General features: G+C 39.5%; 2 protein-coding genes across 2 annotated transcripts in view; both read left to right on the forward strand.

The window, feature by feature from the left end:
- The window catches only part of LOC131238893 (probable terpene synthase 2), a 13,536-nt gene extending 11,287 nt beyond the window's left edge, over positions 1 to 2,249 (forward strand). The window contains exons 6-7 of the mRNA XM_058236484.1: positions 1,441 to 1,689; positions 1,820 to 2,249. Coding sequence (XP_058092467.1) covers positions 1,441 to 1,689; positions 1,820 to 2,113 — 543 coding nt within the window. The 3' untranslated portion in view covers positions 2,114 to 2,249. The remainder of the gene's footprint in view (positions 1 to 1,440; positions 1,690 to 1,819) is intronic.
- Positions 2,250 to 12,274: 10,025 nt separating this feature from the next.
- Positions 12,275 to 41,424, forward strand: LOC131238904 (glycerol-3-phosphate acyltransferase 9). The gene is made up of 12 exons (XM_058236492.1): positions 12,275 to 12,429; positions 12,658 to 12,715; positions 16,337 to 16,455; positions 20,075 to 20,174; positions 27,555 to 27,650; positions 27,758 to 27,854; positions 28,227 to 28,314; positions 28,406 to 28,502; positions 32,403 to 32,488; positions 39,514 to 39,633; positions 40,175 to 40,273; positions 41,196 to 41,424. Exons 1-12 carry the CDS (start codon positions 12,323 to 12,325, stop codon positions 41,242 to 41,244), a joined length of 1,116 nt encoding a protein of 371 aa, XP_058092475.1. The 5' UTR covers positions 12,275 to 12,322; the 3' UTR covers positions 41,245 to 41,424.
- The last annotated feature ends 30,665 nt before the right edge of the window (positions 41,425 to 72,089 follow it).

Raw genomic sequence — 72,089 nt, forward strand, 5'->3', positions numbered from 1 at the left:
TTGTAGGAGTCATGCCCAACATGAAAAAGGATCTGAAAAATTAGGAGAACAACAGCGTTAGGCCAAATTGAACACTTACTATTTTTGGCTAAAAACTATGAAGTCTAGTAGGAATTTTCTTTTTTTTTTCAAAAGGAGGGGCCCTACCCCAATAACATTGATAATATGAACAGAGGATGTACAACCAAACTTTCAGGTGGGCTTGACAAAAAGAACAGGCCTCACCTATCATATCGCCTAAACAGCATCTATTAGAAAGGAAAAGAAAGAAGACTCCAAACCAGCCACTCCAAGCTGCAAGAAGACACCCTACAGGGCCCTAGGGTGCTTTTTAATGGCCTCTAGTCCTGCTTTATCCAGCAGGATTAATCCCCTAATCTCAATCGGGAGGTCAGAGAGAACCTGGTAGAAGGAATATTGCTGCGAGCAACTCCCAATTCGCGCCAAAGCATCGGCTGGGCTGTTTTCCTCCCTCGGGATGTGGCGAAAGGAGAGGGTCACCTGAGTTTTGAGAAACTCAATTCTCTGAAGTCTATAGGAATCTTGATCACCTATAAATACTAATAAGTCATAGGGAGTTTGAGTCTAAAACTCCATCCTAGGTTTTAGCTCATTATTTAAAGATTTATAATTTCAATTTTATTATCAATCAATTTATTTTCAAATTTATTAGAAGTCATTTCTATTCTCTCTGTCATGAATTCAAGGAAACTCTGTAAGAAATCTAGAGAGCTTCATGGATTCGGAGTAGTTATCCATGAGGAAGAAGGTGATGGACCTCATCACGACATTCCCTGCATCACCGGTAGCTCAAAAGTCAAGGTGATTGATGACAAATTAACTGCCCGATCAGTGCGAGTTTTAGCTCTTGCGGTTGGTGCACCCGTGTTCATATCTTGTTGCTCAACTTTCTATTAACTGATCATTTATAACCCACATATTGAACGGCTAACAGGTTTTGATAGGGTACGATGCTCCCATACCATAGTTACCATACGGGCCTGGTTTCCAATCCCTGATTGCATCTTAGATGATGATCTAAACCATTCACATTTTGAATTTTATGCTACAAAGGCCATTGGAAGAAATATTTGTGGTGGGTGATTGTATACACAGATGAACATGGAACATTGAAGAGTAACTTCTTAATATATGGTTCATGTTCACATCCAAAATGCCAAGGTTAGGATCATCTATGAAGCATGATTGTAAGACCATAGAATCTATATGGTAGTAATGAGAAACGATTCATATCCATCTAAGAATGCAATCCGGGGTTAGAAACCGGCCACTGTATTGTACCGTGGTGGAGCACCCTACTCTATCCCCAAGATCAACGTTCCTGATGAGCGCCCACAAGCTAGATATAATTCCTCAAGTTATAATGGTTACACCTATCTGAAGTGGTCTTCAATGGTTCGATTTGTTTGATTTTCCCAGGTAAAAGAATTGGCAGGAGCCTACCTTGTTGAGGTCCAATGGTTCAATGGTGGATGCATGCCCACATTAAAGGAGTATTTGCGCATTGCACTGCTTTCCAGCGGCTATCCTGCACTCACGTTAATTTCTTTCATAGGTATGGGAGAAATAGCCACAAAGGAGGCCTTTGAGTGGGCCAGGAATGAACCAAAACTCATCAGGGCCATCTCTTTCATTGGCCGAATTATTAATGACATACGCTCAGGCAAGGTAGACACACTCTCTCTCCCTCAGACACATGCACTCACGGCACACCAAGGTCTTCCGTTGTTTATGATATTATTAGAGCTGTGAATTTCAGTAAGCAGCTATGACATTTCTCTTCCTTGGATATTTGAAGTTCGAGCAAGAGAGAGGGCATGTCGCTTCAGCTGTGCAATGCTACATGAATGAGAATGGTGCATCAGAGCAGGAAGCTTGTGACAAGTTCGGTGAAATGCTCGCAATGGCTTGGAAAGACATCAACCAAGAATGCCTTAGGCCAACCCCGATCCCGATGCCTCTCGTTGCACGAGTCATCAATCTGACACAGGTGATAGAATCCTTATATGTGCATGAAGATGGATACACTGATTCTAGAGGGGAAACAAAAGTCAAAATCACTGCAGTACTCGTAAATTCCATCCCTGTCTAAGAAATGGATTATGTTGTTATCTTATATTTTCAGAGACGGTATCTTATCATGTATGAGTGAGAGAATGTGATGTGCATGGTATTGTGTGCTTAACTAATTAAAATAATCTCTCTCTATAGATATCTACATTTATGTATCATTCTCTAAAGTGTGTGTTGGGTTAATGGTGTGTTATTATGTACTCGGATATAGCATGTGTGACACACGTGGAGCGGGGAGGGGATAGAAAAAAGGTAGAGAGATTTGAAGGGAGAGAGAAATGGGAGGCCGGATCTACCACTCACTAGTGTAAGTTAAGCTTACCCTACAAACAATTTCATGTTATAGTTTGTATGTTGTTCATGGCATCCAATCCAAATGTAAGTACTCTATAAGGCGGGCCGTGTTGATCGAGGGTCTAAATTATCCTAAGGGTTGGATAATGTGATTGGGTGCACCAGTGGGCCTCACTAAGTGCGATACATCCAGAAATTCGTATAGGAGTGGCATGCTAGAACTATATATAACATATAGTTTTAAAGTGCAACTGGGATTGCTATTCATGTGGAGTGTTTAGGGAGAGGAGTTTTGATAGGTTTCAATCTCCCCTGCCCTCACATGTATAAAACAGTGCTGGGTCCCTAATCCAATACCATCGAAGAGAGCTACAGCCCCATCTCGTCTTCCCTAAAGGGTGTAAAGGAAATGAAGACTTCTGCATCCTAATATACAGCAATGGGTCTTCAGCAAGGTAAGCCATCTCTTTCAGATCTCTGATACCAATTGGGAAAAATGATCTAAAAGATCTAAGGTGGGCCACGACAGAGGCGGAGTCATCCCAACCCCTCATCAATTCTGACAAGGATATTTTTGTCAATATAGAAATAAGGGAAGCTCATCCATGGAAGTCAACAAAACCTCTACATACTATTGCCCCTTTACAGTTAAGAAATTACCGGTCTGCCACCATATTTGGTTTGCCTTTTGAAGATTGAAACGGGGCCCACTTTTATTAATATTAGAGATCGACACCGTCTATCTATTTTCTCGCATACTTTTTGTTCATTGGCCCAAAATAAGGCTATTCTAATGATTATTGGACCATTGGAAATATGAACATTTGATTATATCTAAACCATTAGAAGAAAAAATATAGCTAGAACGGTCCACCTTATCATTATATCTGCATCATATTTTTTAATTTTTCAAAATGGTATGTGAGTGCGGATAGTTCATGCCACTATAGTCGGGATATAATGAGTTTGGTTAGACACTAACTCCACAAAATATGATGTGGCCCTAATTGCAGGGCCCACCTTTATGTGTGTATTCTATATCCTTGTTGTCCTTCTATTTCCACGGGTCATTATAGGACATGAAACAAAAAAATTAAGAAAAACCAAATCTTAAATGGACCATACTATATGAAAATAGTGAAGATTGGGCGCTTTACCATTAAAATTTTTAAAAGGGACAAATTAATATTTGTGGAGGTGTTACTTGTAATTCAATCCATGGATAAGGTCACATAATGCCAAAAGAAGGGAAAATTAATTATTAGATTATTCTTAAACCTTTGTGTGACAATAATGGTTAATCATCTTTGATTCTCATGATATGGTCCACCTCATTATTGGATCTTCCTAACTTTCTGGGAAGTGGTATAAAATGAGATAGAAAAATGGATCAACAACATAAATACAGAATATATACATGAAGTTGGTCGCCATGGTAAGGGCCACACTGGTTTTGAAATGCACATGCCTCATCTAATATAGAATATATACATCAAGTTGGTCGCCATAGTAAGGGCCACACTGGTTTTGAAATGTACATGCCTCATCTAATCTGTTGGACATTAGGTGTAAGGATTGTGCATGGTAACTCAATACTATATGCATACAATCATAAACTTTGACCGGCATACCATGATCTATGTATTTTATCCACTTCATCCATATATTTTAGTAGAAAATATTATGTATTGAGTAAAAAAAAAAAAGAAACAAATCGTAACATCAAGTGGACCACACTCATTAAAAAAGTGTGCAAGGAATGTCTACCACACCCGAGTTAAATAGTATGTGCAACAGGTGGGGTCAAAAGCATGAAGTGGTCTGATGTGACCTTATTTTCATCCAATTCAACTAGAAATTGGTGTCCATCTTTGTTAGACCACGACATGCTTGATAGAGAAATATCGAGGTGGATGGGGTCGATTTGAGGAATTGAACCCAAGTTCAGATTAATCTAGGCTTGTTGGAGTACTGAAGTGAGATTAAGTGGTTTGATATGACTTAACCATCATATGATCCGGCTTGAATTTGGTATCTATCTACATTGGACCATGACATGCTTTTTGAAGAAGTATGGGTGAGGATCGGGTTTGTTTGAGGGACCAAAACTAAGTTCACATTGATCGAGCTCAGGTAATGTGATCTAATATTCATCTGACTCAACTGGAAATTGGTGTCGAGCTTCATTAGACAAGTACAAGGTTTTTGATAAAATTCCGGCCTAGATGGATCCCTTTTGTGACGCCGGAACCGAGTTCACATTATTTTGGCTAGGTTCGGGTGAGGTATGTGACATCGTCTTACATTACCTAATCTCCGTCCCATTTGGCTAGAAATTGTTACCAAGCTTAATCGGACTATTATAGGCTTGCCAGTAAAATTATAGACCAGATGGATCACTTTTACACCACCAAAACCAAGTTCACATTATTCAGGCTACTTTTGGGGGAAGTAGTGTGAAGTGGTCTGGCATGGCCTAATTTTCATCCGATTCGACTGAAAATTGGTGTCAAAATTCATCGGACCAGGACAGGATTGCCAGCAAAAATTCAGCCCAAATGGGTCCCTTTTGCAACACTAGAATTGAGTTCACATTATTTGGGTTATATTTGGGTGAAGTGGACTGATGTGACCTAATCTCTATTTGATTCAGCTGAAAATTGGTGTCGATTTGAAGTGGAACCATTACAGGCTTGTTGGTAAAATTTCTGCCCAGATAAGACCATTTTGCGAGGCCAGATCGGAGTTTACATTATTTGGGCTAAGGCCGTGTTTGTTAACGCTGAATTTTTGCACTTAACGCCGAATGAGGAAATTTTTTCGTGTTTAGTCGTGTTTGTTAATGCGTTGTTAACACGGAACACGGAAAGCGCTAAGTGGTTTTTCACTGAATTCTTTCCATGATGGGAGTCTGGCTTAATGGTGAACGCAGAATGCGCTCCGTGATTTTTCATTAAACAAAATTTTTTTTTCCTTAAAGTACCCCTTTCAAGTTACTACGGCAATTTTTTCTTTTAAATTGTTTGCGCAATACAAAATCAACCTTTAACCTATGAAACTTTTTTATGCCCCACCATGATTTATGTGTTTGATCGACACCGTCCATCAATTTTTTTAGATAATTTAAGGTGTGATCCAATAAAAGAAGCAAGTCTAATGATTAATTGGACCATAAGGTGGGGATCGAACGTCCACCGTTAAAAACTTCTTGAGAGCTGGAGAAGTTTGAAATCAAGCTAACATTTGTGTTTTCATTTCATCCACATCTACATGACCTAATGAATAGGTTGGATGGTAAAAAAAACATCACAGTGGCCCTTAGAAAGGTTTCAACGATGGATGTCATTATCACTGTAGCATCCTTTGGTGTGGCTCACTCAAGCTGTGGACCTGCTTCATCTTTCATATCATATATTAAAATAATATACGAAAAATAATAAATGGCTTAGATAAAACACTTACATCATGGTGGGCCCTACAAATCTCTACAGATTAGGGAAGCAGATTGGCTAGTGTATTGACGTCAGTGGGTCTCAACAGGCTGAGTTTTTGGCCGCACGCTCTGTCACGGTGGGACTCAATAGACCGTAAAAAATTCTTCTTTTTCGCAATGGTTTGGACGTGAGGGTATCAATCCAAATGTCATGGGTTGTTCATCTGGTGGCCCACACCTTTATATGACTTGGGCTAAAAAATCCAGCTCTTTTGGGTCCGGCATCTGGCCAAACAAGTTGGAAAAAATGGACGGTTTAAAATGATTGAGCAGCATTCCACGTTCAATGTAAAAGTGCACCTGATGAATGTCCCGGATATTGCTCACACGTGCTACTTTTGCAAGTGCAAGGAGAGTTACGGATGCTACTCATCAGGTGGGCCCCACTTGTACTTTTACCTGTATCATGGTCAAATCTTCCTGACATTCCATTTATTATACATGGAGAGTACACTTTACTGGACGGCCCTAATTTTGTTGAAGGACCCATACATAGTATGGCCTACCTAATGAACGGCCTTGATCTCGATCACCTAAGGATAATCTAGCGGTAGGCTAGTAACCGATCCACAGTATAAGTGTGACATACACGTAAGCCACTATGGGCCATTCAAACCATAGGTCAGATTGTGGACATTGCATGGAATGGCCAGATGATCATAACCATCTGATTTCACCGTTGAATTTTAACGGTGTTCGATTTACTTTTAATGGTTCATTTTTGGCCTCATATCCTAAAATGAACTAAAAAAACGGATGGACGGAGAGGATTTCACTTCATCTCAGTCAAAATGACCTTATAAACAATTTGGATGGAATTTAAATATCAAGGTGGAGTGTAGGAATGTTTTCAACGGTATGCATTCTGAGGATTGAACATGGACTAAAACTGACCTTATAAACAGTTATTTTAGAACATAGGATTAAAACTGAGGTGGATCTAATAATCAAGTGGGACCAAAACATAAGGATTGAACATCCTGATTTGAAATATTCCTGGGGCAACATAAAGAATTTATCTATTTTTTTTTTTTTTTTATGAATGATGATATTTTATTTGTTTTTTTTAGGAATAATGATATTTTAATTTTCTCTAAGTACTTCGGTTTATTTGAATTAAATAGAATAATTTTATTCTCATTTAATAAAAAATAAATTCTTTATAATGTAAAACATTTCCAAATAGGAGATAGGGGCAAATGAGTCAAATTAATGTATTTCAGACATTTCAAATGTTTGTTAACAAATAGGTTATTTCAAATTCAGTACCTAATTTTCAGACTTCATCCATAATTACCAAACAAGTTTTTTGACTTCAGCTTTCAGATTTCAGATTCAGGCTTCAGATTTCAGATTCAACCTTTAGACTTCAGATTTAACAAACGGGGCCTAAGTTTGGTGAAATGGTGTGAAGTGGTCTAACATGACCTAATCTTTGTTTGATTTGACTGAAAATTGGTGTTGACCTTTTATCAAATCATTACAGGCTTACTGGTAAAATTTCAAACCAGATGGGTCCCTTTTGGGACACCGGAATTGAGTTTACATTATTCAAGCTAGTTTTGGGTGAAGTGGATTGAATGGGTCTGACATGATCTAATCTTCGTCCAATTCGGCTGGAAATTGGTGTCGAGCTTCATTGGACCATTACAAGCTTACTAGTAAAATTTTGAACTAAATGGGTCCCTTTTGTGACACTAGAATCGAGTTCACATTATTCAGACTAGGTTTGGGTGAAGTTGTGACGCCTCGGTCCTGCTCCAATGTGGGCGGGGCTGGGTGCAGTGCCTGGGCGAGCTATTGCGCTAGGCGAGCTACTGTTGTAGGTGACTGTGGACGAAACTTTGTCCCACATCGCTTGGACAGTCATTCGAAGTCTTGACTATATGTCGAGGCTCTCTCTTAACTGTTGTGACGCACTTTAAAGCTGTGTGGGGAGACCCCAAATCGAACAATATTACAATGGTAGGGTGGCTCGTCTCATTTGGTATCAGAGGATGACTCCAATGTCGAGACCGAGAGGATACATGAGCGTACGAGGGCTGTATACCAGTAGACTGTATTTTCCACTATGTCGTGTTTGGTTGGAATGGGGTGTAGCCTTATCCGCTTGAGGGTAGAGAGCAATGCTAGGTTGAGTTTAACCAACTCATAAATGGATCCGCTATCGACGCGCCGGGCCGATATTGGTAGGCGGATGAGATATGGTATGCTTGAGTTGCACTTCATATATGACATTGGCCCTATAGGCATTGTATCGTATGACCTTGGTATGGCCGATAGCATTCATGCCTTGCATCGCATAGTCTTGGTACGGTTGATGGCATTCATGAACTTACCAGTATTTCCGCATTACTTTGATATTACATACTTACATTCCTACCATGTGCACACACTTTCACCACCCTTTAAGCTTTCTATAAGCTTATGCACAACTGTTGCATGCATGTGACGTTAGGCCGTAGCTGCTCTTTTGAAGTTTTGTCATTATTATCATTGTATTTCCATTTATGTGCATTGTACTCAAGTTTTGATCATAGTGAATTTTTATGATGGTATTCTCATTATTGTTCGTGGGTTATGCTTATTGTGACACCCCGGTCCTTTCTCCAATGTGGGCAGGTGTGATGTGGGCGGGGCTAGGTGCCTGGGCGAGCTATTGTTGTAGGTAACTGTGGATAGAACTCTGTCCCACATCGCTTGGACAGTCGTTCGAAGTCCTGACTATATGTGGAGGTTCTCATTTAACTGTTGTGACACTTTTTAAAGCCGTGTGAGGGAGACCCCAAAGCGGACAATATCATAACGGTGAGGCAAGTCGTCTCAGAAGTGGTGTGAAGTGATCTGACATGAAATCTTTGTCCGATTTGGTTGAAAATTGGTGTCAAGCTTTATCAAACTATTATAGGCTTGTCGGTAAAATTTTATATCGAATGGGCCCCTTTTGCAATGTTGGAATTGAGTTTACATTATTTCGAGCTAAGTTTGAGTGAAGTGGTATAAAGTGGTCTGATGTGATCATATAATCTTTGTCCAATTTGAATGGAAATTAATGTCAAGCTTCATTATAAAAAGGCATTCGGTTATAGGGCATTAATATGAGTTTTTTAGTGCAATAGAAGCATGTATGATTATATGACCATATTCCTCATCCTAAGCACCTAAACCAAGAAGTTTTAAATCATCTTCCTTAAAATTAACAGTCTAATGGGGATTCTAACATTCACCTTAAAGATGTGTTTGAACTTCACCATTTTCTAGATATTAGACTCAACCTTTATTGGTATACTCTCGTCTAAATTCTCTAGAAGACCCATATAGGTAAATTTCTTAGTATTACAACTATTATACTACTTGTAGAAGAATTTCTCAACCTCCCGTCACTTTAGTTACCAAAAGGAGCATCACATGCAAGGTGGTTGATTTTAAAGCTGAAGTATTGACAACGCATTGACATCACAATTGGGGGAGCAATGTGAGCTGATTGAAGCACGAGAGAGCATCTATCAAACAATCGAGAATGTGCTATAAAAGGAGATTAATTTGACAAGTAAGTTGTCATTTGTAAAAATCCATTTACACTCATTCCTTATGTAGGATTGAGTGTAGAATTTGAATTACCAAACTTAATTAAGTTCTTGTGTAGGACATAAATCCAAGTTCTTGTTTAGGCCACCGGATGCGGGTATGTACATGTTAGTTTCTGAGGGAGCATCCGGCGAGAGTAAACATATGTCATTGAATTAGGACCAAGGTTCGTTGTGAATTAATAGAAAACTACGTAAGTCTTCAAGAGAGCCAGTTTTTATGTAGGATTGTATAGGTCAGAAGTGAACTTAATTTAAAATTTTCTATAGTGAAATTCGATACACTCATGGGTTGAGTGTGTCTGCTAGGAGTAGAGTAGGAAAATCGAAACACTATATATGCTTATGTTTGAGATTATCTTTGAGCACTAGTTTAATTGTGCTTATGTGATTGAATGTTTAATTATATGTATGCATGATTAGATGAATGCTAAGAGTTGATGGATAATATATCCTTACTCTTGCTCAGGTGGTAGACTCCCAGGAGTTTCAATGCCCGGTCAAGGGTTTAAGTATCCATAGGTGGTGAAATCCCAGTAGGCGTGAGTGTGGGTGTCTGTGCGTCTGTTTAAAAAAAAAAGAAAAAAGGAAAAAGAAAAAAGATAGTACATCCTACACATATGTATACTATCATGTTTATAGGCTAATTACTTCTAGGAATATGATTTGTAGTTTATGTAATTGGATCCTCTATTGGTTTAAAAGTCTTAGAGTTAATAACCTTAATTTAATTACATAATAATTTAAATAAGTAATTATGTGTTTAATAGAAAAAAAATTATTTAATCCTAATCTACCTGTAAGATATAACTTTCAGTCAATAGCCTTGCAAAGCTTTCTCACGCATGACCAGTGGTACCACTTCATGTAATTTCAGGTGTGGACCATGATATAAATGTTATAACGTACATACTTTTGCCTAAATCATTTTAGAGCATGACCTAAAAACCGATGTAATACAAAGCTCAAGTGATTCATACCATGTGAACAGGGGGACTGGCCACTTAAGCTTTGGATCTACCTCAATTTTGAAATCATGCCCTGAAATTATGCCCAAAATTAGCAGGCAGGATATAAAAAATATCTAGGTGGGCCTTGCATAGCTTAGTGCTGCAAGAATCCCATAGCTCTGCCACGGAGTATGCGTCCATCTAAATGAAGATCCTAAACAGTGGGCCCTGAGATGGTGAATTTCTTTTTAGTGTTCATCTGATGATTGGTCACAAATTTGGACGGTTATGGTAGGCATGATTATTGTGCTCTGTTCTGTACACAGTCGAGCCCACCGTTTGAGTTTGGGTGGCATATCATAGGAAGAGATAAGCTTTGATACGTGGGCACATAGAAAATACTTAAAAATTTCACACGTGGCATATTAGTGGTCAAATCAAACCGTCCAAATTATGGTATCTAATGTAGATGTATCATGAACAAAAGATCAAGGTGATTTGATTATTTTTATTTGATCATCTTATTATTTAATTATTGGACATTTATTGGACGGTTAAAACTGAAAAATATCCCACCGCCCTATTTCTACAAACAGGACGCTTGCATCGTTAAACCAATCTGATATTGGGATTGCGATTTGGAGACTGAGATGAACAATTTAGCCCGTTTTATTTGAGTTATATATGTCACGTGTACAAGTTCTTAGTGCCCGCGTATCAAGCGTCATACAAACCCGAGTATCATATATCTCGGCGAATTGCTTGTGCCTGGGCTACAGGAAGTTCCTGAGGTCGGAAGTTGCTTGGGGTCCATGGGAAATTTCGGTAATAAATCTACGCCGTACATCAATTTACAAACTTCAGAATATGGAAGTAATGAAAATTTCATCCAGATAGAAAACTCAGGTGGGTCACGCTACACAAAAAAAGTGGGGATTGAACACTTGCCATCCCAAAATGTTTTGGGGCCATAGAAGTATTTTATCAGAATGATAGTTGTGACTATAGCCTATCTGAGTGATAATAACCTCGTGAACAGTTTGGATGGAATATAAACATCATGGTTCGAAAGGTTTCAACGGTGGATATTTCTGTTGTCCCTGTTGTTTCTGCTGTGTCCAACATGAGTTTTGGATCTGAATTATTTTTGTAATAATGTCTTATTGTTGTGATGTTTAGAAACTGATGAACAGATTGGATTTAACAAGTAAATCTCTGTGTGCCCCCACATAGTTTCAGACCACAGGAACTTTATGTGGCCGGGGGCACATGCAACTCGCGGATTAGCTATTACCAGGGTGACAGCTTAGTAGGTGTTTCCTTTACCGCGTGGGGCTCACCTTGATGAATTTTTTCATATCCACACCGTCCATCTGTTTTTACCGCTCAGACGTTATACCAAAATTTAAGTAGATCTAAATTTATGGTGGACCACACCATAGGAAAAAGTAGTGAATAACTATTAAAAGGTTTTTTAGGCCACAAAAGTTTTGGATCAATTTAATCTTTGCATTTCCTTCATCCAGTTCCTTTTGACCATATCAACGGATTGGATGGAAAATAAACATTACGGATCTGCTTACAGTGGGTCTTGGGAAGTTTTAATGGTGAGCTTTCAGTCATCACCTTTTGTTGTGGTGTGGTCCACCTGAGATTTGGATATGCTTGATTACTGATGTCAATTACTAAAAGGGTCTGGAAAAACGGATGGACGGAGTGGATATACAAAATTTCATCAAGGTGGGCCCAAGGGTAAGGGCTGTACCCGGGGAATACCTAATCCGTGCCCCGTTTCATCCAACACTACAAATAATACCACGACACGTGTATGGTGGCTTTGAGTTGCGTGAAATCGTAGAGATATAAACTTCGAATGAGGAAGCGATCTTTCTCTCAAATGCAAGATGAGTAAGCTCCATCCATCGGGCTCTGAGATGGACTTAGGACGTCCGAACATCGAAGAATATCTCACCGAAGCCATCCATGAGCCGATTCGCGACAAGCTTCTCTTGTATCCCCTTCTTCCATTCCTTTCGTTTCAGAATCGGTAATTGATATTTACACCCACCCCTTTTGTTTTCTTACACCCGTTTTCTGTTTCGGGAGTCGTTGTATTACACTTCCGTACCGTCTCAGTTCCCAATTTTGAAAATGGGTGTGTGAAAATCGATCACGGCGGGTGTAAATAGTGACTTTTTCTTTAGCCGTTGATTGATTTAATCGTTGATGGTGGAATTAGGCGTGATTTGCTTGATATTTCACCAGCTTTAACGGAGGCTGCTGGAGCGATCATTGATGTAAGTCCCTCATTTTCTCTCCATTTTACAGAAATTCTTCATTTCTCTTTTGATTTCTTTGATTTTGCAGTGTAATTGTATGTATATTAGTTTTATATGGTTGGCGGTCTGGAGTGTTTGAAGTATCCTATTTGTGTTCGAATAAATGCCAATGTCGATCAATTCAACTTGAATTTTGTTTATCTGTTCTGTATTGGGTGCCAACTTGATCTCACTACATGCGGCATGCATGCTTATTATTTTGGAGGTTGGGATTCGTGGGTCCTGCTGCAGATGGAATATGTAGCTTGAAAATCACGCTGTTTGAATGATCTTAAGTGATCTGATTTTTCCTGTAAATTTTGGACCATTGTTAAATTTCTGCATCTTGGCCACACCCATCTTGATTGTTAATCTTTGAGTGACCTGCTGTTTCGGTTATCAGGATCATGCGATTATCTATGTATTTGGTCCAGTTGGGCAAGATTTCCACTTATTAGCTGGCCAACAGGGGCCAACCACATGGTTTACTTTAGTTGTTTGCTTATTTTTAGGGCTATTTTGGTATTTCATTAGTTTCGAATGGCTGAGATGAAAGTTATGAGAGATTATGAAGGGCTTAGATTGATTAGGGTGAGGTGTTTAGTATAAAAGTCTTCTTTGTATGTTATTTGTGGTTTTTTTCTTAGTTAATGAATTGCGTTTTTTTTTTTTCCCACATGAGTGCATCTCCATGTTACAGTCCATATGCTAAAGGAAAATCATAAGTCCTGCTGAGGTGCTCATGGATTTCACGTGTTTTTTCCCACATGAGTGCATCTCCATGTTACAGTCCATATGCTAAAGGAAAATCATAAGTCCTGCTGAGGTGCTCATGGATTTCACGTGTTTTGATGAGTGTTTTAAGTATCGATGATACCGGTTGATATATCCCACGATATATCTTGTATCCCACCTGCGCGATACGAAACACGCGAGTAGTGGGATATATCCCACATGTTCGATCTGGTGAACATTTTCAATTTTCGATCCTTTTTTTTTTCTTCTTCTGTAAATCATATTAAATCAGTGTCAAATTGTTACAAATTCATGATTTTTCATATTTTGCATGAAAATTCATGGATTGGGAGCTTCGATTTCTAGATTTGGAGGAGATGGGCCAAGTTACAGAAAATTAAAAAATTTCAAAATTTCTCACAAATCGGTTGTAATCTTTATGTGCAAACATAAAATCAAACATGTATGTAACCTAATCTAGTGATTCTTTTGCTTTTGAATGTATTGCTTGTTTTTCCACACGTCTTCTTAAATTTATAAATTATATGAATAGACTTCGAATATATTTGCATCAATTTAGTTAGACAACGCATGAATTAGGACCCCATACAAAGAAAACCTATTATTTGCACTTGTTTTTTGTAATGTTTTGATTTATAAGTGTGTATCGATGTCATTTTTAGCGGTTATTGAAGTTTTATTGAAAAATTTGACCAATTTCCCCTTGTTTTCCCATGCTTCCAACAACAATGATACATTACGCAAGATAACCGATATATCCCATGTGGTAACCAATACATATCTGTATCCCAATGGTGCAATACGTAACGCGATACCGATATTTCGAACACTGGTCAATGTTTTTAAGTATTGACGATATCGGCCGATATATCCCATGATATATCTTATATCCTACATATGCGATACGGAATGCACGAGTAGTGCGATATATCCCACATGTTTGATTTGGTGAACATTTTCGATTTTCGATTCTTTTTTTGTAAATCATGTTAAATCAGTGTCAAATTATTACAAATCCATGATTTTTCATGTTTTGCATGAAAAATGGTGGATTGGGAGCTTCCATTTCGAGATTTGGAGGAAATGGGCCGAGTTGTGAAAAATTGAAAAAATAAAAAATTTTCAATTTTTCGCAAATCTGTTGCAATCTTTATGTCCAAGCATAAAATCAAACATGTATATAACCTGATTTGGTGATTCTTCATTTGCTTTTGAATGTATTGCTTGCGTTTCCACATGACTTCTTACATTTATAAATTATATGAATAAACTTTGAATATACTTGCATCAATTCAGTTAGACAATGCATAGATTATGATCCCATACAAAGAAAACATATTATGTGCACTTGTTTTTTGTAATTTTTAGATTTATAAGTGTGTATTGATGTCTTTTTTAACGATCACTGAAGTTGCATTGAAAAATTTGACCAATTTCCCAGTGTTTGCCCATGTCTCCAACAACATCAATACATTATGCGATACAACCGATATATCCCATGTGATAACCGAGACATATCCATATCCCAAGGGTGCAATACATAACGCGATAGTGATATTTCGAACATTGACATGAATGTTACCATGTTAAGTAATCATATATCAAGTTTACTTTGTGTCAATTGATCCATTCATCTTGGATCATGGTTTAGATAAGAAAAAAGGAAAAAAGAAAGAAAGAAGATCGTTCAAATGTAGCAAAAGCAAGAAAAATTGAGTGTTTCTTATCTCAACCCTTCTTCATAGCAGAATTATTTTCTGATTCTCCAGGAAAATATGTTGGTCTCGCAGAAACCAGTAGGGAGTTTCAACTGGTCCTTTCTGGAGAATTAGATGGTCTTCCTAAGCAAGCCTTTTACTTGGTAGTTAACATCAATGAGGCTACCTGTGAAGGCTATAAGAATAGAACTAGAGAGAAAATTGAAGAGGTGACTTAAATTATTTGTGTACTGGCTTGTAGTCAAATTATTTGAGATTTAGAAGTGAAAGAAATTATTGTCTGCTAATAGTGGCCATACTATGTACTACAACTCTTTCAACCTTTTTATTGAATTGTACGATTTGGATCTAATCATACAATTTTTTATTTTTATTTTGGAAGATAGAAATTTTATTGCTGAAAGAAAAGAAAAAGCAAACTAATAATACAAAAGACCCATCTCCTATCCACAATGGAGATAGTCAATACAAGCCCCATTTTTAGCTAGCTAATCTGCTCTAGCATTTGCCTCCCTGTTCACACTACAGGAAACCACTCGATCGAATCATACAAATTGAATGACAAATCATTGTCTTGGTACAATTTTGATCAAATCTTACTATTTGAATTGATTTACGTGCAATTGTCACCCTGAATATGTACATATGATTTAAAAGGGGGGCAAATCCCTGAGGAAAAATAACCAGTTCGTTCAAGTATCAAAAATTTGTATCCAGGATCACATAAAATGGATTATTGATGTCTATAGGGCAGCTGGTGCTGTGAGGGTAATCAGCTTTCATAGCAATTGCTATTTGCCACAGTTTAAAATCTGTGCAGCTGGTTATACATCTTTTTGTTGTTTATGCAATTTATGACTGTAAAATAATGATTTAATATTGTCATCTTGTTTATAGCAGGTCCCTTTTAGATAGTGTCATTCTCACTTCACCTTCAATGTGATTCCCAATCAATTTTGATCTTGCTATGGTAGCATTCCGTTGTGTTACCGCCTTGAATGTCCATATTAATGCTGTTTTTGTTACCATTCAAACTGGATTGTTCTGCCATATTTATTTTCTTGAGGTTGTTGTTTTGCTTGTTCATGCTTATTATTTCTTAGAAATTATTGAACTTCATCAACAGGATTCATTCACTCGCTGCTTTAAGTCGAATCCTCCAGAGCCTTGGAACTGGAATGTCTACTTGTTTCCTCTATGGTGCTTGGGGGTGGTTATTAGATATGGGATTCTTTTCCCAGCAAGGTGAGAACTCTTAGGCTGCATTTGGATGCTCAATTTGAATTGAATTGTGAACAATGACACATGTTTGCTGTTCCATAGCATTCACAATCAACCCCCAAAATGTTGTCTAGTTTCTTTTAACTTAATCTTGAAAAGTAATGTAATTGCCATTTGGAGCCCAGTTGTTCAATATGATTTTATTTTTAAGATAGCAAAACATTTTATTGAAGAAGAAAGCAAGAAATGTCAAGAAAGTGAGAAGGAATTCCCAAAACAAAGAGCTAATCTGCTCACTCCTCTAGCCCGGCAATCGGCTAGGCTCACTCACTGGCTTCTTTGCCGGCGTGGACAAATAAAATTTTTACCCTATTAGATATATGTTTGATTTTGTTAAACACAGTGGATGATCGATCCTAGACATTCTATATGAATGCTAACAGATAAGAATATGATTTAGCTATTTTTCAAATTTACTAGCAGAATAATTGCAATTCAATTTTATACACATCCCAACTAATGGTGGTTGTCCAAAATCATCAAATTTAGTCGAGTTATGGTCTTGACTCGTAAGCTCTGCTTTGTAGGGACAAAAGATCAAAAACCTCACCTTCCTTTTTCATTACTACCCCCCCAAATTTTCCCTAGAAGTGATAACTGTATGGGACCTAACTGCGCCAAAGCCTGACTTGATATGATGAGATTTAGAGACTAACACATGCTGAAGTTTATGTTGTTTAGATGTTTGGAAGATTTTCTATTTTAATGGATGTTCTTTCTTAACAAGGTTTCTTGGTTTGAAGGGATGAAACAAATATCTGCATAATGGATGTCTCCATAATAGTGATTTCTAGAAATTTTAGTTGTTTAGTGTTTGTTTAAGTCTTATGCTTTAGAAACTAGTCACAACCAACAATGTTTTCTTCTTATCAAAGCCTCTCTTGTTGCTGGTTTTGTGTCCATGTTAGGTTTGAGTGATATGTTTTCTCATTGGAGAAATGCTAGCGGTAAGTAAGATATCAGCCTTCAAGCTTGAAGTCCCATCTTATGGTCTATGGACTGTTGGAGATCCCTTAGATGTAAGTAGTGTTTTAAATAGCTTATGCTAAGTTATGGGATTATGCTAAGTAATGTTATGGGATTAAAAGACTACAATCTCGTTTTTTTTCTTTTTTTTTTCTTAGTTTGTTTTTGCTCTGCTAGCTCAGCAGTCCTTTTTGTTTCCCTCTTTTCTTTAATATACTTATCCGTTACTTTCAAAAAAAAAAAAAAAAATAGTTTATGCTAAATAGTATAGCTTAGGCTTCATGCTATGTAGCTCATGAAATAGCTTAAGTCGTGTGTAGCCTATGGTACACACTGATTAACATAGGCTACACTCTACGCAGGCTTACATTACATGCTATGTAGCTTACAATATAAGTTATTTTTCACCAAACATTAAAATTAATTAATGTTTTCAATGACTTGTAACATTTTTCTATTTTCAATAAAAATTAGTAATGGTTTCAATGACTTTGTTAAAATAACATGTGTCACGGTATTAAATCCATACCATTGCTATTTCTTTATCTTTATACTTAATCTTTGCTCTATTTTTTTTTTTTTTTTCAATATATATATATATATATATATATATATATATATAAATTTGATGTGTTTGCTTGATGAAATTTCATGATATTTGGCGCAACCAAGTGCAACCTTAATTAAAAATAATAATCTAGAAGTAGCCTGTAGCTTACGCTTCATGCTGTGTAGCTTATGCCTCACTCTTTGGAGGGGTCAAAGCTAGCTACATGCTATTTGTTAAGTCAATCCTCAAGTTTCCCATCAAGTAAAGAACTAGAAGCTTGGAACCTGAATCCATTAGGGCAAAGTCTTTCTAATGTTTCTATCTAAATATTTCCAGTTATATTAATGGCTCTGAGTCAATCAAAACTATCGTACTCAATATATTCTTTATGGAGCATCATTACATGGCACGTATACTCAAAGTAACCCTTTCACTTCTTAGATGAGGGCACTGCCTTCTCCACTAAAATTGAAGGTAAGAGATATTTTGATGGGCTGAGGAAAAAAAGTATGGCAATTTATGATAGAAACAATGGCTCACAAGCTATGAACACTCATAATCGAGTTTATCCTTGGTGTGAGTTGTTAGCTCTTTCAAAATTTAATAATCATTACCGAAAGAAACTTGCTTGGTTAACTTTGTCTTTAACAAGTTCTGTTGTAGAGTGTTAAAACCGTGTGATCATGTTCATGACAACCAATTCTCTTTTGTTTGCTTCCCTTATGCATTAACTTTACATGTGTGTTGACATCAATGTTGTCAAAATCGTTATCGTATCGCAAATCGTAAAAGGGGTTGAATCATAATGAATCACAAATCGTAAAAGGGGTTGAACGTATTGAATCGCAAATCGTAAGATTTTTTCTGATTTTAAAAATATACAAATTAAAAAAATGAAAAAATATAAGTAAATAAAAAAAGATTAAAGATTCATTCATCATCCGTTTCCCATCAACTTGTACCAAAAAAGTAATACATTTCATAATATTATCAATTGAGAAAATGTATATGGTATACATATCATGATATTAAAGGATTCTTGTCTTTTTCTTTTCTTTTGTTGTCTTTTGAAAAATTTACCTTAAAGAACATCCAAGAGTCCTTTCATAATTTTGTTCTTTTGTACCTTTCCTAAGTGTAGAATCATGTTAGAAAAAATGACATACGATTCCATTGTGAATAGTTTCTTGATTTCTTTGTTTTGGATAGTTGAATATCAAAATCCCCAAATCTCCTCTCTCTCTCTCTCAAGAAAAAAATTGAGGATATATTTAATAGGGGAGGCATTTTTCATGTTTTATGAGCAGAAGTTTCATATCCTTATGAAACACTTGAATAAGATATATATATATATATATATATATATATATATATATATATATATATATATTTTTAAAGTAAATTTTGGGCCCATTTATGTAATCTACGATTATCGTACGATTATTTGGGATTTGTGATTTGGGTGTACGATTCAAATCATACACCCCATACGATACGATTCAATCGTACACCCCATACGATACGATATGAATCGTACGATTTTGATAACACTGGTTGACATGAGAGTTTTGTGAGTGTGGGCAAAACCTGCTTCTATTTCTTTACCTCTTACCTATCTTTCTATCCTCGTTGTCTCTCCCCTTTCCTCTTGATTTTATTTTCCCCCTCTGGGAGAGTTCCTTTCTCTATAGAATGGAATTTATCTTAGGAAGTAAACAACAAACTTTAACTTCCTTCCCAAGAGGCATATCACCAACCTTTGCTGCGGAGAACATCACCAAATCTGTCAAGGAGACCATCTAAAAAAAGAACAAAGCTAACTTCTAACAGAAATGTTCTAGAATTTCTGATGACCTTCATTTAAAAAAAAAAAAAGAAATAAGAAAAGAAAAAGAAAACCTCTCTACATGGAGAAGTGTCTTCAATGATTTTATGTATACATTTGATCATGTGTAATCATGAAAACAGAGTATCTTGCATGCCCCTTGAGTTAATCATACTCTACAGTTAATTTTCTTTATCATGCATATCGAACCAATTGATATGTTTTTCATTTATCTTTTGCAGGGTTGTGATCTTGGCAGCTGGATGGGTGGTATTCCTTTCGTCTTTCATTCCTGTTCATTTCCTATTGAAAGGACATGATAAGTTGAGGCGGAAATTGGAGGTTAACCTTGTAACCTTTTTTGTAATATATGCGTACACTTCTGGGCCACAGACCATGATGCTGAGATCCAGTCTTCTACATATCCACTTAGAAAATATTTGTCGTAGACGCTTGCAACATTTTTGATTTTCCATCTCTGTTGATGTTCAAATGATCTGACATGTTGAAGTGAGTTTAGGTGGGTTATGTGTTGTAGGGAGTAACTTCTACTCAAATCTCAGCTTATTTCACTACAAATCTGTAAATTTGTCAACTTGGTTTATTACTTTAGTTAGAATCAGATTTACCTTCATTAATTTTGGACTAGTTGCACTTAGAATAGTGCATGTCATACTTCTGTGCTGTTGCATTCTTCAACCTACTAATTTCATGTTGTTTCTCCCAAGTTGATAAAGTGATTAGAACTTTTTCTAATTTTGTAGGATTTGTATTCATTTGTCCTAGAACTAGTATAAATTTATTGTTATTGTAGCTGGCCAATAAGATTTTGCAAATTCATCTTGATTTATGTGTTAGTGCATGAAAATCATTGTCTTAACATGCAGACCAGACCGGATGGTTGGACCGGTTTATACCTTAACTGGCCACAGAAACAGGTTGGGTTGCCTAGAAACCTGTTTTGGGCAAGAAACCATTTGAACCATCTGGTCTGATTGCCCACACATCCAGGTTGCACATTTATCCTAATTGGAGCAGCGAGTTTGAGTATTTGCTAGTAAATGTTAAAATTAGTTGCATGGAGTTCAGTCAAGGTATTTTGTAACGGTAATGGTGGCTGTAATGGCCACCACCATAACCTTTACAATACGGGCTGTAATGGCCGTTAGTCTCTCTCTCTCTCTCTCTCTCTCTCTCTCTCACACACACACACACACACACACACACACATGTATTGGCCCCATCATGGACCATAACGGGGCCGTTACAGCCTTTATGGGGGGTGTAACGGGCCGTTACGAAGGATGTAATGGCCTTTACAAATCATTTTTCCCTAATGGCCGTTATGGCCTTTATGACCCCGTAATGTTTAACGGTTGCCACCATTTCCTTCATTTAACGACTGTTGTGGCACACCATGAGTTCAGTCTATGAGCCAAAGTTTGTACCAACCAAACACACTACCAGCTAGTTTTATCTTAAGGATATTGGCGCCTCATTTGTAGCATTAATTTCAAAGAGAGGTGTGGAAAACCTAACAATTTTAGGCCCACTAGTTTGATTGGTGCACTGCACAAAATGTTGTCAAATATATTGGCTTCTTGTCTTATAAAGGTGCTTAGGAATGTGATTTCAAAGTTGCAAGGATCACTCTTACATGGATGGCACTTGATGGGAATTCATGGTGCATGAGTGCATTAATTCAAGGTATGGGGAGGGGGGATGTGGTCTAATATGCATAAGAAAGCTTATGATCATGTTTGCTAGGAATTTGTAGACAATATGCTTGGAAGGGTGGGATTTGGGGTCAAGTGGAGGAAATGGATGCTGGAATGTGTAGGCTAGGGCAACTTTCTGCTTTTAGTTAAAGGCTTTCCCAAAGGTTTCTTTAGAGGTTAGAGGGGGTTGAGGCTAGGAGACTTAGTTGTTAATTGTAGTGGTGGTGGAAGCATCAAGTAGAATGTTAGGAGGCATCCTTAGAGTTTTCATGAGAGGATCCAGACTGGAGCAAGCAAAATTTCAGATTTCCAGCTGCATTATGCAGATGATATGCTTCTTTTCTATGATGCAACTTATGTGCAAGTTTGAAATTTAAGAAAGATTCTAAGATGCTTTGAAGAAATTTTGGGTCAGAGAGTATATCTTAAAAAAAGTGAGATGGAGTGTGTGGCTAGGAGTGGATGGAGTCCAAGACATGGTGGGATTTTTTGGTGCAATGCTAGGAGTCTTCCTTCAATGTACTTGGCCTTTTGCTGTGTGTGGAGAAACCTATGGAGAGGCTTTGGGACATGGTGGTGGAATGTGTGGAAAAAAATTGCTAGCTTGGAAAAATAGAATTATTGTTTGGAGGTTGCATTACACTAAATTGACACTTGCAAATATGCCAATTTTTTTAATGTCGGTATTGCAATGTTTGATTAGTAGCATCATAGAAAACTAGAAAGGCTTCAACGAGCCTTTTTTTTTTTCCTCCTTTCCTTTCCTTTTCTTGGGAGGTGCATAATTTCCAATAGAGGAGAGACATAATTTCCACTTTGTTGAATGGTGACATGTTTAAAAATTAGAGATCATAGAACTATGAATAAAGTCCATCTTGATAATTGGATATGGTGCTTTGGATGAGGAAGAGTCTCTTTCGAAATGTGTAATCACATGCAAATGTGGGGTGCAAGGAGGATGGTTTATCAGACATCTTCCTTGAATAGATCATTGAGAATTCGGAAAGTGTGTTTGCAGGGAAAAGTCATACTCTGAGAGGGGTGTTTTGTGAAGTTGGGGATGTGTGTTGTGTTATTTTGGGAGGACTGTTGGTATGGCAATAAAACCCTTTATTAAGACTTGCATACTGATACGGTATACAAAGGAGTAAGATTCTCTTCAGAAATATGTAATCACTTGCAAGTATGGGGTGTGAGTGGGGGAATGGTTTAGAAAACGTCTTCCTAGAATAGAGCATTGAGAATACAACAAGCAGTATTTAGAGAGGGAAATTCATTCTCTAAGAGGGTGGTTTTTCAAAGTTGGGGATGCCCCACATATTTTTTTGGAAAGATTGTTGGCTTAACAATAAAAACTTTATTAGGACTATGTTATATGGTTTATCCACAAATAGGGAAGCAAGGATAGTGCGGTGCTTCCTTGTGATTGGGGCAGAGGTAGTTTGGAACCCTTGGACTTTGAAGAAACCTTTTAGATGAAAAGTTGAGCACAAAGGCTCCAGGAGTGTCTTCATAGAGGGAGACCTTTGAATAACCAGGATTGTTTGCTATGGTGACTTGACTTATGTGGGTATTAATAGTGAAATCCTTGCACTGTCCTTAAGCATGGTGAAAGGGAAGGAAAGGTGGCTACCACAGTAGGATTTGGCCTTTTCAGGGTTCACCAAGGGTCATGGTGTTTGCATGGCTGGTTGGCATCAATAAGGTTCTCACTATGAATCAACCAAGTAGAAGATACTCATCAGAAACAATTGCATGATGTTTGGGAATTACAGAAGTGGTGGAGCACACATTTATTTATGGCTCTTTAGTGATAGAGATGTGGAGTTATTTTTTGATTTACTAATTAATTTATTTTGTAGCAGACTGGGTCATGCTGGGCTTACTTTTAGAGCTTTATGTGTGGAATGGGGAACCCAAGGAAAGTTGAGGCGAGCACTTTGGGGTTGGGGTGTACACAAACCGAGCTAGCTCGGTCAACTTGCTTGACTCGGCTTGAAAAAGCTCGATTCGGCTTGGTTCGAAGCTGAGTTCGATCCGAGTTGAGCTGGTTTTTAGAGCTCGAAACTAAGTTTGAGCAGAGTTCGAGTTGGCCCGAGCTCGACTCGACTCGACTCGGTTCGATATATAGCTCGAACCCGGCTCGACTCGGATCAACTCGGTTAGATGGTATAAAAAGTTAAATTCGAGTTGGCTCGCGCTCAACTCGACTCGGTTTGATATATAGCTCGAACCTGGCTCGACTCGGATCGACTCGGTCAGATGGTATAAAAAGTTAAAAAACCCCTAACATTTACCCTTTCCCCTTTGTTTGAAAAAAGAACCCGCAGCTTGCCCGACCCTAGCTCTCTGCGTCTCTCTCTCTGCTCGTCCCGCCCGACCAACAACGAGCGACTCTCCCTCTCTCTTTGCTCGTCTCGCCCAACCAACTGCGAGCGACTCTGCCTCTCTCTCTCTGCTCGTCCCGCTCGACCAACAATGAGTGACTCTGCTTGATCGATATTGAAGCATGCACGCAAACCGTGCAGGTTGTGGGAGAGAATGAGGCCCAGCCCAGCTGGACCTAGAGGTGGGCATGATCGGACTTGATCCAACCAACTCGACTCAGTTTGACTCAATGTACACCCCTACTTTGGGGAGTCTCTATTGTGGGGCTCATGGCATTTTGCAAAGTGAATAATAGTATAAGTTTTGAGAACAAATTGGAGTTGTTAGAAGCGGCAGTGTTTGAAATATTGGTATCGCGTTACGTATCACATCCTTGGGATATAGATACGTATCGGTTATCGCACGAGATATATCGTTTGTATTGGGTAATTTATCGCACTTTTTGGGAAACATGTGAAAACATTAGGGAAATGGTTGAATTTTTCAATGAAACTTCAGGGATTGTTAAAAAAGACCTTAATACACACTTTTACATCATAACATCTTAAAAAAGTAGTGCACATAATGGGTTTTATTTTTATAGGGTAGTAAGCTATGCGTTGTCTGACTGAACTAATGCAACTATATTCAAATTGAATGCAGAAAATTTAGAATTTATGTGATGATCATTTTATCAAACACTCTTAAATACTTCGAAATTAGTTATAATTGACAACTAGTTGGAGGAAAATTTTGAAATTTTTTTATTTATTAATTTTTAATTAAAAAATGATTTTTTTTTTTTTGCAAGCAATTTGGGAGAAATTGGGGAAATTTTGAATTTTTTCCAAATCAGACTGCCTACATTCAAATTTCCAAATTAGAGTGTACGTGATAATCATTTCAACAAATACTAAGTACTGCGGAATTAGTCTCAATTGATAGCTAGCTAGCTAAAGGAAAATTTCGAAAAAAAAACATGGAGAACTTGAATAACTAATGTGGATATAAAAAACAAAGCTCCAACTCCATGATTTTTCAAGCAAAACATGAAGAACCAATGGATTTAAAACCATTTGACATTGATTTAACATAATTTCAACAAAAAAAGGATTGGAAATTGAAAATTTTCACCGTATCGACATGTGGGATATATCCTCACTACTTATGCATTTTGTATCGCACATGTGGGATACAAGATATATCGTGAGATATATTGTCGATATTTGAAACATTGAGAAGTGGTACTGCATAGAGCTAGGGAAAAGGCGATTGAGTGGGGGCAGTGTCTCTATTGGTGGGGCTCGTGGTGATTTGCAAAGTGAATAATGTTAGAAGTTTTGAGCACAAATAGGAGTTCGTAGAAGCCATTGTCCATAGTGCTAAGTGGAAGGCAATTGCATGGACATTGGGCGTTCGGTCATCATGGTATGTGATACAGTGATAGTAATAATCTTGGGTCTGGATGATTCCTCATCGTCTCCTTAGTTCTATGTTGGGCTTGTAGATTTCTATTGATTGTCACCTGATAAATTATTTGTCCTTAACATTCAAAAGAAGTTACATATTAGTAGAGGAGTGCAGTTGCATTGCAAGGGAGTGCAAGTTTGTAGTACAATTCTGATAATTCTATTTTAGTTAATAGAATCTTTTATTTTGTCTCCATGCCCTCTCATTTTCTCGCTGTCTATGAGTTAGGAGGACAAACATTTTGCGTTCCTTGTGAAAGAGAAACAAGCCTTCTTAGGATTTCTCTTAGAATGAGAAGCATCATTTCTCTGGCAATTTAGGTCATATTGAAGGCTCTAAAAGGGCAAGGGAAAGGCCCAAAAAGGCATGAGTGGAGATGCTTGACCTATGGTCTAGCTGAAGTTATGGCCCTTGGTAGAGTAGAATGGCGGAACAGGATTTGTGTAGCTGACCCCAGTTAGTTGGGATAAGGCTTAGATGATAATGATGATATTCATCATCTCAAGTGAATGAGGAAGTTGACATGGAAGTTTGTGTGGTTTCATTAACACAATGTGCCACACTACACCCTTGAATCAACTTGCCTGATCTGCTCCCTTGCTTCTCACTCCTTCCTGATAAATCATATTTTCTGCAATCACTTATGTTGAAGGTCATGCTGATACTTTGCACTCTTATACAAAATGATCTAATACACAATTGAGTGCATGTTAAAAGCATAAAATTGATAATTCTGGTGTTTTACATTTTTTTTTTTCTAAATATTTTCTTTTCAACTTTTTAGGGGAAAAGGGGCGGTATGGGCCTGTATTGTCCCATGTGAATATGACACAGTCTGATATGCCTTGTATTGTTGTGTTTCGGGCATTGGCTAATATCCCACCCCTCCCACTGATATTCAAAACCTTGCTTAAGAGACCCTGCTAGAGAGCGTGAATCTCAGCTTTGTTTGAATCAGTGATCCCAATAGGAACAATGCAGGATTTACGAAGTTCATACTGGTCGTATTTAATGATCCCTCCAACTCCAGCCAGACTGGGGTTACCTCTATAATTCCCATCGAAGTTCAACTTCCACGTCCCAGTTCGAGGTGAGAGTTTGGATTTTCGCATCTCATTCCTGCAGCAATAATCTTGGATGTCTTCATGCCACCCCTTCTCAACGAGTCCAAACTAACACCATTACAAGCCTTCACAATTAGAGTCGACACAGTTATCCTTTCTCTTACGTTATCTGCGACCTCACTGCTATCCTGGCTTTTGTTTCTGAAGGCCCTGTTGCTTCATTCCCCCAAAGTTGTCCACCAAACAACAGGAAGGGTCAATTACCAAAACCTCTGGTGGATTTAAATCCAAACTTCCATGCTTCAAGCAACTTCTTCAATTGACTTTGGCATTGTCCATGAGACTTCAAATAATCTTAGGAAAGACCAATAAACTTTCTGTGTAAAGCGACAATAAAATAAGATGGCACCAAACCTCCTGAGTAATATTTTATTACTTTTATCTATTTGTTTATTTGTTTTGTACAAATGGCACACTCTCAGGGAATTGGGGAAGGGGCATAAAGAAAAAAAAATGCAAAAATTCCCCTGCTACTCTAACAATTTATTCCTCCACTTGACAATATTGTTCTCCTTGTCAGTTGGAAAGTTTCCTCTCAAATCTTTCCAGAATTGGATTCCATAGAAATCTTGAACATTTCCCAATGCATAGAGGCAAGTCGAAATAGGAAGATGGGCGCAAACCCATTATGATACCCGTAAAGGTGCGATGTAATAGTTTAAAGCATTCTGATTTTGTCGGTTGCACAGACAAGGCCTAAGTTGTAGGATTGCTTCACAACAAGTTGCCTTAGGTCATTGGCAAGTGTCCTGGAGGTATTGACTTGTTCACTGGAACCGTCTATGGTGCAACTTCTGTTCCCACATCCACTTCCAGATCTTGTTCCCACTCCCGTTTCAGGATCTTGTTTGTATTCTATAAGGTCACTACTTCGAGTCCACATTTCAAACTCTCCCTTTTTGAACTCTTTTTTATTTTTCATTGGCGTGCTTCTGTGTAATCCTCAGATATTATAGATAGAAATAGAGATTAGTTGTGTTAATGGTTTAGTGCTTTTGTATGACTCCAACTTGAGTTTACTTTTTTTATGGGTTACTCTTCAGCGGGTACTGGTGGAGCTAATGTGCAGTGTGTTTGTTGCTTCCTGGACCGGAGTTGTCAAATATCATGGGCCACGGCCCAGCATGCGCCCTAAGCAGGTAGAATAAACTTAGTTTAATTTCCTTCAGTTTTGTGTCTGATCTGACTCAAAATGAAACCATCAGTTCCTTAATCTGTCTGATTGTTCCTTTCACGTTTTGAACAGGTCTTTGTAGCCAATCATACATCAATGATTGATTTCATTATTTTAGAACAGATGACGGCATTTGCCGTCATTATGCAGAAGCATCCAGGGTGGGTTGGTAAGGTTCTATGGTTGATTCTCAACACTGTATATCCGCAGATTACTTATTTCTCTTGTAGGATATTTCCCTTCATGATTGTTAACACTGGTAGTATTTAGATGTAGCATCAAATAGTGGGTAGAGGGACCTTCAAGCCAGCCTCTTGGTATTTGCATCTGAGGTGGCTTGGGAAATTGATCCCATGTTAAATGGGCTCCAATTTCCCACAGGCCACATCTAATCACTAGTGAGATGTATCTGAAGGTTCTAAACATATCTCACTTGTTCTTTACCTTGGGGACCTGTAACTTCCAAATGCACCCTAATTTTTGTGTGCATTTTTTTTTTTTTCCGTAGTAGCTGTTTAACTAATTTTTATCTATGTTTTAGGGCTTCTACAAAGCACCATTTTGGAGAGCGTAGGTTGTATTTGGTTTAATCGCTCGGAGGCTAAGGATCGCGAAACTGTTACCAAAAAGTAAGCATTGTGTTTCACTACATGAATATGGCTGAAAACATTCTTCACTTCGTAATTCTTGTCATTAGCACACCATGCTTGCACTATGCAGGTTACGAGAACACATTCAAGGGGTCGACAACAATCCTCTTCTTATATTTCCTGAGGGAACCTGTGTAAACAATGATTACACAGTCATGTTCAAGAAGGTTTGTGTTTTTAATGGTCTTCATTTAAATGCCTCAAATGACTATTACTGAAAGACTGAATGATTAGATGTCTTGTTTTTGTGGTAGAGCCATGATTTTATATATTGGTTTTGGAGTGACTTATTGGACCTGAAACAAATGCTACTTTTTCTGACTCGATGTAATTCATTATGACTCAGGTGCTGTTTTGTAAACTGAAAAAAAATGTCTGAAAATTAATTGAAGTGCTAAAAGTTTAAAAGTGTTGAATTTTAGTACTCATAGGTACTGAAAAATCTGTTTGGTAATTTGTCTGAAAAAAGTCCTATCTGAAAATAAGTACTTTTTTTTTTTTTTATATACAAAAACTTGTTTGGTAAATATAACTAAAAATGTCTGAAAGTTGACAATTTGTCATATTTGCCCATATCATCCTAATTTCTGTCTTTTGTAGAGTATTAGAAAAACCTGTTATTGTCCTCCAAATTTGGCACACCTATGATGATTCTAGTAAAATTTTAATATGTTTCTCAGCAAATAAAGCTAAGTAGATGAATTGATTGTGTAAGGAGGCTAGTAAATGATACTCTTACCAAGGAAATGCGCTGTATGTTTAGATTTTCAATTTCCCCATGTGTCGTCTCTAGTTGTGTAGTCCAAGCACATTGGTGAAACGGGCCACACCATTGATGAATTCCGTTTTAGATGAAGAAATAAGTCAAACATCTATTTGTTGGGGCCCATCATAGATGGCTTATGATTCTAAAGAATCACTTTTTAAGGCAATCAACCATCCCGTTGATGGCCTTGGAAAAGAAATGACCATAAAAAAATAAGGCCAAATAATGGATGGATTGGATCATCTGATCGGTGCAGTTTTGCATGGCAATCCACGAATGGATTGGATCATCTACCAGTATTGAATGAAAGCAGATTGCATACTGAGTCTGTGGGGCCCACCGTCGATGCATGTATCTTATCCATGCATTCAATCCATTTTTCCAAATCATTTTAGGGCATGAACCCAAAATTGAAGCATATCCAAAGCTCAAGTGGACCACACTGCTGTTTATTTTCATCCAACCTGTTCATAATGTCACACAGACTTGGATAAAGAGAAAACAAAAATATCAGTTTGATCCAAAAAATTCTGTGGCCCCTAAGAAGTTTTTAACTGCAAGTGTTTAATTCACGTTGTTTCCTGTGGTGTTGTCCACTTGGGCATTGGATATGCTTCAATTTTGAATTCGTACCCTGAAATGAGCTTTAAGAAGTGGATGGACGGCATAGATTAGATATATACATCATGGTGGGCCCCACAGAATTTACTTTGGTTAAGACGCAATCCGCTTTGCTATTGGTTATGAGCCATAAAAAAATACGGTGGTCCACTTTAAGATCCATGTGAAATCCACACCATCCCACCATTTTTTCCAGCTTATTTTAGTGCATGAGCCCAAAAATGAGGCAGATCCAAATTTCAGGTGGTCGGCATCATAGGAAAATGTGGTAATTGAATGCCCACCCTTAAAAACCTCTCAAGGGCCACAAAAATATTGGATGAAGCTGATATTTGTGTTTTCCCTTCATCCAAGTTTGTGCGACCTAATCCATAGGTTGGATGACAAATAAACATTACAGTGGGCCCTAGTAAGTTTTTAACGGTGGGTGTTCAATCACCATTGTTTTCCTGTTGTGTGGTCCATCTGAGATTTTGATCTACTTCATTTTTTGGGTCCATGCCCTAGAATGATTTGGAAAAACTGATGGATGGCTTGGATATATAGCAATACATCAAAGTGGGCCCCATAGTCAGGGAAACACCCACTAATGTGTTACCTCATAACACGTGATGTTGGTGAGAATTCCACTCCATGTTATGGGGCAATGCCCACTAACGTGTTACTCAATAACACCCACTAACGTGTTACTCAATCCAAACAGCACCTCAGTCACACATGCATTTTTCAGCAGGGGGTTACTTGTTTCCTTATCCACTGAAACTGAGTTGACTTGGCCAATTCTACGTGGTTTATCCAATATTTAGAACCATGGCTAGAGCTGTTTTCTGAAGAGAACATCCTTGCTGACAATCTTATAAAAAAGAAAAATTTCATCCTGTTTATGGATGACCAATCTTGGTATAGGAAACCTCCAGCTGCTTTGAAGTGTACTTCTTTATTTGCTTATTGATTTCCATACAAAACAGTTTCCTTGCAACGACATTATATGGCATTGCCTCATAAACTTAGTCTGGTCAAGATATTTTTTATGAATGAGAAATTTTCATAGACAATGTTGTATGCTAACTTTAACATACAATGTTTTGTTTACTGGCAAAGTGTCACTTCATCAAAACATCTGAGCTGTGGAAAGGGTGGACCATGGATCTCCTAGAGCAAAACTTGGAATACTCCACTCATTAGTTGGCCAAACCACATAAATGTGAGTCCGACCCTTTGGTGTCTATTGATTTCAACAGTGTAACCCTCCTGATGAATGGACCATCCCGGTTTTGCTCCAAGTGATCTTTATGATGCTGCGCACCTTTCACATTGATTTTTTTTATTTTTTATTTTTAGGGGCACATGGATCAGATGTCATAACAGGTGAAACGTATGCAGGAAAGAAAACGTTTTATGTTGAAGTTAACATACAACCTTTCATGGGATCATTTATTGTTATAAATGGATATTTCTTATTGAGGCTAGATTCCTACAATAATTCACCACCATTTTGGAATGATCATGACTCACTCTTCACGCGTGGCACTCATATATGCAGACCATCCAAATTGTGGAGGACATTGTGTGGATCAAGCATACCTCTAAAATCACTCTACCCCAAGCAATCCTAATGATCCATTTGGTAGCTATCAAATGGATGGTTAAAAGTAAAATAGAAAGGTCCAAATTCCAAGGTCAAAATTGGAAGGTTACAATCATCTTCCATGTAATTTTTTGGTTATGCTGCATCGACGATGACATCAGCTATTTGGGTAGTCTGGACTGCTGTACAACTATGCCATCTATACAGTCAACCATTTGTAATATGTCGGTGAACTATATCATAGGATTCTAGTTGTTACCGAATGGATGTTTGCAGATTTCTGTTGTCCTTCGGAACATGTAACTTGGTCTATGTTCAAATAGACATCTCTCTCTCTCTCTCTCTCTCTCTCTCTCTCTCTCTCTCCCTCGCAACACATCAGCTGGCAAGGTTATTATTATTATTATTATGGTGGAATTATAAGATCCTCGACCAGGGATATGCATAGTATCCTGGAATTTTCAGTTTGGTCAACTTGGGCCCATGTTTCAGTGATTTAGACCATTGGTCTGATGCCCCCTTTGTGGATAGAGCATTCCTCTAAGTTCTCTTTGATAGGACAATCCCACCCTTCAACTGTTGCCCTGCAAATAAATAGTTAAGAGAGGAAACTCAGCTGTATTCAGTTGAAAAGAAGGCAAATTACTGGAGCGGAAGGACTCCTAATCTGGGAGACTTTTTAAGGCATGGTCCATCTATGTTGGGGACTATCATATCAACAGTTTGGATCGCGTAACCATTGACCCCACTTGTCCTATTTTTAGCACCTGTACAAACCGAAAACTCAAGGGTATTGCCTATAACCTCAGATTGAGGATCATTAGTTCCTCTTTGTTTACAGATCAAAAAAAGAAAAAGGAAAAAAGAAAAAAGAAAAAAAGAAAAAAGAAAAAAGAAAAAAGAAGTTCCTCTTCGTTTTATTCAATTACTGGATTAGTAAAATTGCTTATTGGTATTTCTTGGGCATCCTATCAAACTGCTACTATTGGTGATTGCTATCTATCAAATGTACCATCTTATTCGCCATCTAGGCAAACATTTTTTATGCTGATTCTTTCTAATTATTTTCAGCCTTTCCTGTGGCATTTTCAGGGTGCTTTTGAACTTGGCTGCACTGTTTGCCCAATTGCAATCAAATACAACAAAATTTTTGTGGATGCTTTCTGGAACAGTAAGAAGTAAGAATTGTATTACGGGATCTCTTTAGATATCGAATATTTTTCTTTCATACTTCATTAAGACAAACAACTCAATTTGATGAAGACTTGGTCAAGACTGGTTCAACATTCACTTGAATCAGTAAACATGACTTGCCCTGGAAAAACTCACCAACTCTACTCTCAAGACTCTATAGTATTTATAATATTTAAATATTAAATATTACGAGTGGCTGTGCACACACATGTGATTGTCATCATTATCATCTAAGCCTTATCCCAACTAATTTGGGTCAGCTACACAAATCCTATTCTGCCATTCCACTCTATCACAGACCATAACCTCAGTTAAACCATTGGTTCTCAAGTTTTGTCGTACTACCTCCATCCACATCCTTTTGGGCCTTCCCATTGCCCCATTTGGAGCCTTCAACTTGAACCCACTCACTCCTAACCAGTGTTCGAAATGTCGGTATCGCACAATGTATCACACCCTTGGGGATATAGATACGTATCAGTTATCGCACGGGATATATCATTTGTATCGCATAGTTTATCGCACTTTTTGGGAAACATGGGGAAACATTAGGAAAATGGTTGAATTTTTTAATGAAACTTTGGGGATTGTTAAAAAGGCCCTTAATACACACTTTTAAATCATAATATCTCAAAAAAAAGATGCACATAATAAATTTTCTTTGTATAGGTTCCTAAGTTATGCGATGTTTAATTGAACTAAAACAATTATTTTTAGATTGAACGGTGTAGATATTGCTCTAATATGATCTAATATGATCTCTAAAAATAGATGAACGGTGTAGATATAATAAATACATCACTTTGGGCCCATGTAACTTTGATCTCCTTTGAACCGTTCGTGCAACTGGAGCTCGAGGAGCATCAGCGCTCGTCTTTGCACGTCACGGACGCAGATTGCGTCCTACCCCTGCCGTCTCTAGCCCCGAACGGGCAGTTCTGTGGGTTGGGCCCACCTTGAATGTATGTGATCTATCCACACCGTCTATTTGTTTTTCCATCTAATTTAAGGGGCTGATCCAAAAATAGAATCATATCCAAAGATAAAGTGCACCATACCACAGGAAACAGCGTGGGTAATGATATCCACCATTGAAACCTTGCTAGGCCCAACAATGATGTTTATTTGTCATCCAACCTATTCATAAGATCGTACAGACATGGATGAAGGGAAAAAATAAATATAAACTTGATCCAACATTTATGTGGCCCCCAAGAAATTTTCAACGGTAGACGTTCAATTCAACTGTTTCCTATGGTGTGGTCCATTTGAACATTATATTTTTCATTTTTGGGTTGAAGCCCTATAATTATCTATTAAAATAGATGGACGGAGCAGATAAAATACATAAATCATGGTGGACCATACAACGTTTGCTCAGCACACTAAGCGTTGTGAGTTACTCCGTACGGAAATTGGATTGTGTACTGAATTACTCAGTATGCTTTTATCGTACTGAGTAAACTCAGTTGGGCCCACTGTGAATTTATGTGGTTTATCCACACCGTCCATCCATTTTTACAGATGATTTTAGGGGTTGATCCCAAAATTGAAGTAAATACAAAGCTCAAGTGGACCATTTCAGAGGAAACAGTGTGGAATAATGATTTCCACCGTTGAAACCTTCCCAGAGTCTAAAGTAATTTTTATTTGTCATCCAACCTGTTCCTAAGATCACAAAGACATGGATGAAGAGAAAGCACAAACTTCAGCTTGATCCAAAACTTCTTTGGCCTCCAAAAAATTTTTAATGGTAGAGGTTCAATCAAACTGTTTCCTGTGGTGTGGTCCACTTGAGATTTTAATTTGCTTCTTTTTTTGGGATCAAGCCCTAAAATTATTTTTAACATGGATTAACGGAGTGGATAAAATAAATAAATAATAGCGGACCCCACACAGTTTACTCAGTACCCTAAGGGTACTGAGTTACTCAGTACGCAATCCGCTTCCCTCGGTACGCAATCCACTTCCAGCGCGGATTACTGAAGTCACGTCACCAAGTTACGTGGGTCCCACCATGATTTATTTTTTCTATCCACACCGTCCATCCATTTGAACAGATCATTTTATGGCGTGAGCCAGAAAATGAGTCAGATCCAGAGCTCGAGTGGACCCCACCACAGAAAAGAGTGGAGAAAGTGACGTTCACCATTAAAAATTCCTTGAGGGCCACAAGAGATGGATGGTTAATATGATATTCGTGTTTTCTATTATTCCATATCTTTTTGGACTTATGAACAGATTAGATCACAAATAAACATTATGATGGGCCCTCAAGAATGCTATGAGTTTCAATGGTGGGCGTCACTCTCTCCACTTTTTTCTGTGGCGGGGTCCACTAAAGATTTATATCTACATCATTGTCTGTGTCACGCCCTAAAAAATTATTTCCAAATTAATGAACGGTGTGGATATGACACACACATTACCGTTGGACCCACAGAACACAGATACTACTTTATATGATTGTTAAGTGAGTAACTCAGTGCGCTTAGCGTACCGTGTAAACTCATGTGAGGTCCACCACGATTTATGTATTTTATCCGTTCTGTCCATACATTTTAACAGATAATTTCAGGGCTTTAGACTGAAAATAAACCATATACAATGTTTAAATGGGCCACACCTTGCAAAACAGTTGAATTGAACATCCACCGTTGAAATACCATTTTTGGCCACAGAAGTATTAAATTTAGATGACTGATAAACATCACTGCAGGGCCCATATGATCTCATTAAATTCGTATTTTCCTTTCATCCACATCCATATGATCTTATTAAGGGTTTGGATGACCGATAAACATCACTGCAGGAGCCAGAAAGGTTTCAACGGTGGAAATTAGTGTCACCTCTATTTCCTGTGATATGATCCACTTATCGTTCTAATTTTTGGGATCAACCCCTTAATTTAGATGGGAAAATAGATGGACGGCGTGGATAGACCATATACATTAAATGTGGGCCCCAACTGAGTTTACTGAGTACGATAGGAGCGTGCTCAGTAAACCACACCCGCAACGATCCCCATTTCACCCCTCGCGCCCCATCTTCTTCATTTTCCCTCTCTATCACGAGCGCTCTCCTTCTCCTTCACGCAGCGAGGGTTCCGGATGAGGTAATATCGTTCCGTTTCCTCAAATCCGGCCTGATTTCTCACCGAATCTCTGAGAAATCCGCATAGGCACGCTCCAATCAGATACTTACCTGTCGAATGGCCCACCTCCGATCACCGCTACAGCCTACGGCTACAGGTACTCTCTCTCTCTCTCTCTCTCTCTCTCTTTTCTAATTCAAAATTTTTTGATTTTCCGCAACCCACGGCATCGGGGTGGGTTGTATCGGCGATATCGACAATGTGTCGCATGATGTCGACGATATATCGCACGATATCGACGATAATATCGTACGATATCTGAAGTTTTGGATTTTTGGTATCTTCCGGGTGTTATCGGCGGAGTTTCGTCTCGCACTGGTGCGATACCGATAATATCGGCCGATAGTATCGATATTTCGAACACTGCTCCTAACCAGTGTAGTTCTTAGTCTCCATTGCGCATAACCAAACCATTTGAGTCTATTTTCCCTCATCTTATCACCTATTGGTGCTACTCCTTAGTTCCCTAGAATACATTAATTTCTAATTCTATCCTTGATTTGCCACTCATCCATCTCAACATCCTCATTGCAATTGTTTCTTGGCTGCCCCAATATTCTGTCCCATAAAGCATCTTTGATCGTTTAGCTATCCTATGAAATTTCCCTTCAATTTCAGTGGCATGTGGCGATTTCATAAAACTGTAGAGGCACATCTCCACTTCGTCTGCCACCCAATGCTAACATCCCTCTCATTCTCTCCGCTCTCCTGAATTATTGACCCAAGATACTGAAAATGGTGATTTTGGGGTACTTTGTTGATCAGCAATCTGAACTAATTCCTTGCTCCATTCCTTGTGTGTGTGTGTGTGTGTGTGTGTGTGTGTGTGTGTGTGTGTGTGTGTTTATGTATATATGCATATAGAAGTGCACATGGTGTGTGAGTGCCGCTGCATGGTTGTGCCTATATGTATATAATGTGTTTGCTTGCTTACACTTCATATTCAAGACTCAAAAAACACTTGATCAAATATGTGTATGCATGTTGTGTGTCCGTGCATGTGTTAGCACGTGCATCATATTCAAGACTCAAAACCAAAAAACAAAAAAAGAGAAAAAAAAAATGGAAAAGAAAAAAAGAGAGGGAACTTGATTGTGTGTTTCTTCATATTGAAGACTTAAAAATTTTGATTGAGTTACTCAATTCAGTTTGACAGTTTCAAGTTTTAAAACTATGGTGATGTAAATAGACCCGCCTTTCTCTCTTAATTGTACGAAGTCACCATTCTTGATTAAAAAAAATATATTCACTATCGTACTTTTGAATTCCATGTTAACATCAACTGTTGTTAGAGCTTTAAATGGTTATTAAACTGATAATAACACGAGGATTCCCTTGAGCATTTATGAGACCTGCGTATTTTAGTGCAGAGCAATATATGCATCACCTAAATCAAGGTATTCAAAATCGGTTATGGAATGGTAACGGTCAAAACGGCCGTTACGTAACGGTAACAGTCTTAACCGTTACGCGTTATGAGGTCGAAATGGCCGTAACGGCTCCATAACAATCCAATAACAGTTTTTTCAAAAAATAAAAAACAGCCGTAATGGCAGATACGGGGGCCGTAACGGCCGTTACGGCCCGTATCATAACAATAACGGCCACCATTTCCAAAATGGCCACCATTACTGTTTTAGAACACCTATTTGCCTATGAAAGCAACATGGGCTACATCATCATTATACAAGTCCATCAATTTCTTACATTTTAATTATTTAATTTTGTTAATTTCCCCAAAATGTAATTACAAGACTGTAGTATGATAGAAACAGGTGTGTTTGTGTGCCAAAAGTGGACCCTTAGATGCTATGGTAGTCATACACATACTGTTATAGTCATGGATATGCAAATGAGATATGATGCTCCATAACATGGAATTCCAGAATTTAGGCATGTATATGGATGCAGTCATCCATTATAACAGAGATGTTCATGTTTTGTTCTATCATGAGACTTTTAACCCATTCTATTAACTATTTTTTAAAAATATTTGTTATGTGCTAAATTTAATGAATTCGTTCATATTTACAACTTTTATAGAGAGAGAGAGAGAGAGAGAGAGAGAGAGAGAGAGAGAGAGAGAGAACTGCTCACCTGTGCACTAGTTCTATATATATATATATATATATATATATGCAGGACAATTAACCACTTGCTCTAACAGCTCGAACTGATAGAGCATGGTGAATTAATTCCTTTATCTCATACCCTAGGCTCCAAATCCATGGGTTAGGTCCTCTGCCTAATTCTCCTCGTGGGCCCCAAATCCATGGGCTCTACCTCACACAAGCCCCAAATCCATGGGTTACATAGGCCACCCACCTCGAGTGTACCCTTGCATCCGATAGGCCACCCCACTCGAGCCCGGTGTGAAAATGCCCCCGCATTACATATGGAGAGCATGCTAAGATGGTTTGGTCATGTGCAACAAAGATTGGAGATGGCTCTGTCAAGGGGGGGGGGGGGGGGATATTGTTTAAGGCTGATGTGCTTGAAAAGAGAATGAGAAGAAGATAAAAAGACTTGGATTAAGGTGGTAAGAAGGAACAAAGGCTTGTTCCCTTACCAAGGATGTGGGTTAGGTTGATTGTCGAGACAGGATTCATATATTTGACCCCAAATAGCTGGGACAAGGCTATGGTGGTGGTGGTGTTGATTATGATGAAACAAGTATGATTCTTTAATCATTCTAACATGCTAATATTACTATTTGTTAATATATTACAATGTTTACAATACAACACTTTGGACATGTTATGACAAGTATGATAAATTGTCAGGATTTTAGAAGTAATTTATACAATATGATTCAATTAAAACATTTTCTACATGTATCCTGAGTATCCAGTATCGGTACCATGTCACGTGGTTATATTGAGCATGCGCAGGTTTATTGGTATCATATGTAAAGGATGTCCCAGAAATTAAAGATATAATGATAAAAATAGAGAATTAGTTTTTTTTTTTTCCTTATGTGGAGCCGTGTCTAGGAGTGTCGGACATAAGGATGCATAGGCATCAACATGACATATATTCAAAAGAGCAGTGTCCTTGTTATGTAGGCCAACATTATTTCCATAATCTTGTTCACTAAAGCCAGTGATGTGTCTCATTTTTCAACTCATTTCCTTAAGGTTACCTGGATAGTGGGTTGCTACAGCGTGTTGTAGGGAATAGGTAGGTGCCCACTTAGTAGATGCAATATAGTTTTTTATGTATGACTTGATTTTATAATTAATATATGAAATGAAAATAATGTTATTATGGATCCTACATGGTTACCTGAATTGTGGGTTGCTATGGTGGATGGTAGGGAATTGGTACTCGGTACACCACTAAGTAGATGCAATATAGTCACTTCTTCGTCAAGGTTACCTGGATCATGGGTTGCTTTGGTGCATGGTAGGGAATAGGCGCTCAGTGCTCCATTAAGCAGATGCAATATAGTTTCTATTATACAAAGTAATATTAATATGAAATGATGAATATTTATTAGTTATCCTACATGCATAATTTTATATTATATGCATATACTATTGCATAAATCAAAGTATAATTCTGCACTCTTTAACATATAAAATTATTTAGAACGTAATCAACATTAAAATTATACAACCATGATTTTCGGATTGCTAAAAGTAGCAATCTGAATTGCAAATGACCCATAATCTGGGTCGCACAATTCAGAATGGAAAACAGGAGGTTGGTGATTTAGGTAACATTGTTCCTGTTGTCAGTGCCGGTCTTCAACACAGCCATGAAAATGGCTAATATCAGCAGTTTCTTTATATATGTTGAAATGATGTACTGCTGCCATATTGTCTTTTATTGAAATATTTAATTAATTGGCAGGCAATCTTTTACAATGCATTTGCTCCGGCTTATGACGTCATGGGCTGTTGTTTGTGATGTATGGTACTTGGAACCACAAAGTTTGAAACCTGGTGAGACACCTATAGAATTTGCAGAAAGGTGATGCTCTTTTACTTCCCTTCGATTACTAGAATGATATTGAACATGAGTAGCTGACTAGTTATAGAGGATATACATGTGATCTTTCAGTTTGTAAAAATGATGGGCATGTTTCACATCCAGATAGTTGATCTGATAGGCCCCACCTTTGTTTAACAGTGTCCTGACAATTGCCTGGATTGGAAGATCCCAGCCATGCAATCTCTATCATTTTTGCAGTTGAACAAGAACCATTATATTTCCTTAAATGATTATTTGCGGCCACCAAATAAATGTTTAGGATTAACCATTCAAGGAAGTTTTTTGGGCCATCCAGTCACTGTGGGACCCATGAATGGTCTGGATCACCAAACCATGGGTCATAAAGACTAGAGGACCCAAGGGCACTTAAGACATTCTTGGCCCAGGGATCATGTATCCCCCGTTGAGTGTTACTTTTGTCTTGGTTCCAATTGATACGGAAAAAAACCCGATTATTCTTGGTTGTATCTTCTGAAAATTGGATTAACCTTTCATCTAATAAGCTGCTCTTGTTTTGCAGAGTGAGGGACATAATTACTGTTCGAGCTGGTCTTAAAAAAGTTCCATGGGATGGATATCTGAAATACTCTCGTCCTAGCCCAAAGATTACAGAACGGAAGTACGTCAGACTATCTCCTTATTTTTTCCTGAAATCTTTGACCATCACCTGTACATCCAACTTCAAATCTACCAAGTGGTGCATTTTGAGAAGGGGAATTGGGGAGATGTTTGATACTCGGGTTTTCCACAATAAAATCTCCATGAGAATTGTAGTTTACACTACTATTTTTCACAAAACTTCAAAAACTTGATTGTTGTCTTGATAAAAGAGGAATTAGGGGATCCTCGACCAGAGGCTTTACATGGTATGCTTGGGTTTTCAGCTCTGAAAAGTGGGCCCATGCCTCAGCAATCAAAACCATTGGTATTTTGCAACCCACTGTGAATGGGCATGCACCAAAAACTCCCAGATTGGAAGATTCTAATCACTAGTCTTGAGGCTCTTCACTTCCCTTAGTAGCTTTCTATTTGTAGGCCATAAACTGAAAGGCTAGGATTATCCTGTCAAGGAGATTTTTGGGCACGGTCTATCTACAATGGGATGTACAGACGATGGTCAGGAGCATAGACCCATGAGCTGCATTTGTCAGAACTGAAAAACTGAGTGTGCTGTGAGGAAGCCTCCAGTTGAGCATCCTTCAATTCTTCTTGAATAAATCACACTTATTTATCTGCATAATACCAAACATTATGTGTCATTCTCTCTTTTTTATCAACAAAAGTAAAAGAAACTGTATTCCTTTTTTTTTTTCTTCTTATTTTAAAGATATTTTCTCCTCTTTTAATTTATCAAAAAAGATTATATATATATTTTTAAAGTGATATCTTCTAAAACATTCATGCATTATACATTTTAGAAACTCACAAATATGTGGTATAAATTATAAAATTTGCGAATTTGTAGACAACTATGTTGACCACAAACTTGGCCTTGGACTTTAGTTCTTTTGTTAATCTATAATCTACTATTGCATTTTCAGGCAACAGATCTTTGCAGAGTCAGTGCTGCGGCGCCTTGAGGAGAAGTGAAAAAAAGTTCTCCACAGGGATTTTATGGATTTTATAGTTTTTCCTGTGTGTGTGTGTGTGGTCTGAGGAGAATTCATGCATTTGCAGATGTAGTTATCAATTTTTCTTTTTAGGTTGTAACTTATTGGACATCACTAATGTTGGAGAGAAATGCATGCCTAGTGCATGGATTCATGGTTAGATCTTGTCATAAATGAGACTAGGGGGTAGGGCATGTGTGATGCACGTTGAGTGAGGAGGGGATGGAGAGGAAAGTGAGAGGGTTTGGATCAGATACAATAGGCGTGGGGCATGTGTGACGCATGTTGAGCAAGGAGGGTATAGAGAGAGAAATGGGAGATGTTTGGAGGGGAGAGGAAAAAGGAGATGTGGAGGAAAAGGTGGGGGCTACACAGCTAAGAGAATGGTGGGTGACTTGATTCTTCCCATTTCACCTGTTGTGGTCCATTTGAGATTCTAATCCGCCTAATTTATGGGTTGATGTCTTAGTATGAGCTGAGTCAACACACAATTGTTAGGGTTGGCCCATAGGTTTTTGTCATGGCACCCTAATTAGATGCTTCGTGCACAATTAAGGGAGAGAGATTGATACTGACTACAGGCATTAAAAATTAAATAAAGCAGGTGCAATCGATGCCATTCTTTTGTTTGCGCAGTAAAATGTTTAACTGTTCCATGCCAAACAACTACATTTTATAATGAATTTACCTTCTCTTAGGTAATGGTATGAAGAATAATTGTAGGGCAAAATTGTCAAAAGCTATTGGCATTATATATAGTAGAGACATGCATGAAATAAAAGACTATAAAACAACCTAGACTGTGAAATGACAAAATGTCCCATGATATTTCTTTGAAGTGATAGTAGTTCATCAAAAAAGTGCTTAGATTTCCAGAGGAATGATAATGTTGATCCGTGGTCAGGCTAGTAAAAACTTGCATGAGGGAAACATTCGGCAGTGTGAGTTGGGTCTTGGGCAAACTCTTCTTGAGGTTGGGTTGGGGCTTGTGTCAACTCTCAACCCGCCACGGTTGCACCCTTGTGGCATTGTGCTAGAAATGATGGCTCATCTTGGAATTCTGTGAACCCTTTCCATTGTACACCTTGTGGTGTGAGTGAATCTGGACCATCCATCGTGTGGACTACCATGTCTACATTCCACCCTAGTGGTACGCTTGCGAGATCCATGCCAACCATTAGATCGGTTCAACCATTTAGTTACCTTTGAGTAAATTTAGGCCGTCAAATTGATCAGTTGAGCTTTACTTTATGAAGCTAATGGATGACTAAAAAAGCTTATTAGATAATTTTTGAGAAAACTATGCTCTCTCTACCATGTCTGTTACATGAGTAGACCGGCCAGGCTATGGGGCTGGGGCATCTACATGGTGGGACCTCTAATGTTCAGTTTAGATCTCACATTCGTCTGCCATGTTGGCACATGGAGGGCGCCTATATGTCCCGTTTAATACACGGACGGGGAGACGTAGCAAGTCTCTTTACCTAAGCCCAAGAGCTATAATGCGGTGTTATAGGATTCTTCGCATCAGCAGATTATAGTTTGCTCATGGCCACCATTCCAGCATCTGAAGCCATGCGTGGATGATGACCTTATGAGATATACACGTGACGGAAGACACCTTTAAAACCTTGAAGATTGAAGGATTTTAACCTTTGGATTAACGGTCCAAAGGAAGATTGCCAAGGAAACGGTCCACATTCATAGACGAAGGGTTGAGATCCAGTGTGGGAGACGCTTTGCTTATTCCCCCTCCGCAGCCAGCCCCATTATTTGAACGGCATGGATCTTTCTCTACATGTGAGGAATCCGATTTCGTTAACAAACAATGCGCTTGCTGATGAGCAGGACCACAACGTAATACTTGGGCGCTGGTTTGGTACATGGGTTCGTGATTGGTGATCTCAACCGTTGATACGATGATATGCACAGGTTTTGGTGGCTTCCTTGAAAATCTTCAAGTGAAAGGTTGTAACAATTTGATCGGTGGCCCACAAAATTACGGCACAGTTGAGAGTCCATATCAAATTAAAATATTTCGATTCTGATGGTTAGAACATGTCAATCTGCCAGAGATTTCTTGCAGATTCCTCATCTATGGCGAGACCTATCATATAAACGGTTTGGATCACTTAAACAGGTTGCAATACTTTTCCTAAGGGTTCAAAGTAGATCAAACCATATCAGTCGTTTGTAGCAGGACTTGAATTGTATTGAAATTTGATTAGATAACAGGCTGATGGTAGATATAGTCACATGTAAAGCATGTTTAAAAGTTATCTGTACTTGGGAGCCCCCGTATCCTAGGAGCGAATTAGATGTGGCTCCGGCCTCACCCAAAACGGTGCAGTCCTTACCATAGGGCTCACCTTAATGTATGTATTTATATCCATGCCATTCATCCATTTTTCTGTATCATTTTATGGCATGATCCCAAAAATGAAACAGATCCAAATCTCAGGTGCACATTAAAAACTTTTTGTGGACCACAAAAGTTTTGGATCAAGCTGATATTTGTTTTTCCCTTCATCCAGGTTTATGTGACCTTACCAACATGTTGGATGGCAAATAAAAATTACAGAAACATTATGGTGGGCCCTGGAAGGTTTTTAATGGTGAGGTGTTCAATCACTGCTGTTTATTATGAAATGGTCCACCTAAGATTTGGATCAGCTTCATTTTGGGGCTTGTGCCCGAAAATGATATGGAAAAATAGATGGACGGCATGGATATAGAATACATGCATCAAAGCGGGCCCCACGGTAAGGTCCACGCGTTCCTGGTAGAGACTGAGGCCTCACCTAATCTGCTCCCATCTAAATATAGGCTTTACCTCAGTGTTGAAACGAGGAATCTTTCACTCGGTCCACCACTTGAGCTATGGATCAGGCCCTATCTAAATATAGGCTTTATCTTGTGCACATCCCTTTACAGTCATAACAGGGCTGTAGGTGCTCTACATGATCAATCAGACGGATCAAGCCCGCACCAATGGCATGGATCAGAAGCTGTGTGCCCTGTAGCTAAAAAGATCCTCTCTACGCTCCATAGCTGAATGACTTAAGAATCCGTACTTCATTACCCGCATGCCCTACAACTAACATTCAATGGTTAGATAGGTCTCTTTGATGCTCAACAACTACCGAGACAATTTTTGAATGCCTGCGTATCAAGCTTCGCAGCAGCCTGAGTATTATATAACTCCTTCAAAAGTCGAAGCTTGATTAAGTGACAGTGGAGGGCTGGACGACTCTACAACACCCACCCAAATCTGTGGGAGCCACTATGTTGTATAAGTAAAATCTGATCCTTCCACCAGGTTCTATCCTAGATTCTAGGGCCAGGAAGGAAAAGTTAGGTTCTATCCTAAAACTTAGCAGTTTTGAGAGCAATTTTAAGCTGTTCCCATTGCCGCGGTTCATACAAGTTTTTACTTGGGTTTGTGCTAAGTATGTACAGTTCAAATAATAGTTCTCACCTGATGGACGGTGCGGATCTCATATGTGCATCATGGTGTTTTGCCCCTGAGTAAAACAAGTGCTGTGGACCATTCCAATCCAGCGGGTCCGGAAAAGCGTTGAGCTGTAAAGTTTTGGATCAGGTGTTTGGCTGGTAATGCGTGGCTGCTTTGGTTGATCTCTGACTGTGGATCCCACCATGATGTATTTTCCTTACATCCACGCCATTCATCCGTTTTGACAGCTGGCATAATACAAAAAACAAAGCAGATCCAAATCTAAATTCGACCACACCATAGGAAACAATGGTGATTGACCATTAAAAACTTCTTGGGGCCACAAAAATTTTGGATCAAGCTGATATTTGTCTGGTCCCTTTATCCAGGTCTTTGTGATCTTATCAACAGGTTTGATGGAAAATAAACATTCTGGTGGCCCCAGGATTTTTTAACGGTGTGTATTCGATCAAAACTGTTTCTTGTGGTGTGGTCCACCTAAGATTTGGATATGCTTTCTATCTTTAGCTTGCCTAAAATGACCTGTCAAAAAGAAAATGGACGGCGTGGATGTAAGTAAGATACATCATGGTAGGCCCCACAGGGATCCATCCACCGAAGCCGAAGCCACACCATTGTTAACGCCGCAGTAGGTGTTTCCCTAACCGTGGGGCCACCTTGATGTATAGATATCCATACTACCATTTCAAGATGATGGGCTTCCCATGGTCTGCATGTTTAAACACCTCTAGTGTCGGGCGCCCATGCCAATACATTATTTTCCTGTTGGGTGCCGCGGAAGCAAACCTCCGTTAGAATCAAACAAACGGAAGATAAATGCAAACAAGGCAATTCAGAGAATACACGTGATTTTAGAAAAACTCTTACGTGAAAGGAAAAAAAAAAAAAAGGACAGAGAAAAAAAAGAAAAGAAAAAGAAGAAGCTTAAGGGCCTGTGTATTCCCTCCTTCCCATCCATTAGTAGGCCCGTCCGGATTGTGAAATGAGTTAAACCTCCTGACGGTTGGGTGACGGCTAATGTTGATGGATTCTCCTACCAGGTGGGGGAGGTGTCTGCAGAGATTGGAAAGGGGATTTTCTTTTCACCTTCTTCAAAGGCTACGGGCAAGGTTTAAACAACTCTGTAGAAGGTTAGGGCCATAGTGGATGGCATGTCCATGTGGGCTCCTTTATATTGAAGTGGGGAGTGACTCCCTGGTGGTGGTAGATTCTTTCAGCGGCAAAACAAAATCTCAGTGGCGCTTACGGTATTGGTGGGTCAGGGTGGAGAGCCTCAAAAGAAAGGTCTTGATTAGGTTCATGCACAGCCCTAGGGATGCAAATCGGGTGTGGTAGATGAGGTGGCGAGGTTGGGGAGTGAGGCCCCAGTGGGATAGGTCCTTTTTGGCGTTTTCGGACCTTCCCCAAGCCATTAGGGGAAACCTCCTCCTCGATCGTGTGGGGCTGGGCTTCATGTCGGTGTGAGCCTGTTTTCTTCCCTCCGTTCAGTCTTGGAGGGTCTTTTGAGTTTCAGTTTGTTTTGGTTTTATGATAGGCGAGCCTGTTTTCAGTTTGTTTTCTTCCCCCATCCAGGTCTTGGTTCTTTTAGTTGCCTTGGGTTAACCCGAATGTGTGTATCTGTTTTTTGGCTTGTTTGTGGTCTGTAGATGATAGGTGGCTCAGTGTTTTTTTTTGTTCTGTCGGGCTGCCCGAATGGGTGTCTTTCATGGGTGTTCAGCTCGAGTTCTGTGAAAAAAAAAGTCCAGCATGATGGGCAACCGACATTGAAGGTGGGGCCCACATGAGGGACTGTCCACATGAAAGGTGGGCTCCACATTATGGATAATTAAAAATGGTGGGCCCCACTTGATGGATGGTTCACATCAAGTTTGGCCCTAATAATGGGTGGCCCATATCCAAGGCAGGCTTTGCAAGATGGACCGTTTGCATCAAAGGTAGATTCCACATGATGGGTGGTGAATATTGAAGGTAGGCTCCACATGAAGGACAATAACATTGATGGTCAGCCATATATGATGGATGACCAACATCAAAGGTGGGCCTTACATAATGAACAATGCATAAGATTGGTCACTAATGATAAATGACTCACATCTAAGGTGGGCCCCACTTGATGGATTGTGGATGTGAGGGAGACCAAATAGAGTTGAGAGATAATTACTCATGAGGTTGAAAACCAAGCATACTTTTCAACTTTTCGGCAGATAACTATGCCATTTACCAAATATACTTATCTAATGAACAAGTAGAATCCAAGATAAGATACTTCTAGCATAAGTAGTTTATCTAAAGTAATTTACCATCCAAACGCTGCAAAGGATCTGATTTCACATCTTCAATAACTAATAATCTCACGTAAATGCAATGAAAAAGCCAAATACAGGGATAAAACTACTCTGAGATCATATAACTAACAGCCATTGACCAAGTGATCACGATCGAACAGCGCCCGAGTTTCATCTTCGTTTCCAAGCAACATTATGTTTGCCTCTCTCACTTTATCTGTTTGCCTCCCTGACGTGATCCAACAGCTGTTAGCGATGCAGCTCTCGATCTCTTTGTAACCCTAGTCGTTGCCATGCTTTCAAGGCTAGACTGGACGGTGAATGTTTGTTCGCGTCCTTCATCCAAACTAGCGGAGCTTTCTTCACTAGCAAATCTGAAGATCATGCCACGAACCATATCGTGCACTTTGATGTATGCCGCAACTGATTTCTCCCTTAGAAGGCTAACCACCGAACTCATGACCATTTTCCTTTCATTATAAGCACTCAGTTCAGAACAATGATATAAGATAGGCAATAAACACCAAAGAAAGAAGAGATTATTGTTATTATTATTATTATCATTATTAATATTATTATTGTTACACCAAAGTGGTAGCGTTATCATGGATTGTAAGATGTTTCTCTCTTCTTCTCCTCTTCCGCTCGAAATGAGAGGCTCTGTGGTGGTGGACAAAACAGGTATAGCTAGCCTGAGGTTTAAATCCACTCCATTCATCAGGTTCTACAGATATTATATAAAAATCAGCTTGATACTAAACTCAATCAAGCCATACCATGTTAACATAGAGGTTTTGGGAGCAGTCCATGTAATGGTTCTCACCTGATGAATGGAATGGATTTTACATATATAACATGGTGGACCCCGGAGCCTGGGTGTTTATGTGCCGCAGAGAACAGTGCAGTACATGATTCCGGCCCCTACTGCATATGGTGATGGTATAAAATAATAAATGATACACCCTGACCAAAACAACAGTTTACCTTCAATGGCCAAAAGCCCATTGATTGGACGGTTGAAATTATTGAATGGATGCTATTTGCATGACATGGCCCATCAATAAAAGAGCTATGGATCACATACGAATCTATACACTACTCTTTGTTCAAAAATACAAGCTTAAAAGATTAAAAGATGGTAAAATCTGGAAAAAGAAAAAGGTTAGGAAATAACTTGAGGAATGAGATTGAGAACGAGAATGCTTAGATCCCAACCAAGAAGATCTGAATCAAATCCCTTCTGTGCAGAGAAGTTTGGGAAATTCTTTTCTTATATAACAGATTCCAAACTACAACTCAGCAAACATAACATAATGCATTATGAATATAATATATTTATAATATGATATGGTAGAAGATGGAGTATTATTAATGGGACAAGAAGGCACGCGGATCACGTTCTTTGACTCAAGTAATCAACTGTACGTATATCCCTGTATACATTAATTCAATATACCCCCCGCTGCTCATTTCCCATTAAGTCGAACCTAGAGAGTTTCCGTTTGGACAAGATTTGGCCGTTCCATATGGACGGTGTAGATGTGGCCTTGTGGCAAGTATGATATATATCTTCATGGCATGTGTTAAATGTATGGAAGACAGCTCGTTGATGAGCAAATCTTCGAATGAGCATGTCGTGCACGTGATTGTAACTATTAGGGCTGCATTAACACTGAAAAGCTTGCAGAAGGCCATCTAAGAGATAGGAATGCATTCAACAATTGGTCAGGCACGACCAAGTGAAGGTAACTGCTATTTTACAATTGGAAACATATAAGATCGCCACGTAAGTAACAATTATTTTTACGAATTCATTATGGAGTCTATAAATAGTAGAAGAGAGCATAAGGAGGAGGATCTACAATCAATTAACCAAACCCAATACAAACAACAATCAATCTAACATAACGTTACTTATCCAGTCTTCCTGTACATTTAGTTTAGCTTTCTCCATTGATCAGCAACCATAGAAACTTTAGTCTTTAGGATTAGCTTAGTCCATTCCTGCCTTGAGTCAGACCAATTTAGTGGTAGCCAGTAGATGTAATTTACTTCCATATGCACCTGCGTTCCAAATCTAAAGGAAAACCATAGTGTTAGAATTATCCACCTACACTCATACGTTGGGTTGATAATACGTTGTAATCTTAGCATTACTTAGTTCTCTCTCATTAGTAGGTTGTTCTTAGACAGGTTAGTAATCCTACTTTAGTGGTAAATTTTGCATTTATTTTTGGCTTATTTATGCTCAATCGTACAAGTGCTACATCTTCAAAAGGCCTTAATTCTCATCACAAAAGAATTCATTGGAGGAATATCTCCAACTTTCGTAAACCATTTGATATCACACTTGATAGTTGGCTAAATAAATGATTGGTCACACACTCTATCAAATACTAGTCTATCTCAACACCATGGGTCAATGATTTCAATTTGAATCGGACCCAATCGATTTTAACACGCCGGCAAATCTCATGTTACCACACGTCAGAATTCCAGACGGACAATTTCACATAGGGATCTCCTACTTAACTGTATTACTGCCGCCGATTAACATGAGATTCACCCACACTGCTATCCTAGGTACGCCCCTGAGGGAGGGATTCAGTCCGGCGAGAGAGGGCAGCGATCTCTAAAGTAGCCGCTGGTACAAGGAGGCGCGGGAGCTTCCTTTTGCCATCTGGGGGATGTTTGTGCTAGATAAGTTGGGGCTCGGTGCCATTAGAGAATTGGACTATGTATAGGTTTTAGGATGGGTAGCTTTGGAGATCTTTTTGTGCTCCGCCGGAAACCCGAATTACAGTATCCATTTTCACCTTACGAATGAATTCGTAGGCTAGCTTTGGTAAAAAAGGAGAAAAAAAAAAAACAATTTTGCTACCTTTATTCTCTTTCTTTAGCTTTGCTGAGCCAACAGGGTGGAAAAGTCAGCTAATAATGCACACGTCACTACAATGCCAGCGTGGAAGATAGGTGAAAAGTCCAAGCCATCCATCGGGTAGACCTTACCTTGTACGTATATATTACTGGCCATGATATCACAAATAAGTCAAGTTGGAAAACTTCTGCTGAAGTTTTCAATTTTCAGTTATTTTTGGCCAACTTGATTAGTTGACAAACCTGATTCTTAGGATGAGGAATCTACAAAGTGGTACCCTTCTGATGGATGGCTGGGATATTGCATCTGTCCCGTACGCTGGCACAAGTGGTGTCATCTTACATGACTTGTACACGCTCGTGGGCTTACAATGCTAATATTTTCTGGGGGTGCTTTTAGTAGATGGGCTAGCCTCTCTAAATTGCGGTTCATGTTCAGTTTTTTTTTTTAAAAATAAATAAATAAATTCACGGTCTACAGGACCAATAGTCCGCAGGTCCTCCAATGTATATGCACCCACACTATTATTCGAAGGGTCCCAGGTCGATGGGAAAATTCAGCCTTAAATGATCAGTTATGCAGGGACACATGAATACATCTACCGTCAACTTGCAGACATCCATTTCGATCAAGCTATTAAATATTTATGGCTAGATTTCATAATATATGTATGGGTATGAATATGAATAGCATGAGGCCAATCGTAAATTTATGGTCCTATCATATACTTGAACGGTAAGATCATACAAGTATGCTTGCCAGTCTGAACATTATGAGGTGAACACAGATTTATGCTGCCTGTTTTTTTTTTTTTTTTTTGGTTTGAACGGTCATATCTTGGTGTTATGCTTGTGATACCATACTATCTTTCCTGCTCATATACCCCACTTTTGTAGGACATCCATGCCATAAAAATGGTAGTTCCAACCATGAGGATCACCTGGCACAAAGTCAGTCTGGTCCGCTCATCAGATAGGCCATACCATTGTAATTAATGGATAACGACAGTCTGACTCAAATATAGGCGTGGTCCACTGAAATATAGGCGTGTACCTCGATTGTGGATTTTTTTTTTTCAAAGGTATGGGTGGTCTACCAGACGACGATGATTTAGAAAAAAGATGTTAAACATTGGATATCCAGGATCTTCCCCATATACAATAATATGGGCATGCCTTATCCATATCAGGGGCACATAATAGAGGTTGAGATCTATGTGGGAGAATCTGGGTCAAGGTGCTTGGGATAAAGAAAGTGGGGTCCAAGAGTGCCATACTCAGCTACATGGACCCTACTTTCTTCACTTAGACCTACTGAATGTAGGCAGTCCTCTTGCGAGATTAACGTTAGAGGTGTGTGAACTGCGAAAGTACATGATGGCAATTTCACAACTGAAATGTCTCAATGATGGTGGTTTTCGATTGTGGTCAGATACCGTGGAGAACTTACATGGCTAGGTCAAACCGAGAGACGTGAGAAGAAGAAATAAACAACAGGTGCATTTTGTGAGCCTTTTGTTCATTTCTTCTTTTTCTGTCTCGTGCATGGCTTGACTTTCCACGCTGCTTTTAAGAATCCAAGATCTGGTCGGCCTTAGCTTTGAGTCACATATGCCGAGGGGCCGAGTTACTCCTTATTTTTAGTGTAGTGTTCCATATCATTGGGTTGATTTGCATCTTAGATGAAGCATACCTCAAAAAAAAAAATAAAATAAATAAAAAATAAAAAATAATCTAGACTCAAACAATTCATTCGCCTATCTTAAGCAACAGGTCTTATAGTCTGGAGAGAATTGAGAATGAGTGGGCCTTCCTGATTCAGTCCATTTAATCCGATCAAATAATTTGGTGGGGTGTTTACAGAAAGATGGGAGATATTTGGACTTTGCACTCACCTTTGGACATAATCTCTTCCCTTAAATGAATCATAATACCACCGAGAGGTCAAACGCACAACCCCACACATGTTAATGCAAAAGACGTGCAAGATTAATGAGGGGCCCATGGTGAATAGCTAGCCTAAAATCAGGCCACCCCATCTACCTGGTGGGCTACACATATATGCAAGTTGAATATATATGTGTGTGTGTGTGTGTGTGTGTGTGTGGACAATTGGACACTTTTGAACCATCCATTTCTTGTACTAGTGTGGCCTACTTGATGAGTGGACTGATAAGAAAAGTTTTTCACCAGGCGAGCCAGATGAATGGACTGAATCACGCACAAGTGTGCTGTGATTGGATTTGGCAGGTGCAAGCAAATAGCTACAAATAGCATCATTCCTCCACCAGCAGCCAATGCAGACGGCTGCACAAACTTTGTGCTTACATGGCTGTGGAGGGAATTCATGCCGAACTGACGATCAGATGAGAACAGATGATGATGAATCTCAACTTCTCTTTCTTTTCTCAGAGAGAGTCACCTTAATTACTTGTTTTGTACCCTTCCGCAATCCATGATGTGGTTTACATTTACAGATTCTTTTGAATATTTACTCAAAACAATCCCAGTACTGCAATAGTTACACATCCACGCACAAGCATACACGCCAATATTGTGGGCATTTGAGTGGCTTGAACTTTCCATCAAATGGGCCCTACTGTTTAGATTTTTTTTTTTACCAAAAATTGAAGCCATTTCAGCCCTTAGTAGGGCTGCAGTATATAAAACCTTCCCTTTATTTTGTACATCTGATGGAAGAATGATTAGTTAAATAGCATGTCCTATCTTATAGAAATCCTGGATCTCGCCCAAATGTGCTATTTTGCTGTGTTCTTGTGTTTGGGTGGGAGGCACTAGACATAAAGAAACTTGAGCAAAATCTATCTTAGGGATTATTATTATTATGATTTTTTATTTTTTTTTCGAGAAAGGTGTAAGCACATCCTCACCTGTTACTTTGTTGTAACAGAAAATGTGTTTACAACCATCCAAGTGTCCACTACAAAAAGAAATGGAACCTGGCTATCATATACCACATGCTTTAGAGGCTAACAAAGGCACGGCCCGAACAAAGAATGACTAACAAAAACTGCATGAGAAACTATACAAAAACCTCATGACCCGTCAAAAAGCAACAGCTGCCTCGCACCTACATATCCCACATAGAACTTAAAGAAGGGATTGGATGGAAGTAGAAAGGAAGATTGATCCATGAACCAAGATCAAATCTTCTATATTACTACTTAGGCGATTATTTTAGGCTGTACAATGATTTCCTTAACCTGCTAACCTTATTCTCTTACGCATTTTCTTCGAACTCCTCTGATTGCTTCATGTAAATCTGTATTTCTAACTCCATATGGAGGAAAACAATCTTCACATTCATTTGTTCTAGTTCCAGCTTGTGATGCTACCACAAATATGAAAGATACCTTCTTGATAGCCGGTGTGAATATCTCACTGAAGTTGATGACTTCTTTCTGAGTATATTCCTTTGCAACCAATCTTGCTTTGTACCAGGGTCCCGCCTGATTAATGCGTGGGATGTTACACATATCTTCCTAATTGGCCTGAATGGATATCTTATTGTGTTTCCATATTTCTATCTACTCATTGTTGCCAAACTAGGGTGATGCATGACTAGATTCATCATTAATGTTTTCCACAGGAGCACTCATTGACTAGAGATGCGTCATCGGTTGACATTTCGATAAAGGAGAACTTGGAGAATCTAGTGGAGATTGAGAAGAAACTTTTGAAGAAGCCGGTGTCAAGGGTGAACTTAGAAACAGGCTTGTCTGAAGTGGTGAAAGGTGAGGGAACAAATAAAGAGGCATTGACTCGCTTCGCGAAGCTTCTCTCCAATGAACGAAAATTAAGACTGGCCAAAATTCCCGTCCATTGACGAGTTATCCACATCAACGCTCTTCCTCAAGGGAATTTGCAGATCATTATGTTGTAGTTAGGGTTAATTCAAGATGTTTGCTTTGTAACTTTGAACTGTGTGTTGGAATATGCCTTGTTATTCTCATAAATTATTTATCTCTCTTTCATCGATTTTATTTATATTGCTTATTGTTATAATGTATTTGTAAAATGATTTTTCAAGCAAATAAATGATTGACTTTTCGCTGGCGATTTTTGAATTTTGAATTTCATACCCTTGTCGTCCAGCACCCCGGCGGCCCACTCGGTGCGGCGGCCCTCTGCAGGGCGATTTTCTTCGCCCTAGACAGGAACTCATCTCCCCTATCTCATCCTTGATTCTTGTTCATTATTGACATGAAGCTTTGATATGGAACAAAACAGGGGGAACATTCCCACTGAGGGGGATTGGCAGTCAGTTCATAGGAGAAGAGGAAGAGAAGGGGAATATAGCTTGTACATAGGCAACCTCCCATTTTACATATTGGAAGATGATCTTTCCAAGAGATTTGGTCAGTTCGGGGCTATTACAGACATCTATATTCCTAGATTTGCATCACCAAATAGAGGGAGGGGTTTTGCCTTCGTTTGATTCCGGCGCTAGAAGGAAGCTCTCTCAGCCAAAGAATTATTACATGACCGATTCATGGGTAGACGCAGAATGCAGATCTCCCTTGCAAACTAGAAATCTCAGCCAATCGAAGCCACCACCAACCCCACCATACCTACAAAACATCCTGCCCAACCGAATGTAGAAGCCAGGAACCCTCAATTTAAGGAGTCGTTTCAGCCCTCAAATACCATGAAGCAGTATGAAAGACAGACACATAATAGCAATCGGAACCGCTCGATGTCATTCGTGGAGGCTTTACAATCTCCTTATCACTCTCCACCTCCTCCAAGCACCCCTAATCCGAACTCCCTCATCGTGCCGAAATGGATTTCAGACAAAGGGAAGGCGGCCCTATCCAACGCATTGACATGCGAGGTGAAAGGATCTTCTAATGCATCGACAACCATTACTGAGGGCCTCCGCTTGTCCTCATTGAGCAAGTCACAGGTAGAAATCTATAGATTATCAGTAACATGGTACGATATATCTTTCAAATCCAAGGAGGGGGCTTTGGCTTTCTCTAGAGATAAACTTCTCCATCAACGTTTATCCTTGGAGAACACGAGGGCATGGGGACCGACGATGATATCACCTGGTAGGGGAATTTGGGTACGCATTGAGGGCATCCCAATCCATGCATGGTGTGAACATACTATAAGGCAGGTAGTAGAACAGTTTGGTTCAGTATTGGAAATTGATAAGCATGCTTTGGAGGGGCCGAATCGCTGGCATGGTTAAGTTAAAATCCTGTTATCTTAGGATACTTTTAGACCTTCAAACCTGCTGGTGGAAGGAAGATCCTACCAGATCCTCATCATCCCAGATTTCAGTTATCAGCCTCAGGGAGAAACTGAAAGAGACCCAGTTCCTAAGCCCGGCACCAACGAAGACACCAAGCAGTGGGTGGTTGGAGCATTCAGACATCAACAGCAACTCCAGAATGAAGTCAACATTGTGGGCCAAGATCTCTTGGGCGAAGAAATCATCAACGGAAGCTTAAACAATAATCCCATATCGGTGCTCGACAAAATGCTGCACTGACAGGTTTGAATGCTGCACTCGTTCCCTCAACCACTAATGCAGCAGTACATGAACCCCAGGGCCCACCCAATTATGCCTTCATCCCTTTTGATGATCACCAAACTCTCAACATGATAAACCAGTCTCAAGCCCCATTGCGGGACCTTTCTCGGCTTGAACATTCAGGGGACTAATGCCTCCTGGCTGATTGGACTGATTAGGTTCATTATGCTCAACTCCATCCCAACAATCCTCCTCTCCCTAAACAGCTGCTTCACGATAACGTAGAGGAATATGTCAGTGCATCAGATGGCCCAATTCCTCTTCTCTAATAGATACGGTCTCCTATAGATGTGGAGGCTGAGAGCAAAGAGCACAACAATCATAAGCAGCCCGCTAACACCCCTAACTGCACAACCTCCTCTACCTAATGGAACTGCCCCACTCCGGAACTTTTAGCTGCCTAGGAGGGATGGCTCTCAGGAGTCAAGGAAATGTTTAATGAGAAATTAGCAGAAAAGGGCAGGTTTGCTACCTGGTCAGTGAGGCAGCTAGCAGAGATCACCTCTCCTCAGAACCTGTCAGGCCAACCTCCCACCTCATATGACCATCAGCTGCCAACGGCTAAAGTGATGGATTGGGCCCCCCCAGCTTAACCGTGCTTCAATTCCAAAGTCACTCTCAGCAGGATCGATTGCTAGGTGTCGCTCTACGGCAAAGGACTTGGCTACAGCTTCATGAAATTAGGGGAACTATGGTGCAGCTGATGGTGAGAACAAGCCTATTCAGCGTGATGGTGTTGGAAGAAAAAAACAGGTACCTCTCAGATTATGGGTAGACCTTCAAGGTGAGGACCCGGATCCGGACATCATCAATTCATATTCAAGTAACAATTCCAAAGAAGAAGAAATTATCAGGAGCAATGGAAAAAAGAAATGTAAAACAGTACCGAAACTAAATCTCAGCAAGCGGAAGAGTCAAAGGCTGAAGAGCTTGCAGAAGAGGGCCGAGCACAAAGGATGGGTTACTGATGATTAGTCTCCTTTCTTGGAACATGAGAGGGGTAGGTAATGCGCAAACTACCTGATTTTTGAAGCGGTTGATCAGGAAACACAATATCAGAATTTTACTTTTGCAGGAGCCTTTTTTTAAATTATTATTTTTAAGAAAAGACTTTTGCAGGAGCCTATGATTAGGGAATCGAAACGTCTCGTAGTGACAGCTAAGCTGGGATTTCAAATCTAGTTTTCTGATGATGCAGTTGAAAACAAAATTTGGATTTTGGCGAAGAACCAATTCCAAGTGCAAAAGATCCGAGCTGTTAGGCAATGTATCACGCTCTAAATCTCCGAAGAGAGCCTTTCTCACCCTATTTATGTCACAACAATATATATAGTTTTAAAAATGCATTGTTTAGCTCCATATTTTTTTTAAGACACAAAAATTTCATTCCTCTTAGAAATTTACAGACATTCAGGAGGGTCCCAACAAAAAGGGTGGACCACTCCCATCATATAGCTCTATTTGCACAAAAACCAACGAAAAAAAAAATAGAACGAACACGCCCCATCTCCCACAAGTAGGAGCAGCAAAAAGCTCCTCTTACTCGCTTCTAATGGCCCCAATGTCGGCATTATCCATAGTAAGAGCACCCCGCACTTGCCTCGGAAGATCGGGGCGAGAGCCAAACATTCTATTAGGCAACCATCGCTGGCAATTCTTGCTAGGGGGTCTGCCACTGAGTTGCCTTCATGCAGAACGTAGCAGAAGGAGATGTTGATGGTTTGACGAAGATGTTGGATCGCTCCCAGCTTGTACCAAATGTTCCAAGAGTTGAGTGCGTGCGGGTCCTTAACCACTTTAGCAATGGTCATCGAGTCAGTTTTCACAAGAATGTTGGAGAGGCCAAGCTTGGAACATAGCGTAATGCCGTCTAACATGGCTTAGGCCTCTGCAATAGTATTCGTCAAGTGCTCGTAGTGTTGGTGGAACGCAAAAACGAACCTGCCATTGTGATCCCTGCAAACTCCGCCTCCTCTGCTCGCTCCTGGGTTGCCCTTCGAGGAGCCATCAACATTCAACTTCAGCCAGCCCCGAGGAGGTTTGGACCATTTAACTATGGTGGGTTTACCGACAGAGGGGGACTTCACTTTGGGAATCTGAAGGGCCTAGAGGGTTATGGAGTCCGACAGTGAATTCCTATCTGGAACGCTGATAGATGAACCAATCTCATGTAACCAGCGGGAGACGTGGAAAATAATATGCTTTTCTGACATCGCTTAACCTTCAAAACGAGCCTTATTTCTACTGAGCCAAATCTCTCAGATTATGAAACAAGGGGCAAGGCTAATGAGATAAGTGATCCTAATTTTCTTGTTCCCTTTGGAAGTCTAGAGTTGAAAATGTTGCAAAACCATCTAATTGGAAGGGGAGGCATGTCACAACAGTATATGCTAGCTATTTAAGTCTTTAAAGAAAGGAGTTCTGGGATGAAATTAGAAGTATATCAGGGGCCATTGTGGGGCCTTGGATGGTCTGCAGCGACTTTAATACCACCACCAGCCTAGAAGAACATCTTGGAGGACCTATGCAGATGTCCCCAGCCATGACAGATTTTTGAGAGGCTCTCAGTGACTCGGGGCTGATGAATGCGGGGTACACAGGGTCCCCTTTCACGTGGTGCAACAATAGAGTGGGGAGAAGTCGAAGATGGGTGCGGCTAGATAGAATAGTGATTAATTCCGAATGGATGCAATGCTTCCCGAGCTGCAAGGTCGATCATTTGACTCATACTTTCTATAACCACTCTCCCCTTCTGCTTTCCCTCCAAGCAGACTCGGCTACATTCCCTCATCTATTTAGATTCCAATGGATGTGGACCACCCATAAAGACTTTGCCTCCATGGTTTTGGCCTCTTGGAATGAAGTAACCCCTGACACTCCCATGATCAAGTTTTATGTTAAAATGAAAAGGCTGAAATCTGTTCTGAAGGATTGGAACAAGGAGACATTCGAGGACATTAATAGGAACATTCAACTAGCTAAGAATGAAGTTCTCAAGGCTGAATATGCTCTAATTAGTTCGCAAACGGAAACCGACACGTTCAATCTCAATAAGGCCCATGCCAATCTTAAAAAGGCCTACCTCCAAGAGGAGATTTTTTGGAAGAAAAATTCCAGGATTACCTGGCTATCTGAAGGGGATAGGAACATGAAATTTTTTCATGACTCGGTTCTTGAAAGTCGTAGAAGAATTTAAATTATGAAGCTGAAAAAGGCCTCCGGTGATACAATCGAGAAAATTGAAGACATAGGTGAAGAAGCTGTCTCGTTCTTTATGAACCTATTCTCCTCCAACGTCAATAACTAAATTGGTGACATTGTTAATTGCATTCCCCGTATTGTGTCTGAGGAGATGAACATGGATCTTTCCAAGCCCATTTCCATTGAAGAGGTAAAAGAAGCTGCTTTCTCCATCCTCGTTGATAGTGCCCCAGGCCCCGACGGATTTGGCGGCGCTTTTTTCACTAGCTATTGGGATATCATAGGGAATGATCTCTTTGAAGCAACTACGGATTTCTTCAGTGGAGGTCAAATTCCAAGGGGCTTCCAATGCAAGCTAATCAGTCTCATTCCTAAGAAGAAGAATCCGGAATATATTGCCGATTACAGACGCATCAGTTTGTGCAATTACATCATGAAGATTTTCTCCAAAATCATGGCCTCCAGGTTGGCTCTCATCCTCCCACATCTCATTTCAGAAGAGCAAGGTGCTTTTGTTCATGGCAGATTTAATGTTGAGAATATCACCTTAGCCCGGGAGATGGCCCGTGATCTTGACCGCAAGGTGTTTGGTGGAAATTTGATTATCAAAATTGATATGGAAAAAGCATATGATCGGATAGAGTGGGGTTTCATTGTCTAAGTGTTAAAGAAATTTGGATTCAATAGCCAATGGATTTCTAAAATGCAACGTTGTTGGGAAGATATCTGGTTCTCAGTCATCATAAACAGTAGAAGCTTCAGTTTTTTCAAGTCCTCCAGGGGTTTGAGGCAGGGTGATCCGCTCTCCCCGTCCATTTTCATCCTTGCTGATGAAGTGTTCAATAGGGGTCTATCTAAGCTCTTCTCATCGGGATGTTGCCAACCTTCAAGCTCTCCCAACAATGCCCCATAATCACCCACCTTTTTTATGCTGACGATGCAATATTATTTCTTAATGGCAGGTTATCCAATGTGCGCATGCTGATCAAATTCATCTCTTAATACGAAAATGCATCTAGTCAAAAGGTGAATTCTTCCAAGAAGTCTTTCATCGTCCTGAAAAAATGCTTCAGAACTAAAGTCCAGAAGCTCAGCAACATTACGGGCTACAAGCAGGCTTCTCTTCCCTCTATGTATTTTGGAGTGCCGCTATCCAAAGGGAGAATTTCGGCCCAACAGCTTCAACAGCTCATCCAAAAGATTGTAAGCAGAATTGACGGGTAGAAAGTAAAGCTTCTGAATTAAGCAGCAAAACTGGTTTTAATCAAGCACGTCCTATCTAGCATTCCCATCCATATGCTTACATCTATTAGCATCCCAAAATCAGTGTCCAAATCTATCAATAGGGTGATTGCCAACTTCTTTTGGGGATCTTCAGATAAAGGCAACAAGAGGCACTGGGTTAATTAACAGTCGATGTGCACCCCTATACTCGAAGGAGGTTTGGGCATCAGATCCTTCGAGGACATCACTCGGGCGTTCAAAATCAAAATGGGTTGGCATCTTCTCCAGGGCAGGTCTTTATAGGCTAAGTTCATTTTGGCCAGGTACTTCCTGAAGACCATTGCCTCAAATGGTGTTAATGGCCAGGTCTCCTCTTCATCTTGCAAGGATATTTTCAAAGTGTTGCATGCAGTTTACTATCAGCCACTCCAAATGGCTGATCGGGGAAGGAAATATCAATTTATGGAACCAGAATTAGTCGAGCTGTGGCCTGTTAGCAGGCACAATTGAGAGACCCATCCCTCAACACCTGAAAGAAACTACTATTAGAGATTTCTTCCACCTCCCTGCTGCTAGAAATCTGTCAGAAATCAGTCACATACTCTCCTTAGAAGCAATGCGTTCAATCACAGCTACTCCTTTGTTTTCCAACGAAAAAGACTGGATGATTTGGGACATCTCCGCTTCTGGTAAATTTATAGTTAAGTCTGCGTGGAACGAAGTCAGGCCCCCCCTTCCTCATCTCGGCTGGCCAAAATGGGTTTAGAATAATGCTCTCCCTCCTAAGATGAGCATCTTTGTCTGGAAGATCATTAAAAATGCCATCCCTATGGACAAATCCCTGTAGATTCTTGGAATTTCGATGGCCTCCTGCTGCGAATGCTGCAATCTAGCGCTCTCAGTCCAGCATATTTCTGCCTCTGATAAGGTCTCATTTCAGCCAAAGCTGCTGCTTCCTCCTTATGATCAACATCATGCTCATCCGAGCAGTCAGCAGCAACTGGCTGGAAGCTCCAATGACGCTCAGCTGCAGTATCTCTTTAGTCCATTGTAGCTCTGTCGGTTGGTCTCAGCTCAACATGCTCTTACTGATGCAGAGCAGTATGCAGCCAGCCCTGTTCCTGCTCTCAATGGGGAGGAGGATCGGGATCATCTTTTCAGCCACGGTATGATAGTTGTCTTGTTGTGGGAACATTTTAGCAAGATTTTTGGTGTCATCTATCTCCCAAATCAGTCTATTTTGTAGTGCATTAATCTTTGGATTTTCAAAGCTAGTAGGAAAACCAGAGTGTCTCGCCTCATTGGTCTGGTTCCATGTGTAATCAGTTGGAAAATTTGGCTGAGTAGAAATCAGGCCCGCTTTGAAGGTCGCGTGATGTTTGCCTCCTAGATTATATTCAAAGTTGCTCATTGGTTGAATGAAATTGCTTTCTCGATCCTGGGCAAGGATAAGAATTCTCTAGCGGATTCCATTACGCTGCAGCTTCTCAATATTCTTAAGGCTGAGCCTCATTTTCTTAGGAACCATTCCATAGTTACATGGCTAAAACCCCTTAGGGGCTTCCTCAAGTTGAATGTCGATGGTTCCTCCAGGGGAAACCCAGGCCTGAGTGGTGGTGGAGGGGTTTGTAAGGACCACCTTAGCAATCTGATATTTGCTTTCCATCGCAACTACGGTCACTCCTCTATCACAATAGCTGAAGCCCAAGCTATGTTAGATGGCATCATATACTGCTCCAATTTGGGCCTCCGTAACATCATTGTCGAATCTGATTCGATGACCACCACTAAGGCATCTGAGAACAGGTCCACTTCTTTTTCATGGAACATTTGATATAAGATGGGTGCAATTCAGGAATTCCGTCGTCCCCTAAATCTTTCATTTAGGAATTCCATCGTACAACATTTGCTACAAGATGGGTGCAATTCAGGAAACTTGGTGGCAGATGCGTTGCCTAGATTGGCCAGTGAAGGTAGTCCTAATAACTTTTTTTATCTCCAGGCCTGCCCTTCTGGCTAAGGTTCGAGGTGCTCTTGTCCTCGATCAGACGGGCCTTAGGAACTTGAGGCGTGCCTGATGGTTTGTTCGGTCTATTTTCCCAGCTTTTTTGGCGATTCTCGCTCTCCTAGGTCTGTTAGCTCGAGCGCCTTCCATGTGCAGTTAGGCTCATATGATAGGAGTGGTCCCCTTCCTTTTTGTAGGGATCCACTTGAATGGTTGTAAATTTCCTTCATAAAAAAAATTTATTTTGTACCTATCATGTTTCTTCTTATAAATCTACTTGGACCCGATCGCTTTATACCTAAAGGAAAGCTCCACTAGCTCTCACTTCTCATTCTATTATAAAGAGTCCATCTCATCTTACATTGCTGCTATTTACTTCTCAACATATGGGTCATTCATTGCTTCCTGGAAGGTAAACGGATCTCTCTTATCCATAATGAGGATGAATGTAATATTTGAGTCATCTCTGTATCTTTTCAGTAATTTGTGATCTCTTGATAGATTTCTTCTTAGAGGTGGCTGCTCCATTTATTCATGTATCTCCTCCTATGATGCGACATTTATACCAGTATCACATTTTTCAATTTCAACATCAATAACCACTGCTTGTTTTATTTCCTTGTATTCTTTCTTAAGAAACAAGGAATCCTCATCAAACCTGACGTCACGGCTTATCATGATATTCTGTGTGTCCTGGGCATATAGTTTGTATCCTTTCACACCATCATCATATCCCACAAAGGTGTACTTCTTATCTCTTTGGTCTACCTTATCTCTCTCAACTGATGGTACATGAGAGTAAGCATCGCAACCAAATACTCACAACCCTGAGTAGTCCATATCAAGGCTACTTCACAGTTCTTCTAGATTTTATAATTTATAGGAGTGGACGGGGACTAATTCACTAAATAATAAGCCGTATTGATGGCCTCAATCCATAGCTGCTTGCCCATTGTAGCGTTACTTAACATACTTTAGGCTCTCTCTAAGAAAGTCCAATTCTACCGTTCCACCACTCCATTATGCTTTGGTGTATGCTTCACTGTATTGTGCCTTATAATCCCTTAATCATTGCAAGATTGGTTGAATTCCTTTGAAGCGAATTTTCCGCCATTGTTTGTCCTTTATATTTTCAATTTTCGTTCTAATTATTTTTCTATCACCGCCTTCCACACTTTCAAGGTGTCAAAATTATCGAATTTATGCTTAATAAAATAAACCCACGCCTTCCTAGAGTAGTCATCTAATAATGATACAAAAAATAATGACCTCCCTCTAAAAACCATTGGCAACAGCCCCAATGCATCATAATGCATATAATTAATCATCCTTTACTAACATGTTTTCCCAACTTAAAAGATAATCATAACTGTTTACCATATATACAATGCTTATATATATTTAAATCAAAACTAAAAAAGAAAACAAGCATTGATTAGAAAGCACCTTCATACCGCGCTCGCTCATGTGACCTAGACACGCATGCCACAAATGTGCCGACATGGACTCTGCTACATATGCTATAACTCCACTCGATACACTATTAACCCGATTAACTTGTAAAGGTTATAGCTTCATACTGCACTCGTTCATGTGACATAGACCCGCATGCCATAAATGTGCCAACATGGACTCTTCTACATATTCTACAACTTCACTTGATACATTATTCTCGATCAACTTGTAAAGTTTATGGCTTCACCATGCTTTAATGACAATGAGTGTCCCTTTGAAACTTTTAGGATCCAATCAAAACCAGTGAAACTTACATCCAAGTGCCTCGTGTGTACCTAGAAATATTTTTTTATTCCTTAGGTCAGGAATGTGTCTCACATTTGTCAGGATACATTCCACCCCATCAAATATCTTGATGCACATCGATCCAATATCAACAACCTTACAGGCAATGTCATTGCCAATAAACACCTATCTACCATCGCACTTGTTGTAACTAGTGACCAATCTTGTTGAAAACTCATGTGGTATGAGACCCCTATATCCAAAACCCACTCGTTGTTAAGATACTCAAATTTGGATACAGTCAGCACATCATCACCATCAACTTCCTCACTGGATTCGTTGTGTTGGCCTCTTTCAACATATTATCTGATTTCTCTCCCTTTAGAGCTTTGAGATTCTAACAATAATTCTTCATGTGTCTAGTCATGCCACAATTCCAACACTTCATCTTGCCATTGTCCCTTGACATGGATCTCGATCATGAGTCTCCATTTTCTTAATCAGAATTCTCTCCCTTAACGACCAATGCATCGGTAGAAGAACCCCTACCGCTATCCTTCTTTCTCAATTGCTTCGCATGAAGGATTAAGATGACAATTTTGACGTCCATGGTTTTCCTACCGTGGCTTATAGTGTCTACGGGATTCTCGTAAGACACTGGAAGAGAATTTAAGAATATTAGGGCTTGATCTTTATCTTTAATCTTCACCTCCACATTCATTAATTTGTAAATCAATTCATTAAATGTGCTAATGTATTCACTAAGGTTAGACCATTTCGCCATCTTAATATTATAGAATTGTTTCTTAGAGGTGTGACCCCCTTCATCATCAGACATCATTAGCGGGAGATCTGGCTCGGTTGGAATGGAGCCAAATTCAAGAACTGGCAGTTCTCAGCAGACACCATCATCAATAGAGTTTCCAACTGGTTAGTGGAGATTGGAACTCAGCTCTTAAATGTGGACAGTTCAGTCTGGAAAAGAACAGTCACTCAAGACTCCATTGAAGATACACCCCTCACCTTCTCTTCAATCGATAAGGCCATGATTGTTAGATGGACCAGACTGACTGGGCATTGGAAAAACTAAATGTAGACAGTTCATCACGGGGCGACCTAGGGGCTAGAAGTGGCGGATGTGTTTGCCGCGACGAAGTTGGGAATCTGATTTTCGCCTTTCACAATAGCTATGGCCACGTCACCAACATGGTTGTAGAAGCTAGAGCAATGATCGATGGGCTCACACTTTACAAGGATATGGGTATATCCTCAATCATTGTCGAAACCGATTCCCGCACCCTTTTTGACGCCGTTACTAATCACTCAAACTCCTGCGGTTGGAGACTTTGGCATGCACTAGAATCTATCCACCATCTCTCCCAATCTCTCAATCTCAGTTTCAGTCATATCTTGAGGGAAGGCAACTCTGTGGCAGATGACCTAGCCCACATTACGAGCAGTGGCGCCCCAAACAAACTCTTCCTTAACATCACTGATCTCCCCAACTTGTTAGAGGTTCCATGGTCTTTGACAAATCTAGGGTCGGCCAGATTTGGCATAGTAGGTCTAAGAAAGGAATTGGTTAAATGATCCCTGTCCTGTCACACTTAGTCGGATCCAAGGCAACTCAGGACCCAGTTTCCTCCATCAGCTAGTCCCCTACCCCAACTGGTGCTACTGTTGTCGCATCCACTGATGATCCAGTTCCCCAATAGGCTTCTAGCCCCCATGGGAATACTACTCTCCTGTTGCTGTTGGTTCTCCTTGGCGCAGGTGTCCCCTGCTACTGTCATCCCGGTCTTTCAGCTCCTAGGCCCACCTTGCAGATTCTGCTTCTCTCCCTCCTCGCTATCTTCTCCTTCATACGATAGGCCAGGCCCGTTTTTCCTTTTTGATATTTCAGGCATGCCCGAATGGCTATACATTTTGTTCATCTAATATATTGATGGTGGAATTCCCACCATCCCCTTTTTTTTTTTTAAAAAAAAAGTCTCTTTACCAACATATAAAATAATATTTAAAAAAATACTATTTCTTAAGATATAGACGATTGCTTTAGGATTTCTTCATGTACAAACTATCTAGTTTCAACCAAACTCATGAGGCAGTCTTTTGATCAAGGACATTATAAAGAACATTGTCTGCCAAACATAATTGGATTGAGTTAGTGGCTCTCTCATTAAATTCTTCCCACTCCGTGTCTCTTATAGATTCATGATTCTTTATTTTACCAAGAAGTGCGTGTTAGAATTCTTGCTAAATTAGAAGGCCTATTATCCTCACATTTCATAGTTCAATTTTTTTTTTTCTTGTGAACTTTTTTGTTTTATACTTCATGTTTTATCCATTTGATGATATGTTTCAAATTCAAACTCGAAATCTAACGTTACTTTAATATCACTTGTTGGGGAATCGCAGAAACAAACCACGAATTTGAATCAAATAAGAAGGAGATAAGCGCGAACAAACATCACAGAGAACATGTGAATTTTATGTGAAAAAACTCTCACAGTAAAAAACCACAGCACAAAGTGACAAACAAACGCTATGAAAATGAAAAGTACTAGAGATGGATTAACTTACAATAAGAAAACCATTGTTTTCTCCTCTTCAAATTGTAAAAATGTTTAAGCCCCGATTAATATACAATAATCCTACAATTACACCCATATACATCATAACACGCAAAATAGGAAACTGATCACAAAATTATGCAAAATTACGCACGTCGTCAATCTAACCATCGATTGATCGAGCAGTCCTCAATCGATCGAGCACCTCATGTTTGATCGCTCAAACATGCTTAAAAGAGTCTAGAGAGTTTACAAGTATTTTCAAATTCTGTCTATCGATCGACTTGACAGTTCGATCAATCGAGACTATCCAAAACTATTTAGACACCAATCTGTATAATTTAGAATTCACTCGATTAATCGTCCATATCGATCAAACCCATGTTGCAAGTACAGATTAAAGACATCTCACAACATGTAGGCTGAATAAGAATAAGAAAACGCGATAACTTGGGAACGCGCTCACCTAATAAGGGATAGATTGGGGGCTCACTCACCCAACAGGTCAGGAAATCACTTACCCAACAAGGAAGGAATCATTCAGTTCACAAATATAAAGCTTGTAGAAAATAAATCTAAAACGCAATATCATGGGATGACTACTACATATATAAGAGGATATAGTGCTTACTAGTGTTCTAAGAGGATATAAGAGGATATAGTGCTTACTGGTGTACTAAGGTATGGAAATGGAAAGCTTGGATCCTCAGGATTAACCAGCTAAGAATGTGGGGTCGAATTAAGTTTGTGCATATTCTGAGGGAAGGAAACTCACCGGCAGATTCCATGGCCCGGTGCGGAGCGGTTCCCAATCTTTTTCTTACTTTGACACTCTTGCTGATCTTCCCCACCAGGTCAAAGGTTCTATCTTTCTCGATAAGGTTGGTCTTGGTTCGATTAAGTCGTTGCAGAGGTTTTGCTTTTTTTGTGCAGTTTGGTTTCTTTCATGATAGGCCCCTGTTTTATGCTTTGGGGTGCCTGAATGTACAGGAAATTTTCTTGAAATGAATTTGATACAGTTTCAAAAAAAAAAATAAAAAATCTCCTCCCTATAAAAAGAACCTGTCTTCTAGTCTGGCTTGGTAATTCTTATTCAAATTCTTACGTTGAGATCCTACAGCTCCTCAACATTGATCAAAGCATCTTCATATCAAGCCTTGTTCTTCCACCACGCGAGAGTATATGTATCTTATCCAATACTTATGGACCATTGGTAAAATATTGCTAGGCCATGCAAGCATCACACTCTAATAATTGATTATTGAGTTGATCACTCCACATTTGCTCTGAGTTTCTCATCATTTACTTTGAAGCCTTATAATGAGACAACATAGTCCAAAAATACTACACTTTTACTCATGAATGAGTGTTTGATGAGGTTGACATATAGCTTCTCTTCACACAAAACATGTAGCCAATGACTTTAGGTGCTCGCGGAGCAGCCAAAACTTTACAAATAATAAGACGTTTACCTTCATTCAGTCCAGTTGTCATTAAGCATTTTATGAGCATTTTTATTATAAGTCGGCATGTAATCATTAAATTTTATATGGTCTTTGTTCATTTTACCTTCATTTGATTTAGTCATTTTATCAAGCACTTCATGAGCATGAGCATCTTTGTGATAATGATCCCATGAGCCGACTCTAAAATGGATTTGTTCACATCTCCTTGCATGCGACCTGCTATGTCTTTGATCCAGCTAATAATATTTCTAATGATCCCATTAATTCGACATCTAGTCCCTTCGAATCTGCTATCATTCCTAACTCCGACAAGATTAGGCAAGGAATGATGCTTGTGATCCTGTCCCGTTGCCTACTACACCTCCATTTAGGGTTTCGGCAATTGAGAGTTTTGGTGCACTAATACGGCTGATTCGGGATGGTCCAACTGCTATTAATTGCAATCATCGGAGGCCAAATTTTGATTCACAGCATTGTTCAACAGAGTTGGATCACAATTGCCAGGGCCAGAACAATATTCACATTTAGATGCAATCTGCACTCGTCTTTTGAAAAATAGTGTCAACAAGGACTGCCCCATTCATGACTTCCCATGTGAAAATTGAAATTTTGGGAGGAATCCATTTGCCCCAAGTCCATTTCTCCCATGGGTTGGTGCATTGTCTGTCTCTAATTTGGTTCCAAGCATTTTCTATATATAACATTCCTGATAAGGATACTGCCCAGATTACTGAACACGCAAGTAACAATTTCTTTGAAGTTCTAGCCTTGATGACTCGACCTGAAGGAGGAGACTGATGTGTCTTTGGTCTTTCAAGACATTTGGAACTCCTAACCCCTTCTAAAGGTGGGAATAAGCCATCACCTAACCAGTTTTGGTACCAGAAATTAATTCCTAACCTTTTCCTACTAGCCATCTACAGTTTCCTCACCAAACTTCGCCATGACTTTGGTGTGAAAATCATGTGGACGTCGGTTACAAAGGAATTTGACGAGTCATTTAGCTGCAATGTTTAAGCCCAAAACTTAGGAATTGTTGATAAGGGCCTGTATGGCTTTGCTTTTTTTTTTTTTTTTTTTTTTTCTTTTTTTTTTTGTTTTACTTTTTAGTCTTTAAGTGTGTTTGGTCAGCTACTTATTAATTTAATTTCATAAAAATAATTTTTTAAATTTGTGCTTATACTATATTTTTTAGCCTCCATTTCCTACAGTCATTTCTACCTTACAAACTTGATAAAAGCACAGGGCAGTCCCGGTGGACACATTGGTCTAAGTGGCTTTGGAACAACCTTCTTCCTCCAAAAGTGGTGATCTTCGGCTGGAAAACATTGCACAGGGCAGTCCCAGTGGACGGAGCTGTTCAGCGTTTTGGCATTGCTTTGGCATCCAGATGCAAATGCTGTGGCCCCATCCTCAAACTCCATCTTCCTTCTCCAATCCCTGCGTCCGCTTTTGCTTCCCAGGGGACCGGAACCATGACCAATGGGCCTCCTATCTCCCCCGTCAGTCAGATTGGTCATCTGCCCAGTAGGAGTATTCAGCCCAGCCTTGTTTTTGGTTTGTCCCACGCTTCCGAGGAGACTCTAGATCATCTATTCTTTTTTGGCAGTATTGCGAACAAGGTTTGGAGCTATTTCAATAGTCTTTTTTATATTCCATCTACCCCAAATCAAACCATTCATTAGAAGATCCATCTGTGGACTTCTAAGGCCAGTCGAAAATCCAGAATTTCAGTTCTAATAGGGATCGTCCCCTTTTTCATAATTTGCGAGTTATGACTCAGCAGAAACACGTCCAGATTCAAGAGCCACAGAATGGCAGACAAACGCATCATTTCCACAGTCTCTCGCTAGCTAAGAGAAGTTGGCTCTGTCATCCCGGAACCGGACAGAAACTCTATGGCCGAAAGTGTCATCCTCCAAACTCTGAAGATCGACACATCCCTATCGCAACCACCAGGTAAACCTCTTATTGTCAGATGGTCAAAACCTCCAAAAGACTGGCTGAAACCGAATATCGATGGCTCTTCGAGAGGTAATCCAGGCGAGAGAGAGGAGGGGGGGTATGCAGGGATCATTTAGGCAGGATGAAATTTGCTTTCCACAGATACTATGGGACTACCCCCAGCACTATAGCGAAAGCTCAGGCCGCTCTAGATGGAATAGATATTTGCTCCTCGCTCGGCCTATCCAACATCATTGTTAAGACTGATTCAAAACTCATTGCGGATTCGGCCAAGGACCCGCTAGCTCCTAATCCCTGGAATATCTGGTACAGGATGGGAGCCATCCAGCAAAGACAGCGATCCATGAACCTCATCTTCAACCATGTTTTCAGGGAGGGGAACTCAGTCGCTGACGCTTTGGCCAGGGCGGCTAGCGATGGACGCCTAGACCAAATATTTTGATTTTGTTCAGACCTGCCGAGGAATGCTAGAGGTGCGATAGTTTTAGACATTGTTGGCATAGGAGCAATTAGATTCCCTTGACCTCGTCCCCGATTTGTTGTCTTATTCGGTTTCTTTGTCTAGCCTAGAAGGTGCGTATATGATAGGTGTGGTCCATAATTTTTTGTCGGGGTCCACCTGAATGGTTGTAAATTCTCTTGGTTGAATGAAAATCCTGTGGCAAGAGTCCACTTAAAAAAAAACTTGATAAAAGCACTCATAAAATAAAATTTCTCTTGTTGGAAAGTTTATTAATTGCATGTGATTGTGAGCTGTACACCTCCCTACATTTGCCATCATGGCACGTATGTCCCAGATCAAATCCAGTCACCAGTTGGTCCAACAATGTTTTCTCTAAAATTAATCTGGTCCATTCAAAACAAACGACCAAAAGTGGTTGGGTTAAAGTTCATCCTTGTTTTTTAGAGTTGTTCATTAGTTATGTAGATTTCGGCCACTAGACTAGTAGATCAACCTAATTCTTGGACTAGGGTATAACGGTACCTTTTGTCATGGATGGATCGAATCTCATAACAACGTGCCTCAATGAAAAATATATGACATGTACATATGTTGTATGTGTACAAGTCATGAGTTGACTTCATATAGCTATTGCTATCATTGCTAGAACACCCACCATGATGCACTACAAGAAAACTGGCCTTTACCAGCGGTCAAAACCGCCGGCAAAGGCCGAAAAAACTGCTGGCAAATGCTTTGCCCACAGTCAGCTAACAGCCGGTAAAGCCTCGGTTGGTAAAGGCTTTACCGGCGGTCAGGACCTTTACTAACGATTGTGCTGGACGCCGCTAAATTGCTAGTTTTTGCTACACTACCAGAAAATCGGTCAAAAGCTACAGATAAAATCTGTAGCTGAAGATGACTAGCCCCACAGTGCGACCGTAGCCATGGAGCAAATCTTTTTCATTAAAAAAAAGTGAAATTGAAGACAAAAATCTGGTAGAAATGTACAAGAAACACAGATTGCAAAACAAAAATAATGGGTTCACTTACCGAAGGAGTAAAGCCATTAAATGGATTTTTCCCTGCTTTTGAATGTGCTATTAGATTCCTAGCATTTCGAATATATGATGCCAAACCACCTGGATAGCTTGAATTAAGCCGAGATACCTATAGAAAAGAGCTACTTGACATCAATAAGCAGATATGTGAAGAGTATTAACAATCTTGTGACAGGTACAAAGCAATGTAGGTTTCCAGAAACCCATCAAAATCAGTTTGGTCTTCGCTACTAGAAATTTGTGGTCAGCAAATGCTTCCAAAGATAAATTTCAAACTAAGCATAATAATAACAAAAATAAATGTTTGAGTGAGGAAAATGGAAAGTTAAAAGTTGAAACCAGTGTTAAACTTTTGTTGCTTGGACTTGGAAATCAACAGAGACCATTTAATATTTCCAGGATACAACAATTGAGTTGTAAAAATATACTGAGAATGCATGGAATATGAGGTTCTTGTGTACTTGTAAGAACCAAAATAATAATAACAAAAAAAAAATGCCATGAAAATGAACCTAATCAAAGAAACTTTTTCTTTTCTTCATCATCAACACCTTGTTCAGGCCAATGTACAAACAGATGACTTTGTCCGTCTGTCAACAACATTTTTGCAAGCTCAATCTAGCAATCAAGAATCAAGATAATGAAGGCAATGAGAATGATATCAAAGTAGATCTTTTTAATAATCTCCTACTTGCATATAATCATCTCCACTTTTAATATCTGTGCATAGTTTGGACTTTGAACAATCAAGTGTCCTTTTGAGAGGTTGGCTTGTCCTAAATACCAACAATAGACTATAGGATTACCTTGCTGAAGTCAAGATAATGAAGGCAATGAGAATGATATCAAAGTAGATCTTTTTAATAATCTCCTACTTGCATATAATCATCTCCACTTTTAATATCTGTGCATAGTTTGGACTTTGAATAATCAAGTGTCCTTTTGAGA

This window comes from Magnolia sinica, chromosome 1 (assembly GCF_029962835.1).
Source record: "Magnolia sinica isolate HGM2019 chromosome 1, MsV1, whole genome shotgun sequence".
NCBI lineage: Eukaryota > Viridiplantae > Streptophyta > Magnoliopsida > Magnoliales > Magnoliaceae > Magnolia > Magnolia sinica.

What these genes read in the sequence shown, in the direction of transcription:
- LOC131238904 (XM_058236492.1), top strand. Translation starts at nt 12,323, where the DNA reads ATGAGTAAGCTCCATCCATCGGGCTCTGAGATGGACTTAGGACGTCCG. An exon ending in CCTATAGAATTTGCAGAAAG is followed by an intron (nt 39,634 to 40,174) that starts GTGATGCTCTTT and finishes CTTGTTTTGCAG; the next exon opens with AGTGAGGGACATAATTACTG. An exon ending in CCAAAGATTACAGAACGGAA is followed by an intron (nt 40,274 to 41,195) that starts GTACGTCAGACT and finishes TTGCATTTTCAG; the next exon opens with GCAACAGATCTTTGCAGAGT.